Source organism: Salvelinus sp. IW2-2015, linkage group LG15 (genome assembly GCF_002910315.2).
Source record: "Salvelinus sp. IW2-2015 linkage group LG15, ASM291031v2, whole genome shotgun sequence".
Lineage (NCBI taxonomy): Eukaryota > Metazoa > Chordata > Actinopteri > Salmoniformes > Salmonidae > Salvelinus > Salvelinus sp. IW2-2015.
This window is the reverse complement of record NC_036855.1, coordinates 5,617,724-5,689,812: the sequence shown is the minus strand read 5'-3', so window position 1 is coordinate 5,689,812 and position 72,089 is coordinate 5,617,724. Positions and strand designations below refer to the sequence as shown.

General features: G+C 43.2%; 3 protein-coding genes across 3 annotated transcripts; 2 read left to right on the top strand and 1 right to left on the bottom strand.

Moving 5' to 3' along the window:
- Nucleotides 1-11,960: 11,960 nt before the first annotated feature.
- LOC111974908 (drebrin-like protein A) lies at nt 11,961-63,753 on the top strand. The gene is made up of 16 exons (XM_024002979.1): nt 11,961-12,344; nt 42,964-43,019; nt 43,187-43,299; nt 44,029-44,103; nt 55,804-55,938; nt 56,234-56,311; nt 56,680-56,831; nt 56,979-57,033; nt 57,129-57,203; nt 58,039-58,147; nt 58,321-58,833; nt 59,055-59,348; nt 61,511-61,609; nt 61,871-61,995; nt 62,326-62,359; nt 62,467-63,753. Exons 1-16 carry the CDS (start codon nt 12,259-12,261, stop codon nt 62,601-62,603), a joined length of 2,136 nt encoding a protein of 711 aa, XP_023858747.1. The 5' UTR covers nt 11,961-12,258; the 3' UTR covers nt 62,604-63,753.
- A 2,318-nt stretch (nt 63,754-66,071) lies between these two features.
- Nucleotides 66,072-67,503, bottom strand: hspb11 (heat shock protein, alpha-crystallin-related, b11). The gene is made up of 5 exons (XM_024003200.2): nt 67,323-67,503; nt 66,856-66,962; nt 66,653-66,721; nt 66,514-66,557; nt 66,072-66,386 (listed from the first exon to the last, which is right to left on the bottom strand). Exons 1-5 carry the CDS (start codon nt 67,412-67,414, stop codon nt 66,297-66,299), a joined length of 402 nt encoding a protein of 133 aa, XP_023858968.1. The 5' UTR covers nt 67,415-67,503; the 3' UTR covers nt 66,072-66,296.
- Nucleotides 67,504-67,549: 46 nt separating this feature from the next.
- On the top strand, nt 67,550-71,108 carry smn1 (survival of motor neuron 1, telomeric). Its single transcript, XM_024003198.2, has 9 exons — nt 67,550-67,665; nt 68,583-68,654; nt 68,905-69,024; nt 69,123-69,314; nt 69,491-69,664; nt 69,978-70,052; nt 70,310-70,414; nt 70,665-70,746; nt 70,960-71,108. The coding sequence occupies exons 1-8, from the start codon at nt 67,618-67,620 to the stop codon at nt 70,719-70,721; spliced, it is 843 nt and encodes a 280-aa protein (XP_023858966.1). The 5' UTR covers nt 67,550-67,617; the 3' UTR covers nt 70,722-70,746; nt 70,960-71,108.
- The last annotated feature ends 981 nt before the right edge of the window (nt 71,109-72,089 follow it).

Here is a 72,089-nt window from a genome sequence, read left to right as displayed (position 1 = left end):
CAACTTAGTTTTCTCACCTCCTCCTTCAGTGCCATATGTTCTCTCACCTCAGTCCGTAGAGCAGCCAGCTCTCTCAGACAGCCGTCCATCTCCACCTTCTGCCCTCCGGGCCTTGTTGCGGGGGTGTTGTTGTGCTGGTCTCTTTTGTGGGTTTGTACTGTCTGGATTGTGTGGATTATCTCTCTGAGCTCCACCATGTCTCTCTCCAGCTCTGTGAATGTATCCCTCTCAATAATGGAGGAGCAGTGCAGTTGTGGGACCTGGGTGTGTTCAGTGCTGGGGGGGGGGCTGACTATCCTTGTCTGCAGGACAGTTTGAAGAGGTGTGATCAGACTCACTCCGGATGGGCAAGTCGTCACAGAGAGAGAGCTTTTTCCTGCTGTTCTCTCTCTCTTTGATCCTGTAAAAGTCCTGCTGGAACTGCTTGAGGATGCCCTGCACCACTGTCCCAGACTTGTACACGTTGACAGAGGTTGTTTCAATTTCCTCAATGTCTAGTATTCTGAGTTTCCACCCAGGGACAATACCCTCTCTCTTGACATAGGGGTAGTGTGCTCTTATAGCACTGTGCCATGCCAGGGGATGGTCTGTGTGGAACATTAAGTTGCTTACGTTCCTTTCATTTTAGCAGTCAGTAAATAGTGTCTCTGGATTGTCCTTGAGGAGCTTTTTTTGTACTTACTCCGTGCAGTGTTATTTTTAATATCCATGGGGTACTGTATTGTAATGACCTCTGCCCAGGGACAAGCCATGGGGGCTTCAAAGGCCTCTGCATTTGGGTGGGGGAGCTGTGAAACTCTCCTGTCATTGTTAGGCTCAAGAGTTTTTACACCTCTCACTTCACACTTCAGTGCTAATTGAAGTTGCAGCCAGGTCAGTTCTGTCCGAGCAGCTTGGTAGCTTAGTAGCCTTATTTATTAAGCTTTATATAACACAATTATCTAGAAATTATTGTCTTTTACTTTTTGGCTTCAGAAGTAGGTTCAGACTAAACATTACTCACTCAGTTTTGTGTTGGATGGTATTTCCAGGTTCCTCTGTGTTTCTTCTGCAGGTTTTGGTTTGTTCGAAGTCCTTGGTAGTAATAATCCAGAAAATTAAAAAAAATAAGTTATAGAATACAGTATATACATATAAAGTGGTTGAAACACTATGTAAACATTGACCAGTGTTCAATGTGTCACACACTGATCACACCTGATCTGTTTCACCTGTCTTTGTGATTGTCTCCACCCCCCCCTCCATCTTCCCCATTATCCCCTGTGTATTTATACCTGTGTTCTCTGTTTGTCTGTTGCCAGTTCGTCTTATTTGTCAAGCCAACCAGCGTTTTTGTGTCAGCTCCTGCTTTTCCCTAGTCTCTCTTTTCTCGTCCTCCTGGTTTTTGACCCTTGCCTGTCCTGACCCGGTACCCACCCGCCTACCACTCTGCCTGCCCCTGACCCTGAGCCTGCCTGCCGTCCTGTACCTTTGCCCCACCTCTGGATTACCGACCTCTGCCTGACCTGACCCTGAGCCTGCCTGCCGTCCTGTACCTTTGCCTCTGTTGCTGTAATAAACATTGTTACTTCGACACGGTCTGCATCTTGGTCTTACCTTTATTTCTGATACAATTACTCTATGTACTCACTCTATGTACTGTACATAGGGCAGCAGTCTCTAAGGTGCAGGTCAGAGTACCGGGTGGTAGCCGGCTAGAATAGTCACTGAGGCTAGTGGTGACTGTTTAATGGTCTGATGGCCTGGAGATAGAAGCTGTTTCTCAGTCTCTGACTCCACCTTCTAGATGGTAGCGGGGTGAACAGGCCGTGGCTCGGGTATTTTGTATTTATTATGGATCCCCATTAGTTCCTGCCAAGACAGCAGCTACTCTTCCTGGGGTCCAAACACATCAAGGCACATCACACATAAAACAAAATATAAAAACAGTACATCATATAACATTATTACACCGCTACATATCTACAATACAACATGTATAATACCACCATACAACAATATTACAATGTATGTATGTGTAGAGTGTGTGTGTGTGTGTGTGTGTGTGTGTGTGTGTGTGTGTGTGTGTGTGTGTGTGTGTGTGTGTGTGTGTGTGTGTGTGTGTGTGTGTGTGTGTGTGTGTGTGTGTGTGTGTGTGTGTGTGTGTGTGTGTGTGTGTGTGTGTGTGTGTGTSTATCTGTGTCTCTTCACAGTCGCCGCCTTTCCAAAAGGTGTATTTTATCTGGTTTTTAAATCTGATTCTACTGCTTGCATCAGTTACATGACGTGGAATAGAGTTTCACTGTGAAGAGACCTCTGGTAGCATGTCTTGTGGGGTACGCATGGGTGTCTGAGCTGTGTGCTAGTAGTTTAAACAGACACCTCGGTGCATTCAGCTTGTCAACACCTCTTACATAAACAAGTAGTGATGGAGTCAATCTCTCCTCCACATTAAGCCATGAGAGATTTACATGCATATTATTAATGTTAGCTTTCCGTGTACATTTAAGGGCCAACCGTGCTTCCCTATTCTGAGCCAATTGCAATTTTCAGAGGTCTGTCTTTCTGGCACCTGACCACACGACTGAACAGAAGTCCAGGTGCGACAAAACTAGGGCCTGTAGGACCCGCCTTGTTGATAGTGCTGTTAAAAAGGCAGAGCAGCGCTTTATTATGGACAGACTTCTCCCCATCTTAGCTACTGTTGTATCAACATGTTTTGACCATGACCGTTGAAAATCCAGGGTTACTCCAAGCAGTTTAGTCACATTAATTTCCACATTATTTATTACAAGATTTAGTTGAGGTTTAGGGTTCAGTGATTGATTTGTCCCAAATACAATGCTTTTAGTTTTTAAAATATTTAAGACTAACTTATTCATTACCACCCGTTCTGAAACTAACTGCAGCTCTTTGTTAAGTGTTGCAGTGATTTCATTCACTGTAGTAGCTGACTTGTATAGTGTTGAGTCAACCGCATACATAGACACAGATAAATGCAGTGGCATGTCATTAGTAAAGATTGAAAAAAGTAAGGGGCCTAGACAGCTGCTCAGGGGAATTCCTGATTCTGTTAGACAGGTAACTCTTTATCCACAATATAGCAGGGTAAAGCCATAACACATATGTTTTTCCAGAGGTAGACTATGATCGATAATGTCAAAAGCCGCACTGAAGTCTAACAAAACAGCACCCACAATCTTTTTATCATCAATTTCTCTCAGTCAATCATCAGTCATTTGTGCAAGTGATTGTTGATTGTCCTTCCCTATAAGAGTGCTGAAAGTCTGTTGTCAATTTGTTGACAGTAAAATAGCATTGTATCTGGTCAAACACCATTTTTTCAAAAAGTTTACTTACGGTTGTTAACAGGCTGATTGGTCGGCTATTTGAGCCGGTAAAAGGGGGCTTTAATATTCTTGGGTAGTGGAAATACTTTTGCTTCCTCCAGGCCTGAGGGCACACACTTTCTAGTAGGCTTAGATTGAAGATATGGCAAATAGGAGTGTCAATATCGTCGGCTATTATCCTCAGTAATTTTCTATCCAAGTTGTCAGACCCCGGTGGCTTGTCATTGTTGATAGACAGCAAGAATTTTTTCAGCTCTTGCACACTCACTTTACGGAATTCAAAATTACAATGCTTGTCTGGTTGAGGTCTTTGATAATCTTCTTGGCCTTCCCGTGAAACCGGGTGCTGTAGATATCCTGGAAGGCAGGCAGTGTGCCCCCGGTGATGGGATGACTGCACCACCCTCTGAGGAGCCCTGCGGTTGCGGACGGTTCACTTACCATACCAGGCAGTGATACAGCCCGACAGGATGCTCTCAATGGCGGTGTTGTCACTGTCTCTACAGGGTCTGCTGGTGGTGGTGGTAGTCTGGTTCCCTTCCTGCCTCACATGGTGTCACTGTCTCAACATGGCCTGGTGCTTGTTATGGTCTGGGTCCCTTCCTGCCTCGTAAACTTATTGCATGGCTTATCATGACTGAGGGAGTGCTCCACTGTGGCCTAACAGCAGTCCAGCTCTCCCACGTCTAACTCAATACCACCCAGACAGACAATAACACACAACCTTACAGGCTCAGTACTGAAAGGTTATGAGGGAAGCAGAAACAGGCAGGAAGGGAGACTGTTATCAGCCTGCGTTTGCTCAGTGCTAGTCCATGGTGTCATACAGGGCCACATTCTAACTTCAGATATGATCACATAGATCGCAATTTTACTCAAATCACACATTGATTTCTTTGAGAGTTATGTGTTAAGAGAGATATGTTTGAGTTAAACCTACACTTAGAAAAAAAGGGCTCCAAATGGTTCTTTGGCTTTCCCCATAGGATAATGAGTTTTGGTTCCAGGTGAAAACCCTTTTTGGTTCCAGGTAGAACCATTTCGGGTTTCATGTAGAATCCTCCGTGGAAAGGGTTCTACATGGAACACAAAATGGTTATACTTGGAACCAAAATGGTTCTACCTGGAACCAACAAAGGTTCTTCAAAGGGTTCTCCTATGGAGACAGCCAAAGAACCCTTTCAGGTACTAGAAAGCACCTGTTTGTTTTGTTTACATATCTCAAGTCATAATTTAACCTCCACGTAGTTATAAGGGTAGCCCTTTTCTGCAGTCAAATGACCCAGTAGCCTCATCGGTGGAATGTCATCATTTCATAATTAATCAGCGTTATTTTATTAATTAAACATTCCTTTTTATGTCAAATGTTTTGTGTTATATTTCAGTCTTCTGTTATGTATATAAAGAATAATATTGGGATGCAAACTCAAAATGTAATACATTGTACAGGTGTCTTCTTTGTTTTAAGCCCATAACCATGTGTGAGGTGTATACCTGTGTTTCAAAGTAGATTTGTTTAAGACTACCCTGATTTAGCCCACTGCAGTAAGAGATACAATTTGATAAAATCCTAAAATTATATTTTATATATAAAATGATATATAAAATTATATTTCCACAAAATATTTCAACAAACTGTTGCAGGAATACATGTCTTATATGTATCTAAATGCAGAAACCATTTCAGAACAATCTGAAAATGACATGGAACGACCCCTTTCGAACACACACACACACACACACTAGTCACTTTAAATAATGCCACTTTAATAATGTTTACATATCTTACATTACTCATCTCATATGTGTATACTGTATCTTATACCATCCACTGCATTTTGCCTATGCCGCTCGCCCATCACTCATCCATATATTTATATGTACATATTCTCATTCACCCCTTTAGATTTGTGTGTATTAGGTAGTTGTTGGGGAATTGTTAGATATTACTTGTTAGATATTGCTGCACTGTCGGAACTAGAAGCACAAGCATTTCGCTACACTCGCATTAACATCTGCTAACGATGTGTATGTGACCAATAAAATTTGATTTGATTTGACAGTCCTGTAAGCCCTCATTTGCGTGTGTGTGTGTTTGTGTTTGTGGGTGTGTGTTCAGTGTGAGCTATGTCTGGAATGCTTAATGGTCTGCTTATGGAACAGCCTTTCCCAGGACATTATCATGTTTAATTGTCTTGTAAATGTACTACTCACTGGAATGTGCCTACCTTTGAACGTTGCAGGGTTAGCCGCATTATCTATCCTCCAAGGTAAATATTGCTATAGGCAAATCAGATGAGTGAATCATTCTCAGGCATTCAACACCTGCTATGATGATGAGTACTATATTGGAATTGCCGATGCTGTGGATGATGAAAACATGGACTCAAGTTAAGATAATTTTGGGGGCCAAACAGAGAGGACACATGCTCTGTACCCAAAACAAGCATAATCTGCCCCATTAAGGCACCGATCACTGCAACTGGTCGCCAACATCATTTGGGATGTAGAGACATCACTGCAATAGAAGATGCACTGAAGAAAGAAAAAACAAGTGAAAGGATGAAATGTGGAATGAGTAGTCCTGAATGCTGTTTTTGTTTTCATATAATTTTTCGTTGAGATGTATTTGGGCCAATACATTGTTCTAACATTTAACTCTTCACTCTACATTTATAAATCATTATTATTTTAAGGTTGAGTCTTGAATTAACATTGGGAGGAGAGGGGGGGGTTCTTCTCACTTTTCGGGGTCAGTACCTGGTAATATCAGGTTGTATGATGGTACATAAACCTAACAACTTCAATAAAACATTTCTCTGAACAGAGGAAAATAACCATCACCACATTCACTGAGAATACATGACATAGCATGAAGAAACACTACTCCTAGTCACAGCTTTATTCTACAAACATAGAGAACTGATACTGTATACTGGCTGTTGGGGTGGACTTGGTGTTGGGTTTGGGGGTCCATTTATTTCAATTCCTTACGTCTTAATCAATGTTAAGAAGAGGTTTGGTACAAATCGGATGTTGGGAACTATATTCATTTAATATTATATGAATCCTATGAATTTAAATGGCAAATTTGGGTGGAATCGATTAGCTTAATTTTAAATTGACATTTACCAAAATAATGTTGAAGGAATACTTATCTTATCTGTGTCTAACTACATAACCGATTTCAGAACAATCTGAGATGGTGCATGTCGAAGTCCTCTTTCTGGTGCTTTTTGAGGTGGAACGGCCAAAAGGCATGCTGTCTAAAAGCACGGAAATGAGAGTCATGAAAAACAAACTATCGTAACGAGTAACGATCACAGAAGGGCACGAGTCAAACTGTAACCTCTAAACCCAAACACATCTCAGATGCCCGTTGCCATCAAATCCCACACATTAGATCTGAACACATACACCTGGCTGTCACACAAGCCTGCATCTGACCCAGACACCAAACACTTATTATAAAATATTATTTTGAGGAAGATAGAAATACATTTTCTCCCTCTAGAATGRCCTAGCCAAGTGAAGTATGGGCAGCTGGGCACATTAGACTTCACTCATAATATACAATATATTCATTATACAACGTCTTTGTATAGCTGAAGATACATAATGGCGTGGAGGGAGAAGGCTGGCGCGGGAGGAGACGGGCTCCTAACCAATTGTGGTATTGTGTGTGTTTTTTTGCGAGGGGGGGTGGACAGCTGGGGAATTATCAAGGAGGTGGACAGCTGGGCAAGTAAAATAACCTTTTGTTTATCAATCACATTCTATTAAATCTGAAATTATTATGACTTCAATGAATGTCATATCAGAGAGCACACAATGTTTCAATTTGCCACTTTGTGCTAAAGGTCAGTACCTGTCTAGCCTGGCAGAAGTTTGAGAGGGCGAAGACTGTAGCGCCGGAGTTTAAGCCCATCAAAGTTGTTTCACCATGGCACATGATCAGTCAGTGTCCCAATTCAAATCACCTCCTCTATATTCCACACACCAGAATTCAGTATTTTAATCTATGATTGCCATGTGAGTGCACAAAAAAATATGTGAAAATAAATGAATGACACAACTGTACCAAAAACTATCAAAGTTTATGTAATAAAATCTTAAATATTGCCAGATTGGTTTTCTCAGCTGTTTTACAAGGTGTTCATTATTGTAAGGTTTCCTTTGATGGTATTTATTTGTTCCACATTATTCATTGTTGTATCCTAGAACCTACAATAGATACATATATATTCAACCACAAGGGTGTACTAATGAGCTATGTGAGATAGAGCAAAATTAATCATAATAGAGGACTAGTGAAATTATATTATTTCAGTGTAGATAAGGGAAGGACAGGTTAAAATAAAAACATGACAGCCAGACAAGCTAGTGTATGAATCAAAACGATTTGCATATGAATGGAGTGGAAATTAGCTGACTTCCTGATCTAAGGAAAGTAACTCTAATGTGTCAAGAAGATTACACGTTTTCTTTGCCATTTCCGAAACGTAGCAATGTTTAAGACATGGATTTCATGTTGTAATGTTAACAAGGTACCCAAAAGTAGTTTGAATTAATGTTTTCATTTTATTAGCTGAAGTAAAATTGTCACGAAAATCAGCCTTGTTTGCATAGCGATGATGAAAAGAACGTCATTTAGGATGTAATGATCTCCAAAATTCTAGTCATTTAGGCAATCACACCATTGATATGGCAACGGACGCTAATAGTTTATCTAATCCCATTGTGACGTAGAGGGGGACACTATTGGCTGCGGGGACATTATTTGGCATGACAGTCCCTCAGGGTGCGTGCTCAGTCCCCTCCTGCACTCCCTGTTCACTGCATGGCCAAGCACAACTCCAACACCATCATTAAGTTTTGCCGACGACACAACAGTGGTAGGCCTGATCACGACAACGATGAGACAGCCATAGGGAGGTCAGAGACACTGCAGGACAAACAAACTTCCTCAACGTGAGTAAGACCAAAGCAGTATGATCATGGACTACAGGAAAGGAGGGACGAGCACGCGCCCCATTTCATCGACGTGCTGTAAGTGGAGCAGGTTGAGAGCTTCAAGTGTCCTTGGTCTCCACATCACACAAACTGTCATGGTCCAAACACATCAGACAGTCATGAAGAGGGCACGACACATGCCTATTCCCCCTCAGGAGACTGAAACGATTTGGCATGGGTCCTCAGATCCTCAAAAAGTTCACAGCTGCACCAATCCTGACCGGTTGTATCACCGCCTGGTAATGGCAACTGCTTGGCCACTGACCGCAAGGCACTTGAGGGGGTAGTGCGTACGGCCCAGTACATCACTTGGCCAAGCTTCCTGCCATCCAGGACCTCTATACTAGGCAGTGTCAGAGGAAAGCCTAAAAATTGTCAAAGACTCCAGCCATCCTAGTCATAGACTGTTCTCTTTGCTACCGCACGGCAAACGGTAACGGAGTGTTAAGTCTAGGTCCAAAAGGCTTCTTAACAGCTTCTACCCCCAAGCCATAAAGACTCCTGAACACCTAATCAAATGGCTACCCGGACTATTTTGCATTGACTCCCCCCCACTCCACACACACATTTTTGCGCTGCTGCTACTCTCTGTTATATCTATGCATAGTCACTTACCTCTACCCTACATATACATATTACTTCAATTACCTCGACTAACCTGTGCCCCACACATTAACTCTGTACTGGTACCCCCTGTATTAGCCTCCACATTGACTCTGTACCGGTACCCCCTCTATATAGCCTCCACATTGACTCTGTCCGTACCCCTGTATATAGCCTCACAATTGACTTGTACCGGTACCCCCTGTATATAACCTCCACATTGACTCTGTACCGGTACCCCCTGTATATAGCCTCACATTTGACCTCTGTACCGGTACCCCCTGTATATAGCCTCCACATTGACTCTGTACCGGTACCCTCTGTATATAGCCTCGTCATGTGTTATTTTCTTATTTTTTTCATTGTTTACTTCAGTTTATTTAGTAAATACCTTCTTAACATACATTTTTTTCTTAAAACTGCATTGTTGGTTCAGGGCTTGTTATTGTTGGTTGTTTGGCCTGTTATTTATTTATTTTTAATTGAACCTTTATTTAACTAGGAAAGTCAGTTAAGAACAAATTCTTATTTACAATGACGGCCTAAGAACAGTGGGTTAACTGCTTTGTTCAGGGACGACAGATTTGTACCTTGTCAGCTCAGGGATTCRATCTAGCAAACTTCCGGTTACTGGCCCAATGCTTTAACCATGTGGGCTAACTGCCACCCCATATTTCACTGTAACTTCCACACCTGCTGTATTTGGCGCATGTGATAAATACAATTTGATTTGATTTGATTTTGGTTTGAAGACCTTTTTGCTTATGTACTGCGAGGAAACATCACCATGCACCAATGTACTGTGCAATCAACCATGCTTATAACCATGCTTATAACAATGCTTATAACCATGATAGAGGCCTACTATGTCTAGCAATAGCTATACATAGTGACCAATAATAACCATCTAGACACACAATCAAGAGATCTGAGAGAGGATGTTGCCTTTCGGATACTCACCTCAACACTGTCACCCACACTGAGTTTGTTCAGGCTATTTCAGGCCAAACAACCAACAGCCAACAGCAACTCCTACTGAGAAAATTTAGAGAGAGAAAGAGTTTCAGTAAAATGAATGCCCTCCCCTAACCAGCCCCCCTCTATATCTCACCTCCCCCTTCCCCCACTAAAAGCCCCATCCAACAGCAGCTGCCTGCCACTGCACACGAACGGAGGAAGTGCCGGAGTCGTCTGAAATGAAGCATAACAGCACAACAAATCATGTCCGGTCAGGAACCCCGGCCAGGGCAGAGAGAAGCCCCTAATGACAGGAAGTTGTACGAATAATAGAGGCTTGGGGATATGGGGATGTGGGGATGTAGCACTACATGCAGTTCAGTGGAGGCTGGTCGGAGGAGCTATAGGAGTACGGGTTCATTGTAATGGCTGGAATGGAATAAATGGAGCAGTATCACACATATCAAACATATAGAAACCACGTTCGACTCTGTTCCATTCATTCCATTCCAGCCATTACAATGAGCCCATCCTGTTATAGCTCCTCCCACCAGCCTCCACTGGTGCAGTAAGAGAGTTGTGTCAGATTAAGACAAGTGGACTTAAACGAGGAAGCTGGAGAAAGCATAGTTACTCCTTATTATTTTTAAGGTAGTGGTTATGTTTATGATTTCATATGCCAGACAGACACTGAGTCTTTGTGAGTCTGATGAGCAGATATTAAATGGGGCTTTGGTCTCTGTCCGAATCTCTGAAGRCTTAAGGGGAAACTCTGTACTGACACACCAGAAACAAAGATTCTATCAAATGATACATCTGGACTGAACGATAACAGAATGACCATCCCAAAAATGCTGAGAAACCTACATAAACGCTATGCATACCCCCCTACCCTGATCAGCACTCAAATACCAGAGAACTGAATTTTTTTAACACGCTGGCTGCCTCAGACGCAGTTCCCATGAAATTGGTCCCTCTGATTCTTCAAGAGTCTCGATGGAGACGGCCCTCACTGTACATTGATTCTCTGGGAGCTGCCAAGGGCTGCTAGGGGCCAATTCAAAGGGCTGGTGGGACAAAGCGAGAGTGACAGCTCTATAGCTGCCCCCCCCCCCCCATTTGCACCCTCTAAACCTCACCAGCACCACCACTCCTTCACTGGCCCTCCTCACACTGACAGCCGCCCCTCCCTTCCAGTGCCAATATAAAGTGTTTTGTTTTCCTGTGGCTTTTCTTGAACCTGACGCAGACCATGCCAGCCAGATACACCCTCAGCTGTGTCGTGTAGCCGTTGTTTTCTGGATCATATTAGCTTACTGAAAGTGAGAGATGTTGATGTACACGAATGGCTCTCAAAATAACTATTTGGTTATATGCACATAAAGCTAGTTAATGGTGAAAATATATAATTTCCACCTTATTATTAAAGCGTGGAATGAAGGAGAAAATAATGGTGTGAGGACCAGGCCAGCTAGAATGTAACTGAGATTTCCCCCCATTCATCTGGTAGGGCTTTTGGTGAACACATATTTACATCTCACTGAAGAAAGTCTGTAACAGCCCCAACTAGGCAGTCTGTTGTGGTGTGTGTATATGTGTGTGTGTGTGTGTGTGTGTGTGTGTGTGTGTGTGTGTGTGTGTGTGTGTGTGTGTTGTGTGTGTGGTGTGTGTGTGTGTGTGTGTGTGTGTGTGTGTGTGTGTGTGTGTGTGTTGTGTGTGTGTGCGTGCGTGGTGCGTGCGTGTGTCACAGGAGGCTGCTGATGGGAGAACAGCTGATAGTAATGGCTGGAATGGTGCAAATGGAATGGGCATCAAACACCTGGAAACCATGTATTTGATGTATTTGATACCATTCCACTGACTCCAGTCATTACAACGAGCCTGTCCTCCCCAATTAGGGTGCCACCAACCTCCTGTGGTGTGTGTGTGTTTCCCCAAAAGGTTTTGTAAGTTCTTGAAGATACTTTGAGGTACAGTTTGCTCCGTTTTGTGGGTGTGCCAGGGTGTGGCTTGACGCAATGGCTGACGTATTTAAAAGCTAGAGGTGCAATTTGAAGCCACAACCCCGTTTTTCAACTGGTTGTACACCAGGCTACAGCACCGTTTCCGTTCAATTGAACGTTCTATTACGTTTTTATGTACTGAACGCTGCCCTACGTATCCTGCTGGCGGACCTTCACCTTCTTCTCCACTTGATACTTCCACTATTTTGCATGAGATAAGCCTACAGATCGTTCTCCTGGCCGTGAATGCGCGTCAGTGTTTCAGTGTGACCGTTTATGCGGGTAAATTTCTAGTGCAATTGGCTAAGTGAAGAAATCTTCGGGGCTGGATTGTGGAAAACTTCTGCATCACAATGCGAGCGATTAACCTCGATACCTACAGCCTGTCACTGCTTACGGCCAAAGAGGACATTCTCAACCCCCGTTCATCAACCAACTGGTAAAACTCTTTATTTCCTGCTAAGTGCCTGAATGTCTTTGCATGTTCTATTTAGTGAGCATTGCTCTTTTCACAATTTCATGTTACTTTTAACTGTCATAAGAACGTTTCTAAATAACATTTGGATGGTTTAAAAATAACCTCCTCCTTCATTCTGCCCTGCGTGTTTTCGCGTTTACAAGAAGAGGGTGTTGTGTAATTCAAGTTTGATTTAATTTTGGTTTCAGCAGTGCAAAGGTTATGGAGGTGGTCAAAGGACAAAATAAAACGGTGCTGTAGGTGTGTCTATAGGCTATGTATATTGGCAGACCGGCAGTTATAGTCAGGGCAATTCAGCTGGCTCAGTTAGTGTAGGTAGCCTACCTCACGACCAACACAGGAGGACAGGCAGGTGGTGTGGGGCATTAGTTCGTGTGCCAAATTGTTCAGAAGTGTGTGATTGCGGCCTGCATTACAAGGCGTTCCTGCATGTGGGCATTCCTGCATCTGCAGGAACGCCCACCCTTTGAGCATCCCATTGGTTCCTGCATGAACGCCCCCCCCCCCCACATGCCATCTTCATGCTTGCGTGACAGATTTCTCCTGGTTGTTGATGCCATTAAAATGTGGGCCAAAAGGGAAATAAACTATTATCTGAGTTTTATGGGGGCGAAGTACACTGTCTACCGGTGTCCCAGCTAGCTAGCCACCGCCTGCTGTCTACCAGTGTCCCAGTTAGCTACCAGTGTTGCCCCCGCCTACCGCCTGCTGTGTACCGGAGTCCCAGGTAGGACACAGTGTCCTTCACTCCCGCCTGCTGAATTGTGGGCCATAATTACACATTTCTCACACTGTTGGCTATCTACCTGTGTGGCACATGGCTCGACTCAAACACCTGGCTTGCGCTCTGCTGCTGGCAGAGTGTGCCAGCAGCAGAGTGCAGTGTATCGGCTATTCTGCCTGGTGTGCAGTGTCTCGGCTTTTCTCCAGGGCTCTTTGACTTTATTCTTTGTGCACAGCTCAGGTTTCTGCCTATATGGTGATATTTGTGTCATTTAACACTATGGAGAGGTTATCAAAGTTGGACAAATTAATGGAAACCCTTCAGTAAATGAGGGATACAAAGTATATTGAAAGCAGGTGCTGCAATACAGGTGTGGTTCCTGAGTTAATTCAGCAATTAACATCCCATCATGCTTAGGGTCATGTATACAAATGCTCAGTTGCACATTATTCTAGCTACCATGGCTAGAAGAAGATATCTCAGTGACTTTGAAAGAGGGGTCTCAAAGGGGCATAGGGAGTGTAAAGTGTGTGTGTGTGTGTGTGTGTGTGTGTGTGTCTCAGTCACCAGATCTCAACCCAACTGAACACTTATGGGAGATTCTGGAGCAGCGCCTGAGACAGTTTTCCATCAACAAAACACCAAATTATGGAGTTTCTCGTGGAAGAATGATGTCGCATGCCTCTATAATAATTCCAGACACTTGTAGAATATATTCCAAGGTTAATTGAACTGTTTTGACGGCTTGTGGTGGCCCAACGCCCTATGAAAACACTTTATGTTGGTGTTTCCTTTATTCTTAGCCTACATAGTTTCCCTCATGAATTCCTTTGGTAATATTTATCAACTGCAAATCCACTTTGATGGACCAACTTCCATATCTTTGAACCCTGTGCTGAGATTTCAAAGAGACACACATCTAGGACCCCTTCAATTATGCTCAATTAGTGCCCTGTTTCTCTGCCGAACTTCTGAATGTGTGTGTTCTCTCGGTTCTGTTGACGTGATCCCACACAATTAGAGATAATAAAGATATATCGCCATGGTGATGTCATGACTTGTGTGGTCCACTTTGTGGTTAACCACCCATCTATCAAACATCCAAGGTTATGTAACCTAGTTGCTGTACTTTCCAACAAACTGTTATAGGTCCTATGTTGTAAAAGTGTCATATGAAGATGTTGATAATCAATGAATGCATAATAACTGCTCTATTGATTAAGAAACCTCTTAAAACGAACTCAAATGTTATCCATATTACTCTCTGGACAGTCTCAGCTGACATAAGAGTGATTTCTCAAATATTTTAATAAAAAAAGTATCCCTCCAACAAAGAGTAGCCAGACAGAGAAACGTGCAGAAGCAGGAGCATGGATGTGAACCTGACACTCAGCTTGGTGTTTTCCCCTCTCATCGTGTCATGACTTGGCAGCTCTGTCGTCATGGTGACTTATCCATCCTGTATAAACAGTGTTTTCTCTCTCTTTCTCTCTCTCTTTCTCTCTCTCTCTCTCTCTCTCTCTCTCCCTCTCTCTATCATACGCACACAGAGAGGAAACCCAGTCTAAAAGGCTGAATAACACTCTCTGCAAACTGTCTGGCTGGACTGAATTGTGAAGTGGGTGTTGCAATGACACCATAATTCCTGTGTGAGACAGAGTAGGGGGTAGACTAGAGGATTGTGAGTTGGGGAGTGGGCTGTTCTATAGCCTGTCCTCCCACACTTACACCATGTTGGTCTTGAGATCCCACTGTGTTATCTAATGGCCTTGTGAATGGGAAACTGCACCTGTGAGGTAAGGTCTCTAGGAATAGGGAGGCTGACTATTCAACAACACCGCTCCAGAGGTCTCTCCTAGTTCCATTTAATGACTGCAGACTTTAGACTGTTTCACACACAGCCTCCAATCTGCAGTATGTGGTGTGTGTGTGTGTGTGTGGAGCAGTAGTCTGAATTACATCAACATACGTCCTACTGCGTTCAATTTTCAAACCAGATATTTACTGTATGTCCAAAGACACACGTGGTGATGTACAAGGTTGCAAATGGAAATTGTTGAAGTAAGCTGTCAAACGTACACTGTATTATCTCATACATTGTGTTCTGCTTTGTAACCTTACAGGTAACTTTCATAAAAGTACAGCTATGGATTATTTTAGCTACAGTCGACGGAGGGCTGAAAAATCCCCCTTTCTCACTTTTCATGACTCCAGAAAATACCTCAGTCAGTAGCCATGCTCCTAATGGTGGTCAAAGGCAGACACACTGTCATTTACTGTCCATCCAACAGGACTGGGGACTGGGGACTTGAGGAACATTTCAAGATTGGAATGTAATTTCTCTGCCGTAGTTTAACAGTTTTTTTTTGTGTACTTTGTCAGGCAAGCAACATGCATGGGCAGAAGTGTTTAAGGCCTGCCACATAGACTGAGTATTGTTGTGCCAATCCAGTAAACCATATGAAAACAGAGAGGAATATAAGCAGTGAGGCTCTACAAATGTTTTATCAGACAAAGTGTATAGCTCTTGCTCTGCACATGATCTCATAGGATTCATATTGAGCTCAATAGGAGTGTGACTCCTATTCATCATCAGTGTTGGGTGTGGGCTGTATCTAACCATCTCTGGTGACTTGGAACACTGTCAGACACACCTTGTTCTCCCCACTGCTCTTGGCAGACTGTGTGTTGACTGTGGGTGGGGGAGCCTTTTTACAATTAGTTCTGACTCATTGCAAAGATTTGACCACTGCTGATTTGGATGGTGATAAGGTACACATTCGATTCCTTCCCAAACGTTCCAAAATAATCTTGTTGATTTATTATTTAAAAARTTTGTGTGGAAGTGTGATAGTGTTTTCAAAAAAATAAGTGAGATGTTCCCTTCCAAAGTAAAGATCAGATGTTTGTGAGAAGTTGCAGTGATTTGGTGTAATTTGTATTATATTGTGTTAAAAGGGTCACAGCCAGTCCAAGGAAGATTGTGCAATCTGTGAGCTGTGGTGTATCCTATAATTTGTTGTGTTTGGTGTTCTCACACACACACACACACTTTGGTCTGAGTCCAGCGTGACATACTCACTCACACACTCCCTGTTCCAAGGGAGATGTTGTTGAAATGACGTCTTGTTAGCCACAGGCAAGGACAACTCCTTGCTGATCTGTCAATGTATTAATTTCACACACTTTGACTYTCACAATGGAAGAACAAGAAATGCCACTGACCTTTGTCACCAAGTCTAGGTAGTAGGGAGAGATTTCCTAATTCAGTCTTTGGCTCTATAGGAGTATTATTAAGGACCTAATAGTTGAATTAAATGCTTGAATGAACAAGTCCTGTACCTTTGGGAACCCTCCAGTTCTCTCTCCTCTTCCACTCTTCTGTAGCATATTATTTCCCTATGATGTTGCTTAACCTATTTGAATTAATACTGTATTAAACTGTGTATCCCCATCCGGTGGATTAGAGGGTATGGGAATGTAATGCTATAATGCAGTTGATCTAAGCCATTAAACAACCCACTGAGTCAACCCCCCCCTTTCCTGTCCTTTCTGTCTGTCACAGTAAGGCCTTTGATGTTGTGTGAGAGGACTCAAACCTGTATTGGAGGCCTGCTATTGGTACCCCAGGCTCAGCTCCTTAAGGGTGCCAGTGTCTAAGGTTACCTGGTAGAGGACTCAAACCTGTGGCTTTGGCAAACCAAGGCGTGTGCTTTGGTCAGAGTCAAACATGAGTGCACCTAAACGACCGCTAACTATCTGGCTGCTATTTCCAGTTGGGCAATTCCATGGTAACGGAATTACGCTTTGACTCAGTTTTTTTTTTAAACTTTGTATGCATACATTAAAAAAAATGTATGCCAAACAAAAACAATTGATTTCAAAGTTTAACAATCAACAAGGACTACTTTGAACAATTTCCACAAACATTTACAAAAACTAATTTAGTGGGAGAACTGTGCAGATACAAACTTTGGTGATGGAATTAGAGTAAAATCTCCCTCAGGGTTTTTATGCGACCACATTTTCCAAAAACTCTTAAATATCAGCTCCGAATTAAGGTTCAGAGATGTCTTCAGAAAGAATTGGGTGTCAGCTATGACATGACACATTGAGTTTGGTTATTAAACTACAGTARGTTAAGTAGATTTACACCCAGTAACGGAATTCCATAATGGGTCCCTGATCTGTACTACACAGAAATACATGATATAAATGTTGTTCTTTGACATCCCAGCGCAGCAGAGCACAGTACATTCCAGTATAATACAGAACATTACAACAGAATACAATATACTGTACGAAACTCGTACTTTTTTTTACTGTATTGTAGAGTACTGTACTTCTATAGTATTGGACAATACTGTACTGTGCTCTACTCACTGTACTCAGTACCTTACGATATTGTACTGTGCTCTACTCACTGTACAGTACTGTACTCAGTACTTTACGATATTGTACTGTGCTCTACTCACTGTACAGTACTGTACTCAGTACTGTACTCTACTGTGCTACGTTCTCTACTGCGCTATGCAAACTTGTGAAACATATGTCTATGAAAGGTTCAGATTTGTTCCAGTCAGTCTGTGGACGTTAACATCAAGGCCAGGGTGGGCCAAAATTTCATCTACTTTCTACTCGGTGTCGATCAGTGGGTGAGGATGCTGGTTACAGAAATGGAAAGAGCGGGGGCTTATGGGTAGGTGTCAGAGAGAGCTGGGAGAGGTGACATTAACTGAAGAGAGTGAGGGGTTGTTCAGACTGTGTTAACACTCATGGTTTGTCCACCAGATGAAAGAAAGAGATATAAAACAGTTATGAGCTGAACATAACAGTATGCTGGTGGAAGGGAGGAACGTAGCAGGTGACCCAACTGTGGTTCATGACTATTATGATTTTCCATTGAAGCCAATTCAGTTGCAGTAATTCCGTTAATGATTTTTTTTGTTGTAATTCCGTTACCAATTTGGTAACAGAATTACGGGTTTGAATCACTTAATTCATAAATAAAATTGATATCAGTAAAATCACTATAACTAATATGATAGGTCTACCATTACGTGTTACTGCTGTGAACTTTCATTATCCTTCCTCCTCATGAGGGAGAGAAATTAGGAAATATCTTCCAAGATATATGAGTTTTTGGTATTAGAATTACAAGGCACAAGGCAGTGTTTCTTAAACTTACAGAAGGTAAAGAATTTCTCCAAAACTAAATAGAAGTGTTGATATTTGTTGTCATGGGTCTTTACGTCAACATTATTGTGTTTTTATGTATTTCTTTTTATAATTTTTTTAATCAAAGACTTTACTTATGCCAACTTTTAAAGATGGAAAATGTTTGGGAAATGTATCTGACTTCATTTCCCAAAAATATAGGCACTTCGCTTTCATTTGACATCCAATTTGATATACTCTTATGAACTTTACATGTTGGTGTTCGTGGGTTCTTTTACATGGAAATGGCCAGTTATCCCAATGTCTGAGTCACTGAGAGCTTCAAGTGTCATTGGTGCTTATCACTCACTCACTCTCTCACACACACACACACACACACACACACGTATCCAGTATCCAGGGAGTCTCTAGCTGCGCTTACTCACGGTTACACACCTGATTCCCATGGTGGGATGAATCCTGGAGATAAGATTGAACCCATCTATAAATGAAGCTAACAGACTCAAAGGCCAGTCCTCATGGACAGGTGTCCAGACCTCATTCCTTGTTTAGTTAGTTATTATTCCACTCATCAGGAGTGGGGGATGTCTTTTCTTCACTGTACTGAATGTGTATACGGATGGGTGTAGGGTGGAAGAGAGGCTAGAGAGAATGGGGGCTTGCTCAATAGACATTCAGAAAGAGATGGGGATGTCATACAGACGTATTGCATGAGCTGCTCTGCCCCCTACTTTCCCAGGGGATGCCCTAGCTCGCTGGCATCCAGATATGTGGGTGGCAGGTTGATGCTGGTGATGAGGGTGCTGTTTAAGCCGKCTTTGAAACTGAAGAGATGTTCATCTTTAAACAACTGCCTACTGCTCTCTTAAACACTGTATGTGTGTCGTGTAATTTCAGGTCTGGCACGATGAGACATGACTCTTATACAACCAGTGCGCGTGTGTGTGTGCGTGTTTTATTGTGTGTGACTCATACGAACATATTTTATACTTCAAACCAATTGTCCTTAATCCAGATTTCCTCGAGAACGTGTTTCCAGTGGAACTACAATCCCTTTGTAACCCAGTGATGTTGAGCACAACAAAACATGATTGTTTTCTAGTGATCCTAGATAAAGCGTTTTGGACTCTCAAATGGAAACCTAGCCTCTTGTCTTTGTTGAGCGACACAATAGTACTATACAAATACTATGCAAATAGAACTGAATGGAATTGAGTTGAATTTCCCCGATCCTACCTACTGTCCCGCAGTGCAAATTGTTATACAGTACAAGGGGTGTTTCAGGCAGCTGTTGAAAGCAGCTGTGTGTCTCGCTAAACATAGGCTGATCTAGAGTCAGTGTGAGACGTGTGTCAGCGCTCGGCCCTCCTGTCTAAGCTAGACAGAGCATGACATCACTGTCCATATGACTTAGTCAACACTTACAGTGCCTTCAGAAAGTATTCATACCCATTGTCTTATTTCACATTTTGTTGTGTTACAGCCTGCCTGAATTCAAAATAGGTTAAATTGGGGTGGGGGGGTCAATACTTTGAAGTCAACCCTTGAGTCAATACTTTGTAGAAGCACCTTTAGCAGCGATTACAGCTGTGAGTCTTTTGGGGTAAGTCTCTAAGAGCTTTCCACACTTGGATTGTTGAACATTTGCCCATTATTCTTTTTAGAATTCTTCAAGCTCTGTCAAATTGGTTGTTGATCATTGCYMGACAACCACTTTCAGGCCTTGCCATAGATTTTCAAGTAGAAAACTCTAACTCGACCACTCAGGAACATTCACTGACTTCTTGGTAAGCAACTCCAGTGTAGATGTGGCCTTGTGTTTTAGGTTATTGTCTTGATGAAAGGTGAATTCATCTCCCAGTGTCTGGTGGAAAGCAGACAACCAGGTTTTCCTCAAGGATTTTGCCTGTGCTTTGCTCCATTCAGTTTCTTTTTWGTCATAAAAAAACTCTCCAGTCCTTAACAATTACAAGAATACTCATAACATGATGCAGCTACAACTATGCTTGAAAATATGGAGAGTGGCACTCATTAATGTGTTGTAATGGATTTGCCCCAAACAAAACACTTTGTATTTAGGACAGAAAATTAATTGCTTTGCCACATTTTTTGCATTATTACTTTAGTGCCTTGTTGCTAACAGGATGCATGTTTTGGAATATTTATATTCTGTACAGGCTTCCTTCTTTTCACTCTTTCAATTAGGTTAGTATTGTGGAGTAACTACAATGTCAGTTTTCTCCTATCACATCCATTAAACTCTGTAACTGTTTTAAAGTCACTATTGGCCTCCTGGTGAAATCACTGAGCGGTTTCTTTCCTCTCCAACAACTGAGTTAGGAAGGACGCCTGTATCTTTTTAGTGACTGGGTGTATTAATGCACCATCCAAAGTGTAATTAATAACTTTACCATGCTCAAAGGGATATTCAATGTCTGATTTGTTTTTTACCCATCTACCAATAGGTGCCCTTCTTTGTGTGGTATTGGAAATCCTCCCTGCTCTTTGTGGTTGAATCTATGTTGGAAATTCACCTGTCTCTTATACACATCTAGATGTGTATAAGAGACAGAATTAATTGCTTTGCCACATTTTTTGCAGTATTACTTTAGTGCCTTGTTGCTAACAGGATGCATGTTTTGGAATATTTGTATTCTGTACAGGCTTCCTTCTTTTCACTCTTTCAATTAGGTTAGTATTGTGGAGTAACTACAATGTCAGTTTTCTCCTACCACAGCCATTAAACTCTAACTGTTTTAAAGTCACTATTGGTCTCCTGGTGAAATCACTGAGCGGTTTCTTTCCTCTCCCACAACTGAGTTAGGAAGGACGCCTGTATCTTTGTAATGACTGGGTGTATTAATGCACCATCCAAAGTGTAATTAATAACTTTACCATGCTCAAAGGGATATTCAATGTCTGATTTGTTTTTTACCCATCTACCAATAGGTGCCCTTCTTTGTGTGGTATTGGAAATCCTCCCTGCTCTTTGTGGTTGAATCTATGTTGGAAATTCACTGCTCGACGGAGGGATCTTACAGATAATTGTATGTTTGGGGTATAGAGATGAGGTAGTTATTCAAAAATCATGTTAAACACTACTATTGCATACAGTGACTTGTTAAGCACATATTTACTCCTTATTACGGCTTGCCATAACAAAGGGGTTGAAAACTTATTGACTCAAGACTTTTCAGCTTTTAATTTTTATGAATTTGTAAAACTATTGAAAAACATAATACCACTTTGACATTATGCGGTATTATGTGTAGGCCAGTTACAAACAAAATCTAAATTTGTATTAATTTTAAATTCAGGCTGTAGCAAAATGTGGAAAAAGTCAAGGGCTCTGAATACTTGTGTACACACACACACACACTCACACACTCACACTCACACACGGTCTCCATCCACTTCTCTTGTGGGAATGGAAACACTGTATAATGCCATAAAGCAGACTGCATTTCCACTGTGCTGCTGGGCAATACCACGGTAACAGAATTACGCTTTGACTCACATTTTTCACTTTAAAATGTATGCCAAACAAAAACCGTTGACTTCAAAGTTGAATAAACCATACAACTCTATACACAATGACTACTTTTAACAATTTACACAAACACATTTATTGGAAGAATTATGCAGATGCACAGTTGGTTACAGAATTCTTGTAAAATCTCCCTCAGGGTTTTATGCGACCATGTTTTCACAAAACTCTGGTAACTCTGCTCTTATTTAAGATTGAACGATGTSTGCAGAAAGAATGGGGTGTCAGCTATAACATGACACCTTGAGTTGGAAGAAATATCTATGAGTTATTGGACTACAGTAGGTGACGTGGATTTACATTCAGTAACAAAATTGTGGTAACAGAATTACGTCACAGGTCCCTGATCTGTACTATACAGGAATGCATAATTATGAATATCATTTTCTTCATGGTGAATACTGGAGGTACACAAAGGTAGAAATATGCAATATCCTTCTTTTGCATATTTGGGTTTTATTCTACACTCTGGCTATTATTCTAAAGAACTCTGCCCCCAGTAAAGTAGATCTGCTCCGTAAAGTACAGGGCTCCCGAGTGGTGCAGCAGTCTAAGGCACTGAATCTCAGTGCTAGAGGTGTCACTACAGACCCTGGTTCAATTCCAGGCTGTATCACAACCGGCTGTGATTGGGAGTCCCATAGGGCTGCACACAATTGGCCCAGCGTCGTCCGKGTTAGGATTTGGCTGGGGTAGGCCGTCATTGTAAATAATAATTTGTTCTTAACCGACTTGCCTAGTTTAAATAAAGGTTCAAATAAAATTAAAATTAATTCCATGGAGGATCTAGTGTCTGCAGGTTTTTGTTTTTTCCTTTCAATTAARACCTAGACAACCAGGTGGSGGGAGTTCCTTACTAATTAGTGACCTTAATTCATCAATCAAGTACAAGGGTGGAGCGAAAACCCGCAGACACAGCCCTCCGTTGAATGAGTTTGCCACGTGGGTTGGAACAACAGGGAAGTTTTGGGGAAGATCCACTATCACACGCATTCAACACCACTCTGAGTCTGACGTGTGACTGACAAGAATTGTGTCTGATAATGATTGTAGTTCCGAAAAGAAGATAAATAAACTTAGGCTGTAGTACTGATAAGCATGACATGCAAGTACAAGCTAGCATAGACAGCACTGTAGAGTAAGGCCTGTAGCATAACATGGACTAAACAGGTTCAAGAAGCTAGTGGTCTTGTACATAAGCAATGCAGGAATGTAGAAATGTCTACAGAATATAACCAGCATAGCATAACGATTATACATAGATGACAGAAAATAGCTTAGCACCATGAAAGAGAAATRCTAACAAATGGCTAATTGCTAATAGGCATGCTAAATACCAATGCATTCTGAATGACAAACGCTAATGATAGCGGGAGCATGAGCTAGCTAACAAGCTCAACATAAATGGTAATTACAAACAACAATAGGGCTCTGAAAAAACAAGACATCTTAAGGAACTTACTTTTAGATGCACAATAAAACATCAGAACAGCAAATGTATTGTGACCACAGGAGCAAAAGTATTTATTAGGAGGGAAAACATGAAATGCTGTCAGGATGGTAAAAGCACATTTTCTGACAAAGTATCTTTCTGACATCTGCCCTGCTCGTGCTGGGGTCCTACACTGAACTTCCCAGGAATACTGATTGCTGATAGGCTAACATAATACTGACTGGAATGACCTTGACCAATAAGAACGAAAGGAAAGTCAGGGTCTTATAAATAGGAGGCTGAGGTGAAGTCTTTTTCTCTTTGCTTTCATTGGACACCCAATTTGCTCCTATGAACTTTGCGTATTGGTGCTCATGTCTCCTTTTAGATGGAAATGCCCTGCTGCTGCTGCATGGGCTGAGGCTCAGTGTGGAAATGATGCTCGTACAGTCAAGCCTCAGCCAGACCTCTGGAAAAGGATAATCTCTTGGAGATATTTCTGCTGCTCTGACTCAAAGCAACAGGATTCCAGTCCAGATATGACCTGAAAAGTTGATCACCGCTGCTGAATCCAAATCCTTCTTTTGTTAGCCAGTTGCTGTATGAGGCAGCACACACCTCCCTTTAGTGTTTTGTGTCAGTGAGCTAACCCACATTGGCTCATGTGTCAAACAATGTTATGTAGAGTGAAGACTTTGACAGGAGTGACGTGAGGGGTTCTAGCTGAGATGAGTTGTGCTGAAACTTGGAAGGTCTCCTTCTTGTATTCCGGAGTGTTTACTTGACTGGAGTGTTCTTTGTGCTTGTGCCAAACCAGAGCTAGCACCATTTGACAGCATTTAATCTCTCCACAATGTTTGATGGATAATACCTATGATGTTCAATAATTATAGTGTTATGAAATCATCAGGCACACCCCTCTACTTCACCCTCTCCCTCCCTCTATCTCCCTCTTCACTTTTCTCGGCTCAGAGCAGTCTGACAGTGTTGAGTAGCGTCAGAGCTGAGTATGATAACGTGCTAAGTGATTTAGCGCTGTAGTGGTAACAAAACAGACAGTGATACAATAACAATTTGAGGGCTGGCTAGCTAGCTAGCTGTGTGTTTCTGTGGGAGCCTTGGCTTTACACTGGGACACTAAGTTTGTATTTTCTGTCTTTTTTGTTCTTAGGGGGGCTTGAGCACCATTGTCATGGCAGCCCTGCTGGAAGGGCCAAAGTTGTTGTTTGTTTAGTTGAGTGAGTGAGTAGAAGGGAATAGATGAGAGAGTGATTGATTTAGTGTATAAAATGGAAGGAGGCCTGTGCGTGCAGGACATCCTGGACAAAATGTCAGAGCGGTCCCAGAGAAGTGCTACTTTAGAGGGGCCTGTCTGGCCATCAGTCACTCCCCTGCCCCCCTATGCTGTCCCATCAGCTGTAGAGGGTGACCAGTACCCCCCTCTGAACACACCGTACCCTCTCCCTGCAACCCCATAGCCTCTTCCCTATCTGTAAACAGCAGCATGCAACCCCTGTATGCACTTTGACCCCTCTCAACCTATGGCTGTAGTGCTTGTTTGAATTCCCAGAGCTCCTTAGCAGTAAGTATCCCCCAGAGTGTTGTCTAGCCCCSCCCCCCCCCCCCCCTGAACACACCCCTATATGGGCCCCAAATAGTACACTCCTATCATCATCAGCACCTGGAGTATAGGGCTGTTCCTCTGAGAAGTTTGGCTGCAGCGCTGTACAGTACAAACAGGCAACATGCTCTATTGATGTACATTGTGAACAGAACTCAGCAATCTTACTCTAGGCCCAGTGTGGGCTGTAGACTGTCAATTCACAACATCAGTAGGCTTTTCACCCACGTTTTGGGGGTGATCTGTGATTAGCTCAGGTAAATTAGTGGAGATAGCGAGATAAAGAATTGTATATGGTCTGTCTATTGGGCAAAAATACAGAATAGCTATATGTCAAATGTTAGATCACTATTCATTATAGTGAATTCCATCTAGTGTCCCTGTATTGTTGATTCCATATAAACATGGCAGCATCCCAAATGGTACCCTGTAGTGCACTACTTTACATACTAATCCTATGGGCCCTGGTCAAAGGTAGTGCACTACATAGGAAATAGGATGTAATTTGGGATGCTACCCATGCTATGTGGGAGCTGGTCTGGTCCTCCTGTCATCACCTCCTGTTAACTGATACATACACCAGGGGAGGTGTAGACTGCTTCCCTTTAACATGGACAACCCTGGATGGTGGCTAGGAAACACATTTCTATTGGTCTGCATTTTTCTATTCCCATGCAGACTGGAATATCCTGCTGCATGCCCTCAATGATTTCTTAATAATATTATGCACACACACAGTGTACGCGTGCGTGGCCGTTAGGATTAGACTACAGCAGCGTGAGGACTGTGGTAACCAAGTAATGAATGTTCAGTGCGATACGGCTCCGTTTCCACCATTAGAAGCTAAAGTTATTTTGGGATTACTAACCACTACCTGTAGCAGGAGATTTACTGTTGTCCTTTCAACAATACACTCCATTCAGAGCACCCAGTCCATGACATTACAATGTTTAACTAGAGCTCAACTCTTCATGATAGTCTTGGTTTCAATTGAGACTAGAGATTCTATTTTGTGCCAGATTTAGATAATCTGACAGGTAAAGAAAACAGGGTGTTTATTATGAGGGACCCCTCTTCTCTCCTCTCCTTTCTTCTCTTCTCTTTTCCTTTCCTCCTTCTCTTTTCCTCTCATTCTCCTCTCCTTCCTCCACTCCTCTTTTACTCCTCTCCTTCCTCCTCTCTTTTCCTTCTTCTCCTTCTCCTTTCCTCCTATCCTTCTCCTTCTCCTTTCCTCCTATCCTTCTCCTTTCTTCCTGCTCCTTCTCCTTTCCTTCTTCCTCTTCTCTCCTTTCCTTCTCCTCTTCTCTCCTCCTTCTCCTCTCCTTTCCTCCGTCTCCTCTCCACTCCTCTCTCTTCCTCTCCACTCCTCTCTTTTCCTTCTTCTCCTTTCCTCCTCTCTTCCCATTTCCTCCTGCTCCTCTCCTCTCCTTTCCTCCTCTCCTTTCCTCCTCTCCTATCCTTTCATTTCGTCCTTCTCTCCTTTCCTCCTTCTCCTCTCTTTTTCTCCTTCTTTCTCCAGTCTCCTCTTTCTCATCTTGTTCAGTAAAGTTTTTTCCGTCTCGCGGATCCTTGGCAGAGATATTTATTTATTTGGATCATCATGTTTTTAGGCTCTCTGGCTCTAGGTTCTGCTGAGAGCAGACGTTTCCATTCCTCCCCTCGACATTCCATCTGCTCTCCCTAAGCCATTCTTTCTTTGAAACTTTTCTCTATCCCCTTTCCGTATCTCTTTCTTCTTGGCCATGGGCATTTTCATCCAAAAGAACCAATGAGCACCAACATGTGAAGTTCGTAAGAGCATATGAAATTGGGTATCAAATGAAAGCTAAGAGTATACATACATACACACACACACACACACACACTACATGATCATAGGGAATGTGGACACCTGCTGGTCGAATATCTCATTCCAAAGTCATGGGCATTAATGTAGTCTCCCTTTGCTGCTATAACAGCCTCCACTCTTCTGGGAAGACTTAACACTTGATGTTGGAACATTGCTGCGGGGACTTGCAGGTGTTCGTTGAGGTCAGGGCTCTGTGCAGGCCAGTCAAGTTCTTCCACACTGATCTCAACAAATCATTTTTGTATGGACCTCGCTTTGTGCATGGGGGCATTGTCATGCTGAAACAGCAAAGAGCCTTCCCCCAAACTGTTGCCACAAAGTTGGAAGCTCAGAATCGTCTAGAATGTCATTGTATGCTGTAGCATTAAGCTTTCCCTTCACTGGAACTACGGGGCCTAGGCCAAACCCCAAAAACATCCCCAGACCATTATTCCTCCTCTTTACAGTTGGCACTATGCATTGGGGCAGGTAGCATTCTGGCATCCGCCAAACTCAGATTCGTCCGTCGGACTGCCAGATGGGGAAGCGTGATTCATCCCTCCAGAGAACGCGTTTCCACTGCTCCAGAGTCCAATGGTGCCGAGCTTTACACCACTCCAGCCGACGCTTGGCGTTGCGCATGGTTATCTTAGGCTTGTATGTGCGGCTGCTCGTCCATGGAAACCCTTTTCATGAAGCTCCCGACTAACAGTTCTTGTGCTGATGTTGCTTCCAGAGGCAGTTTGGGACTCGTTAGTGAGTGTTGCAACCGAGGACAGACGATTTTTACGCGCTTCAGCACACGGCGGTCCCGTTCTGTGAGCTAATGTGGCCTACCATGTCGCGGCTGAGCTGTTGTTGCTTCTAGACGTTTCCACTTCACAATAACAGCACTTACAGTTGACCGGGGCAGCTCTAGCAGGGCAGAAATTTGACGAACTGACTTGTTGGAAAGCTGGCATCCTATGACGGTCACTGAGCTCTTCCGTAAGACCGTTCTACTGCCAGTGTTTCTCTATGGCGATTGCATGGCTGTGTGACCGATTTTATATACCTGTCAGAAACGGCTGTGGATGAAATAGCCAAATCCACTAATTTGAAGGAGTGTCCACATACACAAAAGTATGTAATGGGACATTGATAAAAAAAGAAGACAGCTGAGCGCATTCTGGAGCGCCGAGGGCATAACTTTGCAACACATCCCTCCCCTTCTTCTGGATGAAACATTTTAAACTATACTCCTAAACTACACAGTATCTCCACACATATTTTAGATGCTTTTCACTGACCGCCACAACTCAATCAGCTAGACCTATTACCACGAGCACTACACAAATTGCGGGCTTCCCAAATAGGCAGGGGGCCTACACACTTGTGATTAGAAACAATCTACAGCTATTTTTTTTTTTAAAGGAAAAAAAAGAATCCTCTTTAGCTAAGTCATGCTCCCTGGTGAATTATTTTGAATGATTTTATTTAGACAGGTGTACTTATATAATTTTGGCGAAACATCAATTTACTTTAGGAGAATCCAGCATCCTAACTGTGTACCCGCCTACTTTCCTTTCCAATTCGCAAAAGGCTGAAACCAGAGATCTATATATATAATGACGAGATGCTCATGTCTCCATCCTAACAATGGGAGTCGTTGTCCCAATGGCGGGAATGCAGGCGGCAAGCTTAGGTCTGCATATTATGCCCATTTTAAAAACGCATTGTCTTATTTTGTAGAGAGTAAGCCCTGTCGCATTGCCTCTTCCTCTCTGCTAAAACAATGTCACCAGAGAAAGCATCCTAGCGAGAGAAACAGTGGCCCACTATATGTAGCCCATGTATCTGATGCTGTCTGGCCAGAAATAGTATGACATGCCATACAGCATCAGATACATGGTCTTCACATAGTGACACAGAGGGACGCTGTTTCGCTCTGGGCATCTCGGTCAAATAAATGATCAATATTTTATTTGGACAGGCAAGGAGGTGCGGTAGGGCGGGCCAGGCCCCCGATAGGTCCTCCCATAACGCCGGACCTGAGTCCTTGTGCATAGTTGTATCGTTTGTTTAAACTTTGAAATCATTGGGTTTTGTTTGAAATACATTTGAAAGTGATAAAACTGAGTCAAAGCTAGTCACGTTACCGTGGAATTGCCCACTTGTCTTTTTGAAGCACTCTGCCTCTTGCCCTTTTTGTCTGTTGATTGTCTTTTCTCCTCCATTGCCTCTCTGTCCTGCTTCTCCATCCCCCTTTTATTTCTACAATTCCTTTCCCTTCTCCACAAATACTCTAGCTCTGTTGGCCTGTAATGGCTACTCAGGGGAGTCCTCCCTGAGGGGGAGTCCTCCCCAGCAGCCACTGCTCTCTCACTTATGGCGCGGAACAGGCTCGTCTGTTCTTTCTGTATGAACTCACAACCAGTGGGAAAGATGCAGGAAACGCACCATTTCAACTTTAGAGGAGGTCTATTTCCATACAAAGTAAAATGGGAACTTGTCTTGTCATATTATCCCAATAATACCAGTGATAAATACGACACTAGGTATTGCGCAGAGTGGACACAGGCTTCAATGTGTGTATTAGTGTTGAGTGGATGTGGCTTGTGTGCAGTAGTCCAGTCTGTCTCCCAGAGTGTTTGGCCACAAACTGTAATGATTAAGACTTGGCACAGTGTTGTTACAGGGTCAAGGGTACTGTGGCAGGCAGTAACATGCCCGCAGTGCAGGGTAGATCTGTGCCAGGCAGTAACATGCCCACAGTGCAGGGTAGATCTGTGCCAGGCAGTAACATGCCCGCAGGGTAGATCTGTGCCAGGCAGTAACATGCCCACAGTGCAGGGTAGATCTGTGCCAGGCAGTAACACTGTAGTGTCGTCGGCAATGGCCACGTGTCGTCTGCAAACTTGATGATTGAGTTGGAGGCATGCATGGCCATGCAGTCATGGGTGAACAGGGAGTCTCAGCCCTCTCCTGTACTCTCTGTTCACCCACGACTGCGTGGCCATGCACGCCTCTTACTCAATCATCAGGTTTGCAGACGACACTACAGTGGTAGGCTTGATTACCAACAACGATGAGACGGCCTACAGGGAGGCGGTGAGGGCCCTCGGAGTGTTGTCAGGAAAATAACCTCACACAACGTCAACAAAACAAAGGAGATGATCGTGGACTTCAGGAAACAGCAGAGGGGGCACCCCCCTATCCACATCGACGGGACAGTAGTGGAGAAGAAGGAACGTTTTAAGTTCCTCGGCATACAGATCACGGACAAACTGAAATGGTCCACCCACACAGGCAGCGTGGTGAAGAAGGAGCAACAGCGCCTCTTCAACCTCAGGAGGCTGAAGAAATTTGGCTTTTCACCGAAAGACACTCAGATGCACACAGATGCACAATCGAGAGTATCCTGTCAGGCTGCATCATCGCCTGGTATAGCAACTGCTCCGCCCACAACCGTAAGGCTCTCCAGAGGGTAGTGAGGTCTGCACAACGCATCACCGGGGGCAAACTACCTGCCCTCCAGGACACCTACACCACCGATGTCACAGGAAGGCCAAAAAGATCATCAAGGACAACAACCACCCGAGCCACGGCCTGTTCACCCCGCTTATCTCCAGAAGGCGAGGTCAGTACAGGTGCAATCCAAAGCTGGGACCGAGAGACTGAAAAAACGACTTCTATCTCAAGGCCATCAGACTGTATTAAACAGCCATCACTAACATTGAGTGCGTTTGCCAACATACTGACTCAAACCTCTAGCCACTTTAATAATTAAAATTGGATGGAAAAATGGATCTCTAGTCACTTCAACAATGCCACTTTATATAATGTTTACATACCCTACATTACTCATCTCACTATGTATATACTGTACTCTATACCATCTACTGCATCTTTGCCTATGCCGCACGGCCATCGCTCATCCATATATTTATATGTACATATTCTTATTCATTCCTTTACACTGTGTGTGTATAAGGTAGTTGTTTGTGAAATTGTTAGATGGACTTGTTATATTACTGCACGGTGGAACTAGAAGCACAAGCATTTCGCTACACTCGCTTTAACGTCTGCTAACCATTGTGTATGTGACAAATTAAAAATTGGATTTGATAACATGCCCGCAGTTGCAGGGTAGGTCTGGCCAGGCAGTAACATGCCCGCAGTCTTGTGCCAGGCAGTAACATGGCCCGCATCAGGGGCAGGTCTGTGCCAGGCAGTAACATGCCCGCAGGTCTGTGCCAGGCAGTAACATGCCCGCAGGGCAGGTCTGTGCCAGGCAGTAACATGCCCGCAGGGCAGGTCTGTGCCAACTGTCGGAGTGGCTCCAAAGTGAAACCTATATGACCAAGCAGCACAATTTCCTCCAGGACAAGGGAAGGACAAGAAAAATAAAACACTTTTCAATGCATATTATACACTTACAGGTTGGGTGAACTTAGGTCTGGTGAATCAACATTACTCTTTGGATTCACGCAGTCAATTAAAACACAGTAAATTATTGTATGAAGCAATGTACAGGTAAGTGCCAAAATAAAGTAAACACTTCAGTAAACTAAGGATACAAAGTATACTGAAMGCAGGTGCTTCCACACAGGTGTGGCTCATTAATTAATATCACACTTAGAGTCATGTTATATTATTTTGTCTACCATGGCTAGAAGAAGAGATCTCAGTGACTTTTTAAAGAGGTCTCAAAGGGGCATAGGGAGTGTAAAGTAAGTGTGTGTGTGTGTGTCTAAGTCACCAGATCTCAACACAATTGAACACTTATGGGAGATTCTGGAGCGGCACCTGAGACAGCGTTTTCAACCTCCATCAACAAAACACCAAATTATGGAATTTCTTGTGGAAGAATGGTGTCTCATCCCTCCAATAGAGTTCTAGACACTTGTAGAATATATGCCAGGCTAACCATGTGTATGTGACAAATAAAAGTTGATTTGATTGAAGCTGTTCTGGCTCGTGGTGGCCCAACGCCCTATTAAGACACTTTCTGTTGGTGTTTCCTTTATTCCGCCAGTTACATGTATATTACTAACAGGGAGATATTCTCAGACATCACTGGAAATGGCACCTTCCTTTTATTATTATGTTCCCAATAACTACAGTGACCTCCCTGGTCTACCATCTCCACTCTGTAGTGGTTAGATAGCATGTAGTGGTTAAATAGCATGCTACATGCTAACCAGCAGCTGAGAGGACAGTAAAGGGGATATTGCATTGTGTTGGCCTGGGAGTGTTTGGCTTGCTCCGCTCCTGATTACATTGTATGAGCTCCTCTAGCCCCTGTCTGTCCCCCTGTATGTACCTCTTCATTCATCCCCCCCACTGACTATCTGTCATTATGTGGACGGCTGCTGGCTCTGTGAGGGGATGTCTGTAGTGTACCTGGCTAACTGTACTCACTATGGGCTCTCTACCTCTTCCATCTGTCTCTCCAACTCTCTAAGATCAGGTCAAGTCCCCCATTGGGTTTTAATGAGCGCAGAGAGGTTTTCATATGAACACCAGTCTAAATTCCCTGTCCTGACGTTTACCTATCAGYGCTTTCCGAAGCGAAAGGACTTTTTGTTTTGATGGTCTTTGGTCAGTGTGGGAACCCTATTGGACAAGGGCTTGGTTATTATGTTGACAGGAAACACCTTGGGAAAAATCGCATATCCGCACGGACACATACCTTTCTACACCTCCCAGAATGGATTGCATAAGTCTTCAAACGTATTTTGTCTGCGCCACACACAGGAATGGGTTTGTCTAGAACTTTCCACCACATCAGGTACAGTAAGTCAGGATGTTTATTCTGATGCCCCATCACCTCAGACTGAGGAGAAACAGTAGCAGCCCGTAGCTACCACCAGCACTGTATAATGTACAGCCACAGATGGAGGAAGGCATCGAGCGACAGGGTCACTGTGCTGGAGCAGCACATACAGTACGTGAAGGGGGGAAAAGTGTATTTCACAGGCAGCAGCACCAAGGCTGGTCTGGCTGTTTGGTCCGTGTTTGGAGAGAGGACATGAACGCTGCGCTGAGCGACATCTGTGTTCTTCATTCAACTCCAGTCTGTCTCCACTCCAACACCGTGTCAGACACACAGACTGACTGACTTGCTAATGGCTATAAATAGCAGTCTGAGCCCAGGTCACAACTCCGAAAGAGACAAGAGACGGGAGGGAGATTAGGAATGGGGAAGGAAAGAGAAAAATAACATTGGGGAGGGGTTATAGGAGGAATGATGAAAAACTGGAAAAAAGAAGAAGAGTTTGGAGTTAGAAGTGGAGAAGAGAAAACATATTAGGAGGGCCCAACACAACCTCTGATTCTCTCTCCATAGTTATCACCATAGAGATATAGTTTGAAACAGGAGGGAGAGCTGTTGAGTGATTTTTCTGTCATACCCATACCCAGATATGCCATAAAAACAAGATAGTTCCCCTAGACATCCCATGGAGAGTTCTAATGTAAGCTGTATATCTTAGCATGAAACCTCCGGATACATCCCGTCTGGCCCCCACTATCTGTGTATCTACAGGAAGTTGTATTGTGTTAGGAGAGTGGGCTCTCCACAAATCTCTCAACACTCCACTGAATTCAATGCAGGGGTTGTTGACACTCCACACCTATAAATCTTACTATTGTTTGTAGGAGAGGCATAGAGCTGGAAAGAGGAAGAGATGAAACAAATTGCCATTGTGTGTAGGGGGGGTAGAGAGGCGTGACAAGGGGTAATGAAAAGAAGAAAAGAATGTTGTACAATATCAATATTTTTGAGGACATTGAGTTGCTGTTCTCATCATTCAAGTTAAAGGTATAAACGTGAACTTTGGAAACCTTACAAAACCGTACAGAAACCTTATGGAATGGCCTGACTAGCTGAAGACCATAACACAGGGCATATTGTGATCCAAGTCTGGCTCTTAGAGTTCTGAACAGTGTGGTGTGTTTGAATATTTCTGCAGACACACACACACACACACACACACACACACACACACACACACACACACACACACACACACACACACACACATTAAAATGGGTGAGAAGGACTAGGGAATGGTAAATGCCTGAATAATTAAGATCAGAGCCCTTTCCTCTGTACTGCACCATCTGCAAATGCCATGTTCATCTTTGAAATGGTCGAGCGTGTTGGAGGTACGACAGTCTCTACTGCCGTTGTTACTGGCTCTCTCTCTTCACGTGTGTGCAAGACTATGTGCATGCTCAGTTATCTCCTTGTTTGTTTATGACTGTGATGAGGTTAGCTTTGTTGGCTCCAATAATGATGTACAGATTTCATTCTCATTGTTAATTGCTTCCACAAAAATACTTGTACATTTTCCCAGCTATGACATAATGTTGTTTTCTCTCCTCTCTTCCTTTCCTCCCCTTTGTCCTTCTCTTTTGTTCTCCCCATCCTCACTTTCTCTCCCCCTCCCACTCCTCCTTCCTCCTCCTCCCCCCACATCCCCATTTTCTTTGACCCCTCTATTCTCTCTTCTTCCCTCTCTCTGTCTGAGCTCATACATGGCTGGGATAGAGGTTGGCTGCTTCAGTACCGGGTTTGGTCTGTTATTCCCATCAGCTTGTGCATGCAGGAAACCCACATGTGTGAAGAGTGGGAGGGAGGGAGGAGGGAGCTGGCTTGCTCTGGATCCTATTAGCTATCCCAGCAGCAGTGGCGGTCAGTGCCGTTTATGATGAGGGAGGCCGGTTCTTTTTCATGAGCATGGCCTTATTTCTATTACAACATATTGGATGACTGTCATTCATATGTCATTCATATTTGGCCCCATATTTGGCTAAAATGGGGACAACGATGTGTGTAGTGGTTATGACATGGTTTGGCTTGGAAAGTTTTTTTTTGCCTGGTCACATACAGCTGATCTGTTGTTCATTGAAGTCCACAAACGAAGGGAAAAGGTGAGAGGAGGAGAGTGCATAGAGGCTAGAATGAATACAACGTGGCTGCTATGAAAGTGAACTGTGTTTTTGCGCGATCGGGAGTGTATTCATTCCACCGATTTCTGTTGAAAAACGTTTCTTAAACGGAAGCAAATGAAACAGGGATAGAAAATACCTGAATTTGTCCAATAGAAACTCTTGTTTGCAACTGTTGGACTAATGATTACACCCTAGATCAGCTAGATGCAGGCAAGAGTGTGCAAGGCGGTATTGAATGTGTCACTGTCTATCATCTCAAATTTTTCTCTCGAGTATCATGTAGTAGCCTAAACCTATTGATGTTACATTGAACTGGGTGAATGGTAACGTCCTAGTCAAAATAGCTAATAAAACTAATGCGTTAGTAAATCCGCTACAATCATGCAGTAACGTTACACCGGCGGTCCCCAGTGGCAATAAATTAATAAAACCAAAAGCTTACCTTGACTTGGAAGAGTTCCAGTGTTGTGTTGGATAGTCATAGCCAGCTAGTTAACATAGCATCCCTCTGTTTGAGCTGGGTGTTTGAGTAACTAAACTAGCCAGCTGCATTTCCTAGCTAAGTAAGTGACACTGAAAGTGAAAAATACAACTCTCTCTTGCTTCTCCTTCATTTTTGAATACATTAATTTGTTAACCTGTTCAACTATTGTCTTTCTCTCTCAACTACTCACCACATTTTATGCACTACAGTGCTAGCTAGCTGTAGCTTATGCTTTCAGTACTAGATTAATTCTCTGATCCCTTGATTGGGTGGACAACATGTCAGTTCATGCTGCAAGAGCTCTGATAGGTTGGAGGACGTCCTCCGGAAGTTGTCATAATTACTGTGTAAGTCTATGGAAGTGGGTGAGAACCAAGAGCCTCCTAGGATTTGTGTTGAAGTCAATGTACCCAGAGGAGGACTGAAGCTAGCTGTCCTCCGGCTACACCATGGTGCCACCCTACAGAGTGCTGTTGAGGCTACTGTGGACCTTTATTGCAAAACAGTGTGCTTTAATAAATTATTTGGTGACATGAATATATTTAGTATAATATCTAAAAAGGAAATTTTTATGAAATTCACTGAGGAGGATGGTCCTCTCCGTTCTCATCTGAGGAGCCTCCACTGCCCAGCAGACACTATTACACTCTGAGCTACTTCTCCCCTGTCCCAGTAAAACATTTTTGTTTAGCGGTGTAGCATAGGTTAGCATGTAGTTTCTGTACGGTTCAAATCAAATTTTATTGGTCACATACACATATTTAGCAGATGTTATTGCGAGTGTAGCAAAATGCTTGTGTTCCTAGCTCCAACAGTGCAGTAGTATCTAACAGTGCAGTAGTATCTAAAAACAATTCACAATAATACAGACAAATCTAAAAGTAAAGGAATGGAATTAAGAAATATATAAATATTAGATTGAGCAATGTTGGAGTGGCATTTACTAAAATATGATAGAATACATTATATACATATCAGATGAGTAAAGCAGTATGTAAACATTATTTAAACATTGTTAAAGTAACTAGTGTTCCATTGTTAGTGGCCAGTGATCCCAAGTCTATGTATATAGGGCAGCAGCCTCTAAGGTGCAGGGTTGCGGCTAGGGATGGCTATTTAACAGTCTGATGGCCTTGAGATAGAAGCTGTTTCTCGGTCCCAGCTTTGATGCACCTGTACTGACCTCGCCTTCTGGATGATAGCGGGGTGAACAGGCCGTGGCTCGGGTGGTTGATATCCTTGATGATCTTTTTGGCCTTCCTGTGACATCGGGTGGTGTAGGTGTCCTGGAGGGCAGGTAGTTTGCCCCCGGTGATGCGTTGTGCAGACCACACCACCCTCTGGAGAGCCCTACGGTTGCGGGCGGTGCAGTTGCCGTACCATCTATCTATGTAATGCCAGCGTCGTCCGGGTTTGGCCGGTGTAGGTCGTCATTTGTAAATACAAATTTGCTCTTAATTGGCTTGCCTAGCTAAATAAAAATAAATTGACGTAGCATCATAGCCACACCATATCAATGAAAAGTACAATTATTCCACTTATTTTTTTTTACCCCTTTTTCTCTAATTTCATGGTATCCAATTAGTAGTTAGTCTTGTTCCATTGCTGCAACTCCCGTACGAGAGCCGTGCGTCCTCCAAAACACAACCCAGCCGAGTCGCTCTGCTTCTTGACACAATGCCCACTTAGCCCGGAAGCCACCTGCACCAATGTGTTGGAGGAAACACCATACACCTGGTGACCATGTCAGCGTACACTGTGCCCGGGCCGCCACAGGAGACGCTAGTGCGCGATGGGACAAGAACATCCTTACCAGCCAAACCCTCCCCTAACCCGGACAACGCTTGGCCAATTGTGCGCCACCCCATGGGTCTCCCGGTCGTGGCCGGTTGCGACAGAACCTGGACTCGAACCAGGATCTCTAGTGGCACAGCTAGCACTGCGATGCAGTGCCTTAGACCACTGCACCACTCACTGCCCATTCCACATTGTTTTTATCTTTAAATCTGTTTATTCAGTCGTGGCCTTTTGATCTGGGCAGCATGTCTGTGAACAGAATTTGCGTCTATGTCAGAGCCTGACTCCATCCTACAGATCTTAACAAAGCTGTGGACCCTCACAGCCAGTCAACTCCCAGTGGGTTGAGAATGTAATCATAACTCCTTCAGTGCCTTTATGACCTTTTGAACCGGCCCCTGTTAGACGGTGACCTCTGACCTTTTGGAATGCCTGTAGTACTAATCAGAGAGGAGAAACCAGGGGCATGTTTTCCACCAATGTTATTCACATGAAACTCAAGAGGGAAACAGACAAGACGGACGGAGGGACAGACGGACCAAACTTTATTGGTCACGTACACAGACACAAGGTTGAGTCAGACAGACAAAGTGGATGGGCGCTTGCTTTCATGGTGGTTGTTCTTGTTAGACATGAGCTGAATCTAAGCCCCCCCACTGCAACCCACTACCCAGAGAAAGCTGTGCAAGTCTGCCTCGTGACATGCCGAGCCAGCGCACTGCTAACACTAGGGGGGAACAACAGGGACATTATTGTGTCCTCATCACACACACACGCTCACTGTCTTAACTCTTGCTATTAATTTGTCCCTCAGAGGACAATAGTCACAATAACATACTAAATCAGACCCAGTCAGTCAGTCTGCTGAGGTCTGTATAGAGATGAGGTGTAGGGATCAATCAATGTACTCAGTGTCTGTGGGCTACTGTATAGCACTGTTAGAATAAACTGTGACCACAGGGACCTCGTCAGGGACCTCTTCATTGTTCTTCTATTCGGTCTTTCTAGAGCAGTGGTATTCAAAGTCAGTCGCGGGGGAATTGCAGTGGGGTCACCAAATTATATATTTTTTTAAATATATTTTAGAAGGGGGATCCAAAAATGAAGATCACAGATTATTCTATGGGACAATACATTTTTGAGAAATAGAATTAGAGAAATACAATTTTGTCTAAATGTATTTATTGGTTCTCTTTAATAAGAGAGATAAAAATGTAATGCATTTAAGGTTATTTCTTTATGTAAAAATCTTAATTTACCTATTTTTAAGGTTGTCATTGGATTTCGACAGAATTTCTGGTGGAAAAAAATGAGGTCCCCAGAACTTCTGCCGACCAGAAAGGGGTCCCTGCTGAAAAAGTTTGAATATCACTGTTCTAGAGGTCTTACTTCTCTGTCCTTTACTGTATGTGCCAGGAGATTTATATTTGCAAAACAAACTTTTTGTTGTCCTTCAAATGTGGTTCAAATTCAAATGTGTGATTTGTATCGTTTAACATCTCATTTGTGAACGTGCTGATACTGAAGGTTTGACAAGGCTCAATCAGTCTCAATGGGACAACCTTGAAACAATTAAGTGATATTATATGTTACCTGTACTACCATGCTCTACACTACACACCCACTGTGACTCCATACAGGAGCCCACTCCAAACTCTGAGTCAGAGAGAGATTTGCAGGCACTATCTCAACAGTAAACCTGTTTCTGCTCTGTTTCACCTGTTTGAAAGTGAGGTGAATAGTTCCAGCCATTTTACTTATAGGGCAAAGGGTTCCACACACACACACACACACACACACACACACACACACACACACACACACACACACACATACAGTGGGGAGAACAAGAAGTTATTGATAACACTGCCGAATTTGCAGGTTCCTACTTACAAAGCATGTAGAGGTTCTGTAATTTATCATAGGTACACTTCAACTGTGAGAGACGGAATCTAAAACAAAAATCCAGAAAATCACTATGTATGATTTTTAAATAATTAATTAATTTTATTGCATGACATAAGTATTTTATACATCAGAAAAAAGCAGAACTTAATATTTGGTACAGAAACCTTTGTTTGCAATTACAGAGATCATACGTTCCTGTAGTTCTTGACTAGGTTTGCACACACTGCAGCAGGGATTTTGGCCCACTCCTCCTACAGATCTTCTCCAGATCCCTTCAGTTCTCGGGGCTGTCGTCGGGCAATACCGGACTTTCAGCTCCCTCCAAAGATTTTCTATTGGGTTCAGTCTGGAGACTGCTACCACTCCAGGACCTTGAATGCTTCTTACGGAGCCACTCCTTAGTTGCCATGGCTGTGTGCTTCGTGTCTTTGTCATGCTGGAAGAACCCACCCGACCCATCTTCATGCTCTTACTGAGAAGGAGGTTGTTGGCCAAGATCTCGCGATAATGGCCCCATCCATCCTCCCCTCAAACGGTGCAGGCGTCCTGTTCCCCTTTGCAGAAAAGCATCCCCAAAGAATGAGTTTCCACCTCCATGCTTCACGGTTGGAGGTTTTGGGTTTGTGGTGTAACTCATACTTCTTCTTCCTCCAAACATGGCGAGTGGAGTTAGACCAAAAAGCTCTATTGTCTCATCAGACCACATGACCTTCTCCCATTCCTCCTCTGGATCATCCAGATGGTCATTGGCAAACTTCAGACAGCCTGGACATGCACTGGCTTAGCAGGGGACCTTGCGTGCGCTGCAGGATTTTAAATGACGCGGTAGTGTGTTACTAATGGGTTTCTTTGAGACTGTGGTCCAGCTCTCTTCAGGTCATTGACCAGGTCCTGCCGTGTAGTTCTGGGCTGATCCCTCACCTTCCTCATGATCATTGATGCCCCACGAGGTGAATCTTGCATGGAGCCCCAGACCGAGGGTGGATTGACCGTCATCTTTGAACTTCTTCCATTTTCTAATAATTGTGCCAACAGTTGTTTCCTTCTCGACCAAGCTGCTTGCCTATTGTCCTGTAGCCCATCCCAGCCTTGTGCAGGTCTACAATTTTATCCTGAGTCCTTACACAGCTCTCTGGTCTTGGCCATTGTGGAGAGGTTGGAATCTGTTTGATTGAGTGTGGACAGGTGTCTTTTATACAGTAACGAGTTCAACAGGTGCAGTAATACAGGTAATGAGTGGAGACAGGAGGGCTTTTAAGAAAAAAACTAACAGGTCTGTGAGAGCCGGAATTCTTACTGGTTGGTAGGTGATCAAATACTTATGTCATGCAATAAAATGCAAATTAATTATTTAAAAATCATACAATGTGATTTTCTGGATTTTTGTTTTAGATTCCGTCTCTCACAGTTGAAGTGTACCTATGATAAAAATTACAGACCTCTACATGCTTTGTAAGTAGGAAAACCTGCAAAATCGGCAGTGTATCAAATACTTGTTCTCCCCACTGTACATGTGTGTGTGTATATATATATATATACACACAGAGGTAGGTCTCTCACCTTTGGCCTGGTGCTCTTTCCCCCTGGGCTCTCCTCCGCTGGTCCAGATGTCAGGGACACACCCACCAGCTGGCCTAGGAGCTCCAGCATAGACAGATTTCCTCCCTCCTGTCCTGGTCCTGACCCCCCCCCCACACATTGTCAGTGGTCCTATACAGTAGAATGTGACCTGAGGTGAGATTGAGTCGTAACCTGCCCTACTGCTGTCTTTCTCGTGTCAATCAGAAACCCTGGGTTTCAGGTGAGAGTGAGGGATTCGCCCTGGAAAAACAATGTCACTGTGTGTTATTGTTCAGATATTGTGTAACAACTGCCTCACTGTCTTACGCTGGGCCGCTCGCTAACAAGCATGATGGACAGGAAGAAAGGGAGAGGGAAGGAATGAGAGGAAAGGAGAGAGTCATGGTTAAACAGAACTCATCTGCTGGCACATTTTGGACATGCATTACTCTGTGGGGATGCAAGTTAGAGTTTAGCCAAACTATGCGCAACAAATGCCAAACACGTCCAAGTGTGTGTGTGCGCCTGTGTAGTGTTGACTTAACACGTAGTCTGCCCAGCTGTCTGCATTTTATTTAGTTATGGGCTAGAGGACATGTCATTCGTCTATTTAGACAGATTAAACACCAACTTTTATATAATTTTAGGAACTTCCTACACTCTTTGGAATGAGAAGATCAAAGATCCTACTAAGAGAAACAGTCAACATTAAACCAGGCTTTTATAGCGGGACACTAATCCGGATGCTTATAAGAAATCCCGCTATACGAACCATCAAACAGGCAAAGCGTCAATACAGGACTAAGATTGAATCCTACTACACCGGCTCTGATGCTCGTCGGATGTGGCAGGGCTTGCAAACTATTACGGACTACGAAGGGAAACCCAGCCGCAAGCTGCCCATTGACTCGGGCCTACTGGACAGGCTAAATGCTTTTTATGCTCGCTTCAAGGCAAGCAACACTGAAGCATGGATGAGAGCACCACATCCGACAAGTGTCAAAGCCGGTGTAGTAGGATTCAATCTTAGTCCTGTATTGAAGCTTTGCCTGTTTGATGGTTTGTCTGAAGGCATAGCGGGATTTCTTATAAGCGTATGGATTAGTGTCCCGCTTCTTGAAAGCGGCAGCTCTAGCCTTTAGCTCAGTGGTAGGTGTCCGTGGCTTCTGGTTGGGTTATGTACTGTGGGGACGACGTTGTCGATGCACTTATTGATGAAGCAGGTGACTGAGGTGGTGTACTGCTCAATGCCATTGGATAAATCCTGTAACATATTCCAGTCTGTGCTAGCAAAACAGTCCTGTAGCGTAGCATCTGCGTCATCTGACCACTTCCGTATTGAGAGAGTCACTGGTACTTCCTGCTTTAGTTTTTGCTTGTAAGCAGGAGTCCGGAGGATAGAATTATGGTCAGATTTTCCAAATGGAGGGCGAGGGAGAGCTTTATACGCATCTCTGTGTGTGGAGTAAAGGTGGTCTGGAGTTTTTTTTCCCTCTGGTTGCACATGTGACATGCTTGTAGAAATTAGGTAAAACGGATTTAAGTTTCCCTGCATTAAAGTCCCCGGCCACTAGGAGTGCCACTTCTTGATGAGAATTTTCTTGTTTGCTTATGGCCTTATACAGCTCGTTAAGTGCGGTCTTAGTGTCGGCTTATGGTGTTAAATAAGACGGCTACGAAAAATATAGATGAACTCTATTAGTTGATAGTGTGGTCTACAGCTTATCATGAGGTACTCTACCTCAGGCGAAAAATACCTCGAGACTAGCTTAATATTAGACACCAGCTGTTATTGAAAAATAGACACACATCCTCACCCCTCGTCTTACTGGACGTAACTGTTCTGTCCTGCCTATGCATGGAAAACCAAGCCAACTGTATATCTGTGTCGTCATTCAGCCACGACTCGGTGAAACATAAGATATTACAGTTTTTAATGTCCCGTTGGTAGGATGGTCTCGAATGGATCTCATCCAGTTTATTCTCCAGTGATTGGACATTGGCTAATAGAACGAATGGTACAGGCAGGTTACCCACTCTCCAACAAATTCTCAGAAGGCACCCTGATCTCCACCCCCTGTATTTCCTTATTTTCTTCATGTGAATGACAGGGATTTGGGCCTTGTCTGAGAGCAACATTATATCCTTTGCGTCTGACTCATTAAAGAAAAAATCTTTGTCCAGTTCGAGGTGAGTAATCACTGTTCAGAAGCTCTTTTCGGTCATAAGAGACAGTAGGATCAACATTATGTACAAAATAAGTTACAAACAAAGCGGAAAAAACACACAAAATAGCACAATCGGTTAGGAGCCGGTTAAACGGCAGCCATCCCCTCCGGCGCCATTCATCCCATCGGCCTTTTTCGGCTATGCACCATTTAAAGGCAATGTTACCTTGGTCACCGAGATCACAATCAAAGTAAACGCTGCAGATGTCTGCTCCATTGGAAATAACTTTTATATGTCAACTGAACCCTGGCCTGAATCTCTGGGTCCATGGTTGTGATGATGCAGTGTATTTGTGTTCCTGTCACTAGGCTGTCTCTCTTTTTCCCCACAGGGCTCTGTTCACCTACGATGGGGCCACTAACAACCTCAAACTGGCCGATTCTGGAGGTAAAGCTTACTGGACGATTTGAACTTGTCACCTTTTTTTAACTTGAGTTTTCCAAAATGATAGATGATAAGTTGGTGGTGGTTATTAATCTCTCGGTCCGTCTCGCTCTCTTTCTCTCTCTCTCTCTATCTCAATCCCGCCCCCCTCTCTCTTGTCTCTCCTACAGCGGGTGGAGTGGTGGAGCTGTCAGAGAAGTTCCTCATAGCCAGACCTCAGTATGGGCTCTGCAGGGTGGGCTCAGCCGAGGTGGGAGGCCCTCGCGTCGCCATGATCTGCTGGGTGAGTGTCGTCCACTACAACATGGCCCTCTGAATGGACGTGGTACCATATATTAACTCTATTTACCTGTTGCCGTGTCTCAGGTGCTTGAAGTAGAAGTGGCCCATAACCACAGCTCTAGGATCAGATTCCCTACCCTCAATCCTATCCTTAACCAGTAGAAGGATGGAAAAAATATTTGACTCTGTATCAGAGGTTAGGGGCAAGCTTTGGTTCCCATTGGCTCATGCCACTGTTGGATGTGTTTCGATTGGTCCCTTGGTCTGGGGGTCAACGTGTGCGATGTGTCAGCTAAATTGCGGACACCGGACGCCAGGCCTAGCTTTTTACTGATACCAATTATTTTGACTGATGCGCACACACGCACACAAGCAGGGCAGCAGATGCTTAGAATGTTCCCAATGTGCTTCACTGGTCCCGTATCTATGGCGACCTTGTGGAATGTTGTGGTGGGGGTCAGAGGTTGCATCTGTAGCCAGTCAGGCACCTACACAAACATACACACAAATCAGAAACTTGTGAAACATATTATTATATTAAACTTCATTATATTGTATATGATATGTAACATGCTAATAATGGTAGGCTCTCTCTATAACATTGGGGAAATGATTCCACAAGGGTGTACATGCAGTACCTAATGACAGAAGACTGAAGCCAGACTTTCTGATAATGAGCCTCTCTCTGGCTCCCTCAGACTAATTATGTAGTGTGTGTGTGGGTCTCCAGGTCGGGCCAAACGTGGATGAGAACCGCAGGACAGAATGTGCCAGCCATGTGCCCGCTATCAAGACCTTTTTCAAGGTACGGTACAACACCACTCACACCCCTGCCTTGCCCTGCCCTAAGCTGCCATTTTGTCTGTTGGTCGTACAGTCATCCAGTCAGTGACCTCATTGCAGCTGCAGCATTTGATAGTATTCAGGAGTGGCATGATTAATATGAGAGTTAAGTGTTTTCTCTATCTCCTACATCCTGTGTTGGTACCATTGTGGAATGTTACTCTGTTTCTTCTCTTCACTGTTTCTCTAACAATGAATAATGGATAAACACCCTCCTATAGTAACTGTTGTCAAGACAATACAGAGAGTTGGTGTTGCTAGTGTAGGAAGGGTGGAACTGGCCTGACCAGGAACGAGGGAATGAATAGTGATGTTGTCACACTTGGTAAGACACACACGCATCGCACCAGCATGTGCATTATATACACACACACACACACACACACACACACACACACACACACACACACACACACACACACACACATATGCATCAAACCAGCACCAGCATGTGCATTATGCACATACAAACAAACACAATACTTATCTCAGTCTCTCTCACATACAAACATAAATACACACACATGCTCTCTATTTACACACAGTAGTTTACCTTTCATTGTTAAACGTCCTACCGCATGGGTTTGTATGGTCCAGTGGCGGGCCAGGCCAATGTCCAGGCTGGTGGCAGGAAGGCAGGGGTCACCACAACATTGCCACCGAGATGGGAGATGGGCCACCGACGGGAACAGCATAAACACTCACCAAGTGGTGACAGGGCCTCACAGGAAACAGAGAAAATAATGGTCCCTACAGGGAGGAAGAGGAGGATGAGAAGAGAGGTGTGTGTGTGTGTGTAAACTGTCCAGATGCTGGGTGCTCTGTCTGCTTGCTGTAAAATAGTATTTATTTAACATTTCCATCTTACTGCAGAGAAGTTTATGGGTCATCCATTCAGCTATTATGCACACACGGACCCCCTTTTACTAGTTACATATAAAGTGCGTCATCCATTCAGCCTATAGCCAGAACCCCGTTGTTACTAGTTTACACATATAAAGGATGTCAACCATTCAGCCTATAGCCAGACCCCGTTGTTACTAGTTGACATATAAGTCAACCATTCAGCCTATAGCCAGACCCCGTTGTTATGTTTACATATAAAGGGTTCATCCATTCAGCTATAGCCAGACCCCGTTGTTACTAGATTACAATAAAGGTGTCAACCATTCAGCCTATAGCCCGACCCCGTTTTTACTAGTTTACATATAAAGGTGTCAACCATTCACCTATAGCCAGACCCCGTTGTTACTATTTACATATAAAGGTGTCAACCGTCAAATCCAGATGCATCCCTGAAATGGAGCAAATTTTTTGGTCCCTTTTTATTTAATGTATTTACTCGTTAAAGTATTTGGCCTAGGAACCTCTGTGACCCAGTCTCAGATATACCATAGTTTGTGTGTGTGTCTTTATTACGCTAATAGGTCAAGTATGTGTTAGCGTTGAATAGAATGGTTACTGAGTTTTACACGCCCCAAACCCACTCCCTTTCCCGGGTGATAAATAAGTGCGAAAACTGTAAATTACAATACATTATTTCTATGACAGAATAGAGCGTAAATGCATCTTTGTATGTCTCTCTACAGACCACGGGCCTACTCTGCTATCTGCATGATCAATCATCAGCGCTCAGGTGGACAACAGAGCGTATCTCCAAATGGAGCCAGTTCACAATCCATGTTCATCATCATCATGGGAACTTTTTTTCTTTTGACAGGTAGCGCTATATTTCGCTGCAGCGAAGCCTATGTTACAGTAATATTAGACTGACATGCGCGTCTCATTTACCCATCTCCATCTGGCTATCGGGGTCACCATATTTTTTATTTAATGTTGCATTTTTTAATTGCAGCTGCAGAGTTGTAAAACAGCCAATTAGACATGAATTGTGCTTTAAATCAGTCACACATGAGCACTCTCTCAGTCTCTCTCCACAATTCCATTCAAATTGCATCCAAAATAGTGTACTGCAATCTTAACAGGCCTAATCTTGTTCAAGATGTTTATATATATACAGTGGGGAGAACAAGTATTTGATACACTGCCGATTTGCAGGTTTTCCTACTTACAAAGCATGTAAGTCTGTAATTTTTATCATAGGTACACTTCAACTGTGAGAGACGGAATCTAAAACAAAAATCCAGAAAATTACATTGTATGATTTTTAAGTAATTCCTTTGCATTTATACTTGCATGACTTTGGCCCACTCCTCCATACAGACCTTCTCCAGATCCTTCAGTTATCGGGCCTGCGCCTGGGCAATACGGAATTTCAGCTCCCTCCAAAGATTTTCTATTGGGTTCAGGTCTGGAGACTGGCTAGACCACTCCAGGACCTTGAGATGCTCTTACGGAGCCACTCGTTAGTTGCCCTGCTGTGTGTTTCGGGTCGTAGTCTGCTGGAAGACCCAGCCACACCCATCTCTCAATGCTCCTTACTGAGGAAGGAGTTTTGCCAAATCTCACGATACATGCCCCATCCATCCTCCCCTCAATACGGTGCAGTCGTTTCTGTCCCCTTTGCAGAAAAGCAGCCCCAAAGAATGATGTTTCCACCTCCATGCTTCTCGGTTGGATGGGTTCTTGGGTGTACTCATACTTCTTCTCCTCCAAAACACAGCGAGTGGGTTGACCAAAAGTTATATTTTTGTCTCATCAGACCACATGACCTTCTCCCATTCCTCCTCTGATCATCCAGATGTCATTGGCAAACTTCAGCGGCCTGGACATGCGCTGGCTTGAGCAGGGGACCTTGCGTGCGCTGCAGGATTTATATCCATGACGGCGTTAGTGTGTTACTAATGGTTTTCTTTGGAACTGTGGTTCCAGCTCTCTTCAGGTCAATTGACCAGGTCCTGCGTTGTAGTTCTGGGCTGATCCCTCACCTTCCTCATGATCATTGATGCCCCCACGAGGTGATATCTTGCATGGAGCCCCAGTCCGAGGGTGATTGACCGTCATCTTGAACTTCTTCCATTTTCTAATAATTGCGCACACAGTTGTTGCCTTCTCACCAAGCTGCTTGCCTATTGTCCTGTAGCTCGTCCCAGCCTTTGTGCAGGTCTACAATTTATCCCTGATGTCCTTACACAGTTCTCTGGTCTTGGCCATTGTGAGAGGTTGGATCTGTTTGATTGAGCGTGTGGACAGGTGTCTTTTAACGGTAACGAGTTCAAACAGGTGCAGTTAATACAGGTAATGAGTGGAGAACAGGAGGGCTTCTTAAAGAAAAACTAACAGGTCTGTGAGAGCCGGAATTCTTACTGGTTGGTAGGTGATCAAATACTTATGTCATGCAATAAAATGCAAATTATTACTTAAAAATCAATACATGTGATTTTTCTGGATTTTTTGTTTTAGATTCCGTCTCTCACAGTTGAAGTTTACCTATGATTAAAAAGTACAGACCTCTACATGCTTTGAGAGTAGGAACCTTCAAAATCGGCAGTGGTATCAGAATACGTTGTTCAGCGGTTCGTCGTGTCTGTACTGCTATTATATATATATATGTGTGTGTGTGTGTGTACCAGACAAAAGTTGACACAGCTACTCATTCCAGGGTTTTTCTTTATTTTTGCTATTTTCTACATTGTAGAATAATAGTGAAGACATCAAACTATGAAATAACATGGGATCATGTAGTAACCAAAAAAGTGTTTAACAAATCCAAATATATTACATATTTGATATTCTTCAAAGTAGCCACCCTTTGCCTTGATGATAGCTTTGCACAATCTTGGCATTCTCTCAACCAGCTTCACCTGGAATGCTTTTCCAACAGTCTTGAAGGAGTTCCCACATATGCTGAGCATTTGTTGGCTGCTTTTCCTTCCCTCTGCGGTCCAACTCATCCGAAACCATCTCAATTGGGTCGAGGTCAGGTGATTGTGGAGGCCAGGTCATCTGATGCAGCACTTAATCACTCTCCTTGGTCAAATAGCCTTTACACAGCCTTGAGGTGTGTTTTGAGTCTGTCCTGTTGAAAAACAAATGATAGTCCCACTAAACTCAAACCAGATGGGATGGCGTATCGCTGCAGAATGCTGTGGTAGCCATGCTGGTTAAGTGTGCTTTGAATTCTAAATAAATCACTGACAGTGTCACCAGCAAAGCACCCCCACACTATCACACCACCTCCTCCATCCTTCACGGTGGGAACCACAAATGCGGAGATCATCCGTTCATCTTCTCTGAATCTCACAAAGGCACTGCGGTTGGAACCAAAAATCTAAAATTTGGACTCATCAGACTAAAGGACAGATTTCCACCGGTCTAATGTCCATTGCTCCTGTTTCTTGGCCCTTTAGTAGTGGTTTCTTTGCAGCAATTCGACCACGAAGGCCTGATTCACGCAGTCTCCTCTGAACAGTTGATGTTGAGATGTGTCTGTTACTTGAACTCTGTGAAGCATTTATTTGGGCTGCAATCTGAGGTGCAGTTAACTCTAATGAATTTATCCTCTGCAGCAGAGGTAACTGAGTCTTTTTTCCTGTGGCAGTCCTCATGAAAGCCAGTTTCATAATAGCACCTCATGGTTTTTGCAACTGGACTTGAAGAAACTTTCAAAGTTTTTGAAATGTTCCGTATTGACTGACCTTCATGTCTTAAATTAATGATGGACTGTCATTTCCGTTTGCTTATTTGAGCTGTTCTTGGCATAATATGGACTTGGTCTTTTAGCAAATAAGGCTATCTTCTGTATGTCACCCCTACCTTGTCACAACACTGATTGGCTCAAATGAATTGAGAAGGAAAGAAATTCCACAAATTAACTTTTTACAAGGCACAGCTGTTAGTCACATGCAATGCATTTCAATTACCTCATGAAGCTGGTTGAGAGAATGCCAAGAATGTGCAAAGCAAAGGGTGGCTACTTTGAAGAATTTCAAACATAAAATATATTTTGATTTGTTTAACACTTTTGGTTACTACATGATACCATATTTGTTATTTCATAGTGTTGATGTCTTCACTATTATTCTACAGTGTAGAAAATAATACAAATAAAGAAAAAACCTTGAATGAGTAGGTATGTCCAATGTCAGATTAAAGCATCTGGGTAATATTCACATTGCAGTCCTGCTGTTCTTTATGTTTGATGCGCCCATTCTCTGAGTCCTGGTTTCCCCCCATCTCTCTGTCATGTATTAGTCAACATTTTGTCTCCATCACCATGTGGGGTCTATAAAACCATGTGACGCTTGTGTCATACAGCGTTACTGGAAAGTGGCTTGGATTAATAAACGCTTACTCAATCAGGATATACAGACAGAGCCAGTTTGCTTTTATAGGTTTGGCCAGTCACCCCAAAATACTTGTTCTTACTGTAACCTTGTAAAAGATGTGGCTTCCAGGAAGCTGTGTGAGGTGGTTCACTTCTCGGTAAAAGGACAAAACTCACATAATCTCCTGATTCATACTGTAATTTTGGTGAGTTGCTTTTTAGGAGAGACTTATTTCTGGTGTAGCGACCTCGTGTGGTGGAAAGGGCACCAGTGCTCCCTCAACATGCATAGACATTGCGGCACTTCCAGCTGGCCTGATCCTGCTCTGTGGTGAGGCATATTAATACTCCTACAGTGTAGATTAATTTAGTTCATTAAATATAGTGCATGTTGTTGTTCCCAGTCCATATTGTTAGAGTGCTATATTTGTTTAATACGAAAATACATTTGTCTTCCAGTCTGACAGTTCTGTGAGAAGCTACAGCACCAACTGAAACAACAAACATGACTAGAACGAGAGACTAGGATGCCTAGAAGTAATGGGAACTGGGTTATTGTTGTTTGTCCAAAACCCTTGGAATTATTAGTCAGGATTAGAACATTGGGATGTGTTCCGACCGAGTCAGAATGCCCCATGGCAGTTCTATTCTCTCTTTCTCCCTCTGCAAGTCTCAGCAACTGTGTGAGAGGGTGAATCACCTGCAGCGTTTGAGTGAGTTTCACATTGTATCAACAAGTCTTTTGCACAATTGCTCATTGTTGCTCAATCTAAGTGGAAAAGACCAGTAGACTGTCAGGTAGACAGGTGACAGTGGAAGCAGTTGGGGTGAAAACTAAGGGGGGAAGATTTAGGAGAAGAGGGGAATGAAGGGAACGAGACAGGACAAGTATAGAGGAGGAAAGTACAGGAGAGGGTAGGAGAAGGAGTAAGAATGGGAGGATAGGAGAGGTCTATGAAAGAGGACCGAGGAGAGGACAGGGTGTGTGCGGAGAGGTCTATGAAAGATGACAGAAGAGAGGACAGGGTCTATGAAAGAGGACAGAGGAGAGGACAGAGGAGAGGACAGGGTGTGTGAGGGGAAAGGGAAAAGAGGGGAAGAGGGAGGAGGAGGAGACAGTTTTAGGGAGAGGCCTTAGAGGAGACAGTTTTAGGGAGAGGCCTTAGAGGAGACAGTATTAGGGAGAGGCCTTAGAGGAGACCGTATTAGGGAGAGGCCTTAGAGGAGACCGTATTAGGGAGAGGCCTTAGAGGAGACCGTATTAGGGAGNGGGAGAGGCCTTAGAGGAGACCGTATTAGGGAGAGGCCTTAGAGGAGACCGTATTAGGGAGAGGCCTTAGAGGAGACCGTATTAGGGAGAGGCCTATCATCTGAAACATAATGACAGACAGAGACAGTTAGGAGAGGCAGAGGAGATCATTTACACCCTCTTCACCACAACGCCCTCCTTCCTCCCTCAGGGGAACCTCACACTGCTTGGGAGAAGTGAGGGAGGGAGAAATGAATGAAGGAGGGAGGGAGTGCAACTGTGTGTGTGGGCCTATTAAGATATTTGCGTGTGACTAACAGATTTCAGTTCATTACAATAGCTCCCACCTTGGGCCAATTTTAATTTTGTAAATGCCGCATCATTCACCCAAGTTTTGTCAAAATCGGGCCAGTGCTGTCTGAGATATTGCATGTGACTAACGAACGGACAGAGTCAGATCCACAGTGTGTGGGGGACAATATAAATAGTGACACAAGGAATAAATACACAGTGAATAAAGATAATGAGTAAATATAAGATGGCTATATACAGGAAGCACAAGTACCGAGTTGATGTGCAGGGCTACGGGGAAGTTGAGGTAGATATGTACAGTGGCAAGAAAAAGTATGTGAACCCTTTGGAATTACATGGATTTCTAAATAAGTTGGTCATCAAATTTGGTCTGATCTTCATCTAAGTAAGTCACAACAATAGACAAACACAGTCTGCTTAAACTAATAAACACACAAACAATTATATGTTTTCATGTCTTTATTGAAAACAATGTGTAAACATTCACAGTGCAGGGTGGGAAAAGCATGTGGACCCTTGGATTTAATAACTGGTTGATCCTCCTTTGTAGGTAATAACCTCAACTAAAGGTTTTCTGTAGTTGCGGGTCCGACCTACACAACGGTCAGGAAGAAATTGACTATTCCACTTTACAAAACTGTTTCAGTTCAGCAATATTCTTGGGATGTCTGGTGTGAACTGCTCTCTTGAGGTCATGCCACAGCATCTCAATTGGGTTGAGGTCAGGACTGGGCCACTCCAGAAGGTGTATTTTCATCTGTTGAAGCCATTTAGTTGTTGATTTACTTCTGTGTTTCGGGTCGTTGTCCTGTTGCATCACCCAACTTCTGTTGAGCTTCAATTGGCAGACAGATAGCCTTACATTCTCCTGCAAAATGTCTTGATAAACTTGGGAATTTGTTTTTCCGCCAATGATGGCAAGCTGTCCAAGTCCTGAGGCAGCAAAGCAGCCCCAAACCATGATGCTCCCTTCATCATACTTTACAGTTGGGATGAGGTTTTGATGTTGGCGTGCTGTGCCTTTTTCTCTCCACACATAGTGTTGTGTGTTCCTTCCAAACAACTCAACTGTAGTTTCATCTGTCCACAGAATATTTTGCGAGTAGCGCTGTGGAACATCCAGCTGCACTTTTGCAAACTTCAGACGTGCAGCAATGTTGTTTTTGGACAGCAGTGGCTTCTTCCATGGTGTCCTCCCATGAACACCATTCTTGTTTAGTGTTTGACGTATTGTAGACTCGTCAACAGAGATATTAACATGTTCCAGAGATATCTGTAAGTCTTTAGCTGACTCTCTATTCTTCTTAACCTCATTGAGCATTCTGCGCTGTGCTTTTGCAGTCATCTTTCCCTTATGGCCACTCTTAGGGAGAGTAGCAACAGTGCTGAACTTTCTCCATTTATAGTCAATTTGTCTTACCGTGGACTGATGAACATCAAGGCTTTTAGAGATACCTTTGTAACCCTTTCCAGCTTTATGCAAATCAACAATTCTTAGGTCTTCTGAGATCTCTTTTGTTCGAGACATGGTTCACATCAGGCAATGCTTCTTGTGAATAGCAAACTCAAATGTTGTGTGTTTTTTATAGGGCTAGGCAGCTCTAATCAACATCTCCAATCTTGTGTCATTGATTGGACTCCAGGTTAGCTGACTCCTGACTCCAATTAGCTTTTGAAAAGTCATTAGTCCTAGGGGTTCACATAGTTTTTCCAACCTACACTGTGAATGTTTAAATTATGTATTCAATATAGACAAGACAAATACAATAATTTGTGTGTTATTAGTTTAAGCACACTGTGTTTGTCTATTGTTGTAACTTTGATCAGATAACATTTGATGACCAATTAATGCAGAAATCCAGGTAATTCCAAAGGGTTCATATACTTTTTCTTGTCACTGTACATATAGGTAGGTGTAAAGTGGGTAAGCAACAGGATAGAATATTGACATTAGCAGCAGTGTGTGTGTAGATAGAGTCCAGTATGTGTGCATAGATTCAGTGCAATAAGAGTTTGTGCAGAAAAGGGTCAAATTGTCACATGCTTGGTAAACAACAGGTGTAGACTGTGACAGTGAAACACTTACTTACAGGCCCTTCCCAACAATGCAGAGAGAAAGAAAATAGAAAAGTAAAACACGTAAAAATAATAGATGCACAATGAGTATTGATAACTTGGCTATAAACAAGGGGTACCAGTATCTAGTGGATGTGAAGGGGTACGAGGTAGTTGAGGTATGTGCATACTGTATAACTAGGAATAAAGTGGCAGATAGCAAACAGGAGCAGAGAGAACAGTCTAGGACTTAGGTGGCTGGAGTCTTTGACAATTTTTAGGGCCTTCGTCTGACACCGCGTGGTATAGAGATCCTGGATGGAAGGGAGCTCTCCCCCAGTGATGTACTGGGCCGTCCGCACTACCCTCTAGCGCCTTGCGGTCAGATGTCAAGCAGTTGCAATACCAAGTGGTGATGCAGCCAGTCAAGATGCTCTCAATGGTGCAGCTGTATAACTTTTTGAGGATCTGAGGACCCATGCCAAATCTTTTCAGTCTCCTGATGGGGAAGAGGTGTTGTCGTGCACTCTTCACGACTGTGTTGGTGTGTTTGATGTGGACACTGAGGAACTTGAAGCTCTCGACCCGCTCCACTACAGCCCTGTTGATGTGAATGTGGCATGCTCAGCCCTCTGTTTCCTTTAATCAGTCTGATTACCAGGATGCATGTTAACCTGTTTAAAGGTCTTACTCACATCGGCTACGGAGAGTGTGATCACACAGTCATCTGGAACAGCTGGTGCCTCGAGCATGGTTCAGTGTTGCTTGCCTCGAAGAGAGGATAGAAGGCATTTAGCATGTCTAGTAGGCTTGCGTCACTGGGCAACTCGCGCCTGCGTTTCCTTTTGTATTCTGTGATAGTTTGCAAGCCCTGTCACAAGCAACAGAGCCTGTGTAGTAGGATTCGATCTTAGTCCTGTATTGAAGCTTTGCCTGTTTGATGGTTCGTCGGAGGGCGTAGCGTGATTTCTTATAAGCGTCCGGGTTAGTGTCCCGCTCCTTGAAAGCGGTAGCTCTAGCCTTTAGCTCAGTGTGGGAGTTGCCTGTAATCCATGGCTTCTGGTTGGGATATGTACGTACGGTCACTGTGGGGACAACGTCGTCGAAGCCAGTGACTGATGTGGTAAACCCCTCAATGCCATTAAATGAGTCCCGGAACATATTCCAGACTGTGCTAGTGAAACAATCATGTAGTTTAGCATCCTCTTCAGCAGACCACTTCTGTATTGAGCGTGTCACTGGTACTTTTGAGGTTTTGCTTGTAAGCAGGAGGATATGTTCAGATTTGCTAGCGGGAGGGCGCGGGAGGGCTTTGTATGTGTCTCTGTGTGTGGAGTAAAGGTGATCTAGGGTTTTGTTCGCTGCTAGTTGCACAGGTGACATGCTGGTAGAATGGAGGTAAGACGGATAAATGTTTTCTGCATTAAAGTCACCGGCCACTAGGAGCGCCGTCTCTGAATGAACATCTTCTTGTTTGCTTATAGCCCTATACAGCTCGTTGAGTGTCGTCTTAGTGCCAGCATCGGTTTGTGGTGGTAAATAAACAGCTAATAAAAATATGGATGAAAACTCTCTTGGTCGATAGTATGGTTTACAGCTTATCGTGAGGTATTCTAACTCAGACGAGCAGAACCTTTTCTTCTTCTTTTTTGATGAGCAGAACCTTAACTTTGCACACCAGCTGTTGTTAACAAAGAGACACACACCACGTCCTTGAGGTTACCGTTCTGTCCTGCCGATTCATATTAAAAACCAGCTAGAATATTATCCGTATCCTTCTTCAGCCAAGTTTTCTGAGAAACATAGGATCTTAGTTCTTCAGGTCCCGTTGATAGGATAGTCTCGAACGGAGCTCATCCAGTTTGTTCTCCAGTGGTTGTACATTCATCAATAGAAAAGAGGGTAGAGGCGGATGATTTACTCGCCTCCGTTGTTTCATCGGGGAACCCGCACGTCGACCTCTATATCGCCGTCTCTTTCTGGTCCGGATTGGTCATTGTTGAATATCTGCATCCTGTCTGCTCTTTCCACTTCCCCCTCACCTAATATGCAACAACCGTTTTACTTTCCTTGTGCTTTCTGTGAATTCTCTCTTCCTCCCCCCTACACACTCTCTCTCCTGTTTCTACACCTCTCTCTTCCCTCTCCACTCTATCTCTTCCAAACTGATACGTTTCATCCTGTCTTCTCTAGTGTAAGCCAGAGACTCGTTTTGTTCTCTCTGTCCTCATCGCTAAAGCTGTTACACAACTAAGTCCACAGCCAAGAGGAACCCGCCGGGGGGAAAAGCTTTCAAAGAACTACTTCAGAGTGTGTGTGTTTGTGCGTGTGTGTGTGTACATATGATTTCAGGGGGTCAGGGGGTAAATGAAAAAGGTGGGAAAATATCCCTTTCTCTCATTTGGAATGCTGGAGCAGAATTCTATCTGAGCGATGAGGTTTCACACATTTTGATACTGTAGCAGCCAATAAAAATGCCATTCTTTCGTCCGGAAAGTTCATGAAAGGTTCAAGTGACATCATGCAAAGTGTCTGTGGCACAGCTGTAGTGTGCAGACCAATTTACAGCTGAAGATTATCCTCGCTTGGAATGTCAAACAATGTTCAGGACCGCAACTTGATTCCCTTCAATAATCTTTCATGCTGAGATGATTTCAGAACAAGCTTGTTCATCAGAGCACTGTCTGGGGCAGAGATGAACATGCAGCAACCAACCTGTCACTAGTGTATTATAGACTTGACATCAGATGCCTGTGTAGCAGCTCCCCATTGTACTCACACTCTCACACTCACTCTCACTCACTCGCTCTCTCTCTCAGGAGGCCTATGTGTTTATCAGTGCTGAGAGTAAGGAGGATGTGACAGAGGAGAAGATAGGTGCTGAGCTCAATAAAGTCCGCTCCCCGACAGAGCATGTCAGAAGAAGCAGTCGGTCCAAGGACAAGGAGACAGTGGTGAGTGGTCCCCTTGCAATACCATCTCTATCCACAAGAGGGGGCGCTAACACCTGGACACATCCTGGAACTGTGCTTTTATATTGAGGGTGCCACACATTCAGATTGTCTGTTTTAATCTCTTGTCATAAATTGTACTTTCTGTGTACTTACTGTTTTTTTTTCTCTTCCCAATCACGAGTTAAAAACATCCAAGGCACCTTGTCAATAGCCTAAGTTACAAACTGTGTGTTCATACAGTGTTGTTCTCCATTAACACTCTCTTTCCTCTGCGTCTGTATCTCTCTGTTGACAGGGCACTAACTACAGGAAGACTAACGCTGCCATGGAGATGAGCCGCGCCAACAGAGACTCCTTCTGGGCACGTGCAGAGGTAGTTTACACAGGCACAGAGTCACCCTCAGGTAGCCTAGTGGTTAGAGCGTTGGGCCAGTAACCGAAAGGTTGCTAGATCGAATACCCGAGCTGACAAGGTAAAAATCTGTCGTTTTGCACAAGGCAGTTAACCCACTGTTCCTAGGCCGTCATTGTAAATAAGAATTTGTTCTTAACTGACTTGCGTAGTTAAATAAAGGTTTAAAAAAAAGAATAAACTGTCTAAGCTATGAGGGTAATTTTCTAGTAATCCATCAATGTAACAGACTTAGTATTTACCTTCAATGTTCACATCACTTCACATCGTTAACGTTCACATTATCAACTGTTATTAAGTCTTCATCTATTGTGTTCCATCTCTCTCAGCGTGAGGAGGAGCGGAGGAAGGAAGAGGAGAGGAAGCGTGCAGTGGAGGACAGACGACGTTGGGAGAAAGAGAGAGTTTTGAAGGAACAGAAAGAGGCTGACGAGAGGGAGAGGAAGATGAACGAGAAACTACAGATGATCGAAGAGCAGAGGTCAGGACTAGGACACACACACACACTGACTCAAGACTCAAACGATCTCTGACTCAAGGGTATCCTCTTGTGGCCATGTCAGGTATTGAATGTGTCGTCATAATTGGAAAGGCTACATAAGGTCTCTGACATCTCTGTATCTCTCAGGAGAATGCAGGTCCAGCTGGAGGCAGAAGTGAGGAAACAGGAGAAATCTAGATGGGTGAGAGAAATAACCAATTAGTGAGGAAGTTATCGGGCTACAGAAGTGTGTCTGAACTCGTGTGTCTGAACTCTGACCTCTGTTGGGTGTGGCAGGAGCTGCAGGAGAGAGAGCATGAGGAGGACATGAGATCTCGCTTCAGACGCAGCGAGTCCATCGAGAAAGCAGCAGTGAGTCTCTCTTACTGACCTCTCTCTCTCTTACTGACCTCTCTCTCTCTTACTGACCTCTCTCTCTCTTACTGACCTCTCTCTCTCTTACTGACCTCTCTCTCTCTCTTACGACCTCTCTCTCTCTTACTGACCTCTTCTCTTCTCTCTTACTGACCTCTCTCTTCTCTTACTGACCCTCTCTCTCTCTTTACTGACCTCTCTCTCTCTCTCTCTTACTGACCTCTCTCTCTCTCTCTACTTGACCCTCTCTCTCCTCTTACTGACCTCTCTCTCTCTCTTACTGACCTCTCTCTCTCTCTTACTGACTTCCTCTCTTCTCTTCTCTCTTACTGACCTCTCTCTCTCTCTCTCACTGACCTCTCTCTCTCTCTCACTGACCCTCTCTCTTCTCTCACTGACCCTCTCTCTCTCTCTTACTGACCTCTCTCTCTCTCTTACTGACCTCTCTCTCTCTCTTACTGACCTCTCTCTCTCTCTTACTGACCTCTCTCTCTCTTACTGACCTCTCTTCTCCATATCAACTCCCATCCTACTCTTCTCTAAACATACTAGTTCCTTACCTGTTGTACCTCTCGCATACGATGTATCCCAATGCTCTGAAATGGCTTCTTTTCCTAGTCTGCTGTCCTTCATCTGCACAGATCTGAAAACACAGGATAGGTCAAAGGAATATGGCCTTTTATAGGAACCTGTCTGCTTCTGTCAAGCCAGCGCAGATGAAGGAAAGGAATGGAGAGGAAGGAGTAGAGGAGGCAGCTCTAGACTATTGAGACATGTAGTTTCCTTTACATCATTCAGTAAAGCATGGTGTGATTCCTCCTCCTACCTGTAGGAGGCAGCAATGCTGGTATCACAGCGCTCCATGAACCCCAGAGAGTTCTTCAGACAGCTGTCATCAGTATCATCCCGTAGCCCATCCAGCCCCGGCTCCCCCCGCACAGGTAAGTCCAGTGTGTGTGTGTTTATAAGCGTTGACAAACCACAAGTGGCTCTACGCAATGTGTGATTAAGCCAGTAACAGTCAATCATGCATGAACCTTAACAACCATTATCTGCCTGGTTGCAGTGTATTTCTTCATGTTGGTCTTTCTTCCCTCCCTCTCTCTCCACACAGGCAAACCTCCATTAAGGCGGTACCAGCGCAGCCTGACTGACACAGCATTCAACTTTGGGAAATCGGACAGCCCCATCCCCACTTCCCCCCGCAGTCCCACATTGGTCTCACCCTTCTCCCGCTTCCCAACCTCCCCCTTCCACCGCACCATGTCCCCGCCCAGCCCCATCTTCCGCCCAAGCACCTCTTCCCAGAGCCCTCGCGCGCCCCTGGTGTCCCCTCCGAAATCGGCCCTCCACTCTGCCCCACCTGTCTCAGCCCAGGCTACTCTCCCATCACCCAACCCCCAGTTTCAGCTCCAAACCCAGCCCTCTGCCCTCCCAGCCTCTCCAGGTCTCCTTGCCAACGTGTCCCCCACCTCCCCTCTAGAGAACCAGCTCCAGGCCCAGTTCCTGCCCCACTCTCCCCAGTCCCAGCCTGAACGCTTCCCCTATCCCCTAGTTTCCCTGAAGCCTGTCTCAGCACCACAGCCTCCTAGTGCCTCTGTGCCAGAGAGTCCACTGCAGCCAACAGGTAGNCGCTTCCCCTATCCCCTAGTTTCCCTGAAGCCTGTCTCAGCACCACAGCCTCCTAGTGCCTCTGTGCCAGAGAGTCCACTGCAGCCAACAGGTAGTTCCCCATCATACACACAGCCTACTGTAGAATGACCATTGATGTCTGTCATACCATTATAGTGGGTTCTCAGTTTACCATGGCTACACTTAAAACAACATTGGTAATTATCTCTCTTCCAGAGCAGTACACAGCTATACAAGTTGTACTGGTGGAGGAAGATGAAGATGAAGAGGAAGACCAGGCAGAGCCAGAGCCCAGCATTGAGAGTACAGAGCCAAACCCAAATATGGAGAAGGGAGGGGAGGGCTCAGCACAGGATTCAGACCCTACATCAGTGCAGGAGCCTATGGCAGAGGAAGGAGAGGAGGCAAAGGAAGCTGGACAAGAGAAGGGCCAATCCGATTACAGCCAGGTCTCTGCTGAGCCATTCCTGGTCGAGCTTTCAGAAGAGGAGCAGGAGCCAGCAGTAACAGGTATACTTTGTACACTACCGGTCAAAAGTTTGGACACACCTACTCATTCAAGAGTTTTTCTTTACTATTATTCTACAATGTAGAAAATAGTAATAATAAAGACATCAAAACTATGAAATAACGCATATGGAATCATGTAGAAACCAAAAATATATATATTTTATATTTGAGATTCTTCAAATAGCCACCCTTTGCCTTGATGATAGCTTTGCACACTCTTGGCATTCTCTCAACCAGCTTCACCTGGAATGGTTTTCCTTTTTTTTTTAAATATATATATATATTTTTTACCCCATTTTCGTGGTATACATTTGGTAGTTAGTCTTGTCTCATCGCTGCAACTCCCATACGGACTCGGGAAAGGCGAAGATCGAGAGCCATGCGTCCTCTGAAACACGACCCAACCAAGCCGCACTGCTTCTTGACACAATGCCCACTTAACCCAGAAGCCAGCCGCATCAATGTGTCGGAAGAAACACCATACACCTGCCGACCGTGTCAGCATGCACTGCGCCCGTACCGCCACAGGAGTCGCTAGTGTGCGATGGCCAAGGACATCCCTGCCGGCCAAACCCACCCTTAACCCGAGCGACGCTGGGCCAATTGTGCGCCACCCCATGAGTCTCCCAGTCATGGCCGGCTGCGACAGAGCATGGACTCAAACCCAGAATCTCTAGTGGCACTGCGCCACTCAGGAGGCCCTTGGAATGCTTTTTCGGGTGATTGTGGAGGCCAGGTCATCCATCACTCTCCTTCTTGGTCAAATAGCCAATAGTGTTGGGTCATTGTCCTGTTGAAAAAACAAAATGATAGTCCCACTAAGCCCAAACCAGATGGGATGGCGTATCGCTGAAGAATGCTGTGGTAGCCATGCTGGTTAAGTGTGCCTTGAATTCTAACAAAATCACAGACAGTGTCACCAACAAAGCACCTCCACACCATCACACCTCCTCCTCCAGTCTTTATGTTTGGAAATACACATGCAGAGATCATCCGTTCACCCACACCGCGTCTCACAAAGACACGGCGGTTGGAACCAAAAATCTCCAATTTAGACTCCAGACCAAAGGACAAATTTCTACCGGTCTAATGTCCATTGCTCGTGTTTCTTGGCACAAGCAAGTCTCTTCTTATTATTGGTGACCTTTAGTAGTTGTTACTTTGGAGCAACTCAACCATGAAGGCCTGATTTAACGCAGTCTCCTCTGAACAGTTGATGTTGAGATGTGTCTGTTACTTGAACTCTGAAGCATTTATTTGGGCTGCAATTTCTGAGGCTGGTAACTCTAATAAACGTATCCTCTGCAGCAGAGGTAACTCTGGGTCTTCCATTCCTGTGGCGGTCCTCATGAGAGCCAGTTTCATCATAGCGCTTGATGGTTTTTGCGACTGCAAAAAGTTATTGAAATGTTCCGTATTGACTGACCTTCATGTCTTAAAGTAATGATGGACTGTTGTTTCTCTTTGCTTATTTGAGCTGTTCTTGCCATAATATGGACTTGGTCTTTTACCAAATAGGGCTATCTTCTGTATACCCCGCTACCTTGTCACANTTTCTCTTTGCTTATTTGAGCTGTTCTTGCCATAATATGGACTTGGTCTTTTACCAAATAGGGCTATCTTCTGTATACCCCGCTACCTTGTCACAACACAACTGATTGGCTCAAACGCATTAAGAAGGAAAGAAATTCCACAAATTTACTTTTTACAAGGCATTTGAAATGCATTCCAGATGACTACCTCATGAAGCTGGTTGAGAGAATGGCAAGAGTGTGCAAAGCTGTATTCAAGGCAAAGGGTGGCTGTTTAAAGAATCTCAAATCTCAAATATATTTTGATTTGTTTTAACACTTTTTTTGGTTACTACATGATTCCATATGTGTTATTTTATAGTTTTGATGTCTTCACTATTATTCTACAATATAGAAAATAGTAAAAATAAAGAGAAACCCTGAATGAGTAGGTGTTCTAAAACTTTTGACCATTAGTGTATGTTTTTTTGTATCTCGTATAGGCCTGTCCTATTATAAAAAATATAAAATAATTTAACAGGCTAAATACAACAATTGAAAGAGAAGAAGAGTTTTATGTAATGAGAAGGTTGTGGAAAAGTGTGTGACACATCACTGACACAATCTAACCACTGATATGTTATGTTTCAGATGCAGAGGTTATTCTTCAGCTAATCACACAAAAGGTTGTGGTCCCGTCCACCAATGGGGTGACAGACGAGGAGGAGTTGGTGGAACACAATGGTACAGGTATGTTACCCCACTCATCCAGAGAGGTATCCACACTAGCCTACATTACCCAAGTTGCTCTCAAACTGAATGAACTCTTCATGTTGATGAGATAACATAGAATAGACATACCAGAAGCCTACATTGCAATTCCCTATCCTTTTCCAGGAATCCTCTTCCTCGTGGGCTTTTAAATCCATGAAGTCGATTGAAAAGTACACACTTGCTTAACATAGGGTAGGGAACCAAAATCCAACCACTATCATGGTTCCTCTTTTCCAGAGCGATCTATGAGTCCACCTGAAAGGGACCAAGGTACTCCAGAGTTGGCTGTTTGTTTTGATGAAGAGGAGGAGGACTTTGTTGAAGAGAATGAGGTCCAGGAGATTTCAGAGAATGGACAAGAGGTATGGAAACACACAAAGTCATATGTACCCTGCCACCTGCCATCCTATTCACTACTGGGCTTCAAACCCGGTCCTGGAGACCCACATGGTGTGCAGACCTTTGTTCCAGCCCAGTATTAATAAAAAGACTTGATGATTAGTTGATAAGTTATAAAATATGTGTTAGTGCTGGTCTTTCGTTCTCCAGGACCAGGATTGAAAAACACTGACTAATTTAATATGAATGTCATGTCGATGACAACCAGGCGAGGGCTCTGCAATGGGAAAAATAGTGAATTGTGACATTTTCCTCAGACAGGGGCCATTCATGATTGTTTTTCTCTGTTTCAGGCGTGTGTAAGAGCTCTCTATGACTACCAAGCAGGTCAGTTCTCAGTGTAACCATGGACACACATGCACACCTACACATACACACAGACGCAAACTATGATTCTCTCTGAGTGTTAAACTTGCCTTTCTCTTTTCTCACAGAGGATGAATCAGAGATCTCCTTTGAGCCAGGTGACATCATAAGTGCGGTGGAGACCGTGGACAAGGCCTGGTGGCGGGGCTGCACTAAAGATGGACGCCAGGGACTCTTTCCAGCCAATTACGTGGAGACCATCTAGACACACACACACACACACACATACACACTCAGGGACTGAACGCTCATTCCCCTACAGTGAAAACACCATAGTATACTTGCTACATATATAGACTCCCTTAGCTTCAATAGACACACAATGAACAAACTTCTCTTGTATTCCATGCTATCATCTGCCCCCATTCCAACTTGCCTGTGTTGTGGTGGAAGACCGTGTCTCCTGTTTTATCCCGTTAGACTCCTAACTGGCAGAAACACACAGTTGAGGTCCACTAAGATGTCTCCTTCGTTCCCTTCACAAGAGGGAGGACTGGGAAAGAGAGGGACCACCAGACGGGATGTCTGCAGGCTCAAAATGAGTCCCTCTACAACTACTATTTTGATGATTGTTACACTAAGCGATACTGTCTGTGTGAATGTGTCATTTCCTTGGTACATTTAACAGTGTTTTCTATGTTAATTAACTGAAACGTAAGGGACTGTCTTTCTTGTTTCTGTACTGGTGGTACTGCATGTGTATATAATCTGTGTTTTATCTAAAGCTTTTTTTATGCAAGCGGAGTGGTATTCCTATAGTACATCTGATGCTAATAGATAGCATTATGTTAATGTCAAGTACATTTAAAATGCTACTTGTAACTGTCTTTTTGAAGTGGGAACTTTTTAAAGTTAAAGGTTTGTTTCTACAAGTGTGATGGTTTGAACTCCCTGCATTTACTCCACATTTACAAATAGTACCATTTACAAACATATAATACTCCTAAACATTAGCATATATATATATATATTACAGGTCGTGATTGTTTTTGTTATTACATTAAAAGACAAATACTATTTTGAAGTTATATTTCTTTATGAAAATAGCAGAAACACGAAGCAGAAAGTAACTTTATATCATGCATATTATACTATTAAATAAAACTTTCTTTTTTTTTTACTACAAATGTAAACGTTATTTTTTAATCACTTTCAGAACTCTAGAATTAATTTTAGAACATGAATTCTAATTTCATTGAATCCAACTGAATAATACATCCATATGTATTTTTCCTCACAAAAAAAAGCTTTGTACCATTTTAAAGCGTAAAACACTTGTACATTGTACTTCAGCTTGAGATGGATATTTACTCTCAGCTTCATGAGAATAAATATTTTTATATTCTGAAAAAAAATTATGGCTATGTACATTGTTGTTTTCTACCAAGTTACATACATTAGCGTCATGTTTCCGCTTTGCATCCCTCGTCTAACACACGTAGTGGACATTTACTTGATTATTGATCAAGTGACAACTTTAAACTTTCCTCACATGTTCACTGTCTTCTCCTTTCTCTTCACTTTCATCTTTCCCTCCTCTGGTATCATATTTACTCTCCCTCTCTTTAAATGACGGGTGCATAAACATTTTTTTGCTCTTATTCACGTAACATGGAGTCATGGACAACAACCTCATACTAACAAATGTATTCTCTTTTTATATATATATTTAACTTCCTTTAAGTAAAAGACATTACAGTTGAAATCGGAAGTTTACATACACTTAGGTTGGAGTCATTAAAACTCGTTTTTCAACCACTCCACAAATTTCTTGTTAAACTATAGTTTTGGCAAGTCGGTTAGGACATCTACTTTGTGCATGACACAAGTAATTTTTCCAACAATTGTTTACAAATGATTTCACTTAATTCACTGTATCACAATTCCAGCTGGTCAGAAGTTTACATACACTAAATTGACTGTGCCTTTAAACAGATTGGAAAATTCCAGAAAATGATGTCATGGCTTTAGAAGCTTCTGATAGGCTAATTGACATCATTTGAGTCAATTGGAGGTGTACCTGTGGATGTATTTCAAGGCCTACCTTCAAACTCAGTGCCTCTGCTTGACATCATGGGAAAATCAAAAGAAATCAGCCAAGACCTCAGGAAACAAATTGTAGATCTCCACAAGTCTGGTTCATCCTTGGGAGCAATTTCCAAACACCTGAAGGTACCACGTTCATCTGTACAAACAATAGTACGCAAGTATAAACACCCTGGGACTACTCAGCTGTCATACCGCTCAGGAAGGAGACGCGTTCTGTCTCCCAGAGATGAACGTACTTTGGTGCGAAAAGTGCAATCCCAGAACAACAGGAAAGGACCATGTGAAGATGCTGGAGGAAATGGGTACAAAAGTATCTATATCCACAGGAAAACGAGTCCTATATCGACATAACCTGAAAGGCGCTCAGCAAGGAAGAAGCCACTGCTCCAAAACCGGCATAAAAAAGCCAGAATATGGTTTGCAACTGCACATGGGGACAAATATTGTACTTTTTGGAGAAATGTCCTCTGGTCTGATGAAACAGAAATAGAACTGTTTAGCCATAATGACCATTGTTATGTTTGGAGGAAAAAGGGGGAGGCTTGCAAGCCGAAGAACACCATCCCAACCTTGAAGCACGGGGGTGGCAGCATCATGTTGTGGGGGTGCTTTGCTGCAGGAGAGACTGGTGTACTTAACAAAATAGATGGCATCTTGAGGTAGGAAAATTATGTTGCTTCAATATATCCACATCTCAAGACATCTGTCAGGAAGTTGAAGCTTGGTCACTTGGAAGGGTCTTCCAAATAGACAATGACCCCAAGCATACTTCCAAAGTTGTGGAAAATGGCTTAAGGACAACAAAGTCAAGGTATTGGAGTGGCCACCACAAAGCCCTGACCTCAATCCTATATATGTTGTCCGGAGTAGGCCGTCATTGTAAATAAGAATTTGCTCTTAATTGACTTGCCTAGTTAAATAATAAAAATAATAAAAAGCTTTGAAGTGCTGGAATGATTTCAGGTTCAGAATAGATGACTCCTGAATCTCCATCAGGTTGTCTGATTATGCAGTGTCGGTAACATGTTTCCCCATACATTTCTATATGTATCAAATCAGTGATTATCTAGATTAGAATATTGCCCTCCAGTACGATTGCCCTAACTTCAGTGCTGATACAAGGCCTTTGTAAAACCAATGATTGTTATCTCTAGTCTGTGAAAACAATTTTAACATGTGACTGTGTATAAAACCAACAAGGATTTGTTGTCACAATTTATGCAGTATGATGTTTTCCTATAATGATTTGCGAACCCTCTATGTGTGACATTGAATCCTTGCACATGAGCAGATTTTTAATTGCGCAATAATGTAAGTTTGGAAAGTGGGCGTTATTTCAGCCTGTGGTTTTAAAACACTTTCACTCCACAGGAAGTATGAGATTATTCCCCAATAATACACTGTTTAGTAAACTTAAAATGTCTTCTGAAAATCCATCTTTGGCCAGGCTACCTCTGCAGCACACAAATGCATGAGTGAAGAAAATCCTTAACAATATAGTGGGATGACGGACACACTGATGACACGTCTACAGCAGAAAAACCTTTGAAGTTTGAATACTGCCTTGTTTCACTTCACATCAACTGTCACCATAAGCTTTGGATCAAATGCAACTGTTAGCAGATTACAGCAGTAGTCAGATTTATTGAACAAATTGTATTGCAATTTGGATTTGGTGAACAGCTAGAATGAAACAAACTATTAATTGTGCCTCAGGTGATTGTAACATTAAATCCTGTTTCATTACAAAAAAGGTATAAACAACAACAAAATGATGCAATGTAAAACATATTAGATATTCAGACAAACTCCTTAATAAGTACATTATGAGAAGGTACTATATATTTCATCACTCTACACTGACCCTGTGTACCGAGACAAAATGGTCATATCCAGAGGTAACGATGAAGCGCAAGTGTGTTGCAGTCGTTCCATTTAGCTGTAAAGAGAAAACAAGAGTAGTTCAAACCACTCAAAGTCACGTGTATATACAGTATATGCCATTTGCAGACACTTTGTAGTACCATGTAGAACATTATGTAGATTAGAATAGGAAGTCAACTCACTGGAAAATCATTTGTTTGAAGATGCCCCTCTGTGTGTTCAAATTCTGAAACAAGATGCAATGAAGATTACAATACTGCTTTGAAAGGCAGACTTCATTTGCTTTGAGGCACTGTGGATCCGTAGAGTGGCTTTGCTTACCTTTTTCTGAAATAGCTTCAAAGTCAGTAGCATCATCTGAGATGCTCTTCTCAATTTTAAGAGTCTTAACTGAAAGACAATGAGAACAAAATAACGGATACATTTCAAGCAACACGATCAAACTGTAGTAACTAAACATACACCAATACTTAGGTCTAGACAGTGTGCCATTTGATACGTTAACTTTTGACCTTGTTTCATACCATTATAACAGTGCATTGTCACAAGGGCAATTTTCATAGATTCAGCGAAGCGGATTATGAACTCCTGTGGAAACATTCCAGTGGACATCCAAAATGTTTCAGTGTTCCTGAGAAGAGAGAAAGTGACGTATCAAGGTATGGTGTGGCATGGGGCTGCTGGCTGTGCGTTACTGACTGGTGTAACATTACATTGTATAGCAAAAGGATGTTGGCTTTGTGTGGAAATATTGTTGGGTGTCTGTACAAGACTGATAACGTTAGCTCGCTAGCTCTTCTCACGCTACCATAGCTAGTAGCTTTTTATCTTGATTTTAACAACAAAGCAAGTAGCTAGCTACTCTGACATACAGGAAGTTTAGGTTAGTTTAGCTAGCTATCTAACGTCAGCTAAAAGCATAACGTTACCAGATAGGCACAGAGGTTCTAAATTATATTTTAAAAAGAGTAAATAAATAAACCTGTCTCACCCGTCAATAATGTTTTCTGGGGGATGATTCTCATCACTGGACGCAGCCAAGACAATCTGAGCACCCAAAGAACCTAAAGCATGATCTATCATCGTTTTGGCCAACAAATCACGACTTGCAAGCAAATCTAGCTAGGTAAACAAAAGTCTTATTTCGTTCCCAAGCCAACGTGCTAACAATTTTTGTCGCAGTTTTTCTACGTCATCATTATTTATGAACGTCAGCCAGCGACGCACGTTGCTTCAGTAGCTAGGGACTATCAAAGCTGTGAGAGCAGCCATATTTCTGCGTATTCATGGCACATAGGTGTAAAGATGTGCTTTTTGCTCGTGGAGCTGCACAAGTAAGTTATCAATTATGTAGCTACTCAGTCAGTACATAATTAGCTAAGTGCGTAGATTGGTTTACTAGTTGTTTGCTGATTGGCTAGATACCAACTAGCTAACATTAGCTAGTTAATAGCTAGCTATTGGGTCTAAACCTGGCACCAGAGCAGTGTTGGGGAGTATTGAACTAGCTAACGTTATATCGAGTTAAACTTGTAATTTAACTACGTTTTGCAGTAGCTTGGTGGTAGTTTAACTAAATTCAAATCTTGGAACAGTAGTGTTTTCAGTAGTGTAATTACTTTTTTGATATGATAATGTTTCACACATTAGTTTGGATGTAGTGAACTACTTTTTTTAATGAACATTTAGTTAGCGAAGTAAACACTTTTTTAATGGGAGCTTTAGTGTAGATTAAGTTCCAATTTTAAGTAATTGGCATCTTGATACTTCGTTCACCATAGAATGGAGTTTAGTCCGCTAGAATCTTAGTAAACAATATTTTCAGAGTATCCTCCACAACACTGCACCAGAGTTTCAGTGAAGGGTTAGTTATCATTGTTAGTGGTAACAAGGCAGTTTGCCAGCAGATATGCCAGCATCAGTCACTCAAGTCTGATGACCCATTCCCAAAACAGTTTCAATTAGATATCTGGTTAGCAGGGATCTAGGAAAGTGACTGACATTAGATAAAAAATGATCAGCTGGCCATGTTGTATGATTAGATGCTAGTTAGTTAGATAACCAGCTGGCCAGGCTATGACCCATTTATTATGTATGAATATAGAGCAGTGCCAGTGCATCACGACTGGCTAGATGGAATCTTGGATAGCTGGCTTTAGCTGTCTTGCTAGTAGATAAATAGAAAGCATTTGCTATGTAAAAGTTACTTAGATGGTCGATTGCTCTTAAACTCATTTTCTTATTTTCCCAGAGTGACGATTCAGACATTTGGGATGACACTGCACTGATAAAGGCCTACGACAAAGCAGTTGCATCATTTAAGGTGCCTTTACAGTGTTATAACTTTGTTTGCCACCTCATTGACAGTATTCTGCAAATAAAACAAGTCTTATTTTCCTCTTTGTTAGAATGGTTTTGATACTTAGGTTGGGAACCATGCATGTACAGCTACAGTGTGTTGTAGACATGTCTCCTAAAGCAGCAACTCAGAAAAGTGTCCTTGAAAATGTTCTATTATCCCTCTGTCATGCTCACATTTGGATTATTTTTTAACTATTGATCGTGACTGTCAGACTGCCCTGAAAGGTGAGGAGGACACACAAAGCTCAGAGAGAGACAACCCTGGAAAGAAACGAAAAAACAACAGAAACAACCGCAGCAGAAAGAGAAGCAATGCTCCTCTGGATAAAGAGGTAGGTGGTACGTTATAAGAACACAACAACCCATTAAAAATGATCTGTTAACTGTTCCTTTAATGGGTCTAGTCTAACAGTTATACAACGTGTTGTAGTGGCGAGTCGGAGACCCCTGCTGTGCCTACTGGTCTAAAGATGGCAATTTGTACGCTGCCACGATCTCATCCATAGAAGAGCAGAGGGGCACCTGTATAGTTGTGTTCACACACTATGGGAACGAGGAGGAGCAGAACCTATGTGACCTTCTGATAGAGAGCTCAGAGGTAGATGAGGAAACCCCCAGTAAGGTACGTTTAGGCTGTTTGTGAGGTTGATCGCTGCATTCACCATACTGTTTTACTGCACGTGAACTAGATCAGGCTGGTTCCACCAGGCTAGTGGACCACCATTTATGTATTCAGCCCCTTGAACACATCTGACTGGAAACATTTTGTCAGTGTTCGTGTCTCTTTCTGTAATGCAGGTTAAAGAAGCAGAGTCTTCTACAGAGGAGAGCGACAGGTCGTCCGCCCCACACCCTCACAGTCATGTGCCACGCTCTAAACCCAAATTCAAATCCCCTAAAGGACCTCCAATGTCGGGTCCAGGCTTTCCTGGCTTTCCCCCAGGTCCCCCTCCAATGCCTGGCTTCAGAATGGTAAGCAGATCCTAATTGTAGGTTGTCAGTCACTATTCGTCCATGCATTTTATCTTACATTTTTTGATATGTGGTTGTCTTACCCAGACACCAGTTGAATGCTAAGTGACTGAAATGTAAATGTAAGAATACATTACTCCAAGGAAATAAAAGACCTAACAAATGATGGAATTTAGGTGAATTTTGTTATCATTTGGAAGTTGCTAAAGATGCCGAGCTGGGAATTTAAATATAAAACCCCTGTAAGTGATAATGGAATGAATCCTTTGACAATGGAGTGTGCTGCACATTGAAGTTGTTGTTCTGTCTACAGGGAAACTCAAGGCGACCTGGGGCCTCCAGGCCCGCCCCTCCAGGATGGCCTCCTATGATGCCCTGTGGGCCACCGGTAAGATGGAGTGCAGAAATATTTTCTCTGGTGCAGAGCTAAGTCCCTGCTTCCACCTTTCCCACTGTTTCTCCACTTGCCTGTCTCCCACTCTGATCTTCCTTACAGTCTGAATAAAGAGTTAAACTCCCTCTCGACTGTTTAGTGTTGCTGATAGAGAACACACATGGAGCTTACTGAGCAGTGTTTTGTTAGGACATTTATCTCTGCAACGTTACGATAGATTCCTTCGTCTGAACGTGTTTTGTCTCTGTCAGATGATCCCTCCCCCTCCCCCCATGAGTCCAGACGGAGATGATGAGGCTCTGGGCAGTATGCTGCTCGCCTGGTACATGAGTGGTTACCACACTGGATACTACCTGGTACAGTTACATCCCTTTCGCATCCTGTCTTGCATACTGTTGATAGGTTTATTACATCAAAGCAATTCCTGTTTAATACACATTGTGGCTTCTATGTGTGTACATTAGGTTGCATTCACGTTCCGACAAAATCTGGGACGTGATTGGATCACGTGTGATGATTGATCGGACATTAATTTTGAAATCAATACCAGGAGTAAACTGGTTCTTCAATGCAAAAGGAACTGTTTTAATAGTTTGTCTCTTACAGGGTTTGAAACAAGGCCGCAACGAAGCTGCGTCTGGAAGGAAGACTCACCACAAGTGAGAAAGGGGACTTCTGTCCTTACCAGGTAAATAAACAGTCATTTGCTGTGCTTAGTCATGTACTAAACTGATTTACTACCTGCTAGGAATGAATTCCATTGAATTCTTTCTTGACTGACTTATATGAGCCTCAGATGTTTAGATACTACAGAATAAATTCTTCCTCTATAATTGTTGCCATTTTTAACAAACCGTCAACTTACATCTTTAAAACATTTGTTCTCTGCTGTGTGTCCTAGGTGTGTCTCCATCCCAGATGAAGAGGACGGGAGTGTTGTTAATTACATGTAACGTGTGAATGCATTCCTGTTTCAAAACTACGAAACACTTTGGAGGCATGTTTTGTATTCTTTGTAAATAAAACAAATAAAGGCTGTTTTAGCTCACATTTTAATGTTACCTTTAATCTGTTCGATACCTGTGAATATTCAACTAGTTGAGGTCACAAATACATAAGGAAAACTAAGATGGTTATATTTACACGGGTGTTGATAAGGTGCTTGCAAGATGCACCTTACAATGCACCTTAGATATTGTAACAGTTCTTCCCCAGTAGATGGCAGGCTATTCCTGTACACACATTCAAGTACAGTGAAATGACTTGATGGATGTTAAAATATTTGTTTAAAAGTTTCTACTTTCTACACCATATTCAATCATGTCAATTGATCATCTAAAGGTCAAATTATGAGCATTTTGAAAGACTTTCAATGGTGGCCAACAAAATACCCGTGGTATACGGTCTAATATACCACGGCTGTCACCCAATCAGCATTTAGCGCTTGAACCACCCAGTTTATAATTTGAATCTAACTTTACAGTATGTCCTCTGCTGAGACTGAAAACTCACATATTTATATTTTTCTTTATCCTCTTTAACCCTTGATACCCACAAGTCCTTTCACATCAATAAAGGGTCATTACTTATCTACAGTAGTTATATAAACTGGGTGGTTTGCGCCTGAATGCTGATTGGCTGACAGCCGTGGTATATCTGACCGTATACCACAGGTATGACAAAACATGTATTTTTACTGTTCTAATTACGTTGGTAACCAGTTCATAATACCAACAAGGCACCTCAGGGTTTGTGGTATATGGCCAATATACCACGGCTAAGTGCTGTGTCCAGCCACTCTGTATTGCGTTGTGCTTAAGAACGGCCCTTAGCCGTGGTATATTGGCCATATACCACACCCCCTTGGGCCTTGCTTAAATATCCCAAAAGGACTAATCCACAATCCAATTGAATGGTTGGAGTCAAATTATAAAGAAGGGCATTTACAACATACACGTGCAGTGTATAGTATAAAAAAGCCATATGTAATTATAGTGAGCAGAGTGTGATACTGGCTGTAATATTCCCCCT

Excerpts from the sequence above, each read along its gene's own strand:
- LOC111974908 (XM_024002979.1), top strand. The coding sequence starts at position 12,259 with ATGCGAGCGATTAACCTCGATACCTACAGCCTGTCACTGCTTACGGCC. Across the intron at positions 56,832-56,978 it reads CAGATGATCGAAGAGCAGAG|GAGAATGCAGGTCCAGCTGG; the intron begins GTCAGGACTAGG and ends TGTATCTCTCAG. Across the intron at positions 61,610-61,870 it reads GGTGGAACACAATGGTACAG|AGCGATCTATGAGTCCACCT; the intron begins GTATGTTACCCC and ends CCTCTTTTCCAG.
- hspb11 (XM_024003200.2), bottom strand. The coding sequence starts at position 67,414 with ATGATAGATCATGCTTTAGGTTCTTTGGGTGCTCAGATTGTCTTGGCT. Across the intron at positions 66,722-66,855 it reads GACAATGCACTGTTATAATG|TTAAGACTCTTAAAATTGAG; the intron begins GTATGAAACAAG and ends ATTGTCTTTCAG. Across the intron at positions 66,558-66,652 it reads TGAAGCTATTTCAGAAAAAG|AATTTGAACACACAGAGGGG; the intron begins GTAAGCAAAGCC and ends ATCTTGTTTCAG.
- smn1 (XM_024003198.2), top strand. The coding sequence starts at position 67,618 with ATGGCACATAGGTGTAAAGATGTGCTTTTTGCTCGTGGAGCTGCACAA. Across the intron at positions 67,666-68,582 it reads TTGCTCGTGGAGCTGCACAA|AGTGACGATTCAGACATTTG; the intron begins GTAAGTTATCAA and ends TTATTTTCCCAG. Across the intron at positions 70,053-70,309 it reads TGATGCCCTGTGGGCCACCG|ATGATCCCTCCCCCTCCCCC; the intron begins GTAAGATGGAGT and ends TGTCTCTGTCAG.